This window comes from Coturnix japonica, chromosome 17 (assembly GCF_054131305.1).
Source record: "Coturnix japonica strain WE chromosome 17, WE-NBRP24, whole genome shotgun sequence".
Classification (NCBI taxonomy): domain Eukaryota; kingdom Metazoa; phylum Chordata; class Aves; order Galliformes; family Phasianidae; genus Coturnix; species Coturnix japonica.
In genome coordinates, this window is record NC_140679.1 from 2,646,420 (window position 1) to 2,714,620 (window position 68,201).

At 50.3% G+C, this 68,201-nt stretch overlaps 3 protein-coding genes and 2 long non-coding RNA genes across 7 annotated transcripts; 2 read left to right on the plus strand and 3 right to left on the minus strand.

The window, feature by feature from the left end:
- The first annotated feature begins 11,261 nt into the window (after positions 1-11,261).
- Positions 11,262-12,212, plus strand: LOC146758017 (olfactory receptor 14J1-like). The gene has a single exon (XM_085518644.1). The coding sequence runs from the start codon at positions 11,262-11,264 to the stop codon at positions 12,210-12,212; it is 951 nt and encodes a 316-aa protein (XP_085374770.1).
- Positions 12,213-24,144: 11,932 nt separating this feature from the next.
- LOC146758018 (uncharacterized) lies at positions 24,145-26,469 on the minus strand. The gene is made up of 4 exons (XM_085518645.1): positions 26,377-26,469; positions 25,542-25,830; positions 25,006-25,067; positions 24,145-24,802 (listed from the first exon to the last, which is right to left on the minus strand). Exons 1-4 carry the CDS (start codon positions 26,467-26,469, stop codon positions 24,620-24,622), a joined length of 627 nt encoding a protein of 208 aa, XP_085374771.1. The 3' UTR covers positions 24,145-24,619.
- A 570-nt stretch (positions 26,470-27,039) lies between these two features.
- On the minus strand, positions 27,040-33,263 carry LOC146758019 (uncharacterized). Of its 2 annotated transcripts, none has more exons than XR_014935380.1 (5): positions 33,129-33,263; positions 30,106-30,217; positions 29,582-29,653; positions 28,973-29,119; positions 27,040-27,149 (listed from the first exon to the last, which is right to left on the minus strand). It is a non-coding gene; the product is annotated as an uncharacterized LOC146758019 (long non-coding RNA). The 2 variants fall into 2 exon arrangements; XR_014935379.1 differs by lacking the exon at positions 33,129-33,263 and adding an exon at positions 30,870-31,044 and having other exon boundaries at positions 27,043-27,149.
- Positions 33,264-34,899: 1,636 nt separating this feature from the next.
- Positions 34,900-36,940, minus strand: LOC146758020 (uncharacterized). Its single transcript, XR_014935381.1, has 3 exons — positions 36,842-36,940; positions 35,188-35,274; positions 34,900-35,065 (listed from the first exon to the last, which is right to left on the minus strand). It is a non-coding gene; the product is annotated as an uncharacterized LOC146758020 (long non-coding RNA).
- Positions 36,941-37,368: 428 nt separating this feature from the next.
- LOC146758021 (coiled-coil domain-containing protein 87-like) lies at positions 37,369-42,249 on the plus strand. 2 transcript variants are annotated; one of them, XM_085518288.1, is made up of 2 exons: positions 37,369-37,892; positions 41,608-42,249. In XM_085518288.1, the coding sequence occupies exons 1-2, from the start codon at positions 37,844-37,846 to the stop codon at positions 41,901-41,903; spliced, it is 345 nt and encodes a 114-aa protein (XP_085374414.1). In that variant the 5' UTR covers positions 37,369-37,843; the 3' UTR covers positions 41,904-42,249. The 2 variants fall into 2 exon arrangements, with proteins under 2 accessions (XP_085374414.1, XP_085374413.1); XM_085518287.1 differs by lacking the exon at positions 37,369-37,892 and adding an exon at positions 40,489-40,698.
- The last annotated feature ends 25,952 nt before the right edge of the window (positions 42,250-68,201 follow it).

Here is a 68,201-nt window from a genome sequence, read left to right on the forward strand (position 1 = left end):
CCGATGTTCGGAGCACTTCACACCAGGAACTTTGGACTCGGCTGCTTCTGTCCACAACGTCCCTGAGCTGCTCAGGAAGCACAACTGTCTCACCCTCTGAGAGCTGGGCTGTGCAAAGGAGGCTGCAGTTGCAGGCTCAGCTCTGCCCTGTTCCAGCAATGCACTTCCTTACAACTGGAGCACTGTCACGCTTGCTTCTTGCTTCAACGGAGCAATCGCCCACCGCTTTGCACACCTCTGTGCTCGTGCAAATGGCCACCACCCCATCCCTGCACACACACACACACACACACACACACACACACGTACCACCCCATCCCTGCACACACACACACACACACACACACACACACGTACCACCCCATCCCTGCACACACGCACACACACACACACACACACACACACACACACGTACCACCCCATCCCTGCACACACACACACACACACACACACACACACACACACACACAGACCACCTCATCCTTGCACACCCTCCCACATGCGTGCACAAATCTCTGCAGTGCATGGACACACCTGTGCACACCCACGTGTGTGCAGCCCCAGCACTGTCCACAGCTCCGTGCACGCTCATTTGTGCATGAAGAGGAACGTCTCAGTGGAAGCGTGGCTGTTCCTCCCCTCTGACGGGGCTGGTGTGGGACAGAAGAGGAAAGCAGAATGCGGCCACATTTTCCTCGTGGCTCCTAGTTCCTGTCTTACCATGGGAAACAAGATGAGCAACTCTCCCTCTCTGTGATGCTTAGCTCTGTACCTCTGCCATCATCTCTATACTCAGATGCTCCTGCATGTAATGCTGCACACAGTGAACCTGCAGGTCCCAAAGGAATCCTTGGCTGCTCTCCCTCACCTGGAGGTTGCAGGGTGCTGGGCCTCCTGCCTGTACCTCCTTCCAGGTGTCATTTGCCAGACCCTGTATGTCCAGCTGGTTGGAACTGCAGTCAGCTAACACAAACAAGGTGTATGAAAGTAGTCTTTCCGTTTCCCAGGCATTCATCTTTATAAAAACATGTTGTGCTGTGAAGCACAGCAGGAAGCAACTCAACTGTGCAACAAATACTTGGAGCCTTGTTTCATCCCTCCCTGACCTCATTGAAAGGCTGACTGACACCTGCTTGCCAGCGGTGACTGTGGGTCTTTCCTCAGAGTCCAGAGCACATTAATCTCTTCTGATACTCACACTCATTCGTGTTTCTTTTGTAGTTGCTGTTGCATTCATCAGGAAGGAAATGCACTGCACTTATTCTGCTGCATGTGCAGGCTCACTGCAGTGCCCAAGATGCCTTCATGAGGAGGAAAGGCAGCAAAGCCCTCTGCCAGCAGGGCCATGGAATCGTATGTCTACGGCATCACATCTCGGCAGAGCACTCACTGCGCCTGCTCCTCCCTGCTGAAATACACGGCCACCTCCACAAAGCTCGAGTCTCCTGCAAGCAAGCCATAAACTCCAGTGCCAGTGGCTTTTCTGTCCCCGGCACACAAATGCTGGCTGAGAGCATCTCGCTGTCTCCCTGCGCTCCCATCTCTTGCCCCTTGCCTTCTCCAAAACCTTCCCTGGAGAACCAGGTTGATCAAGTCCATGCTCATCAGCATCTCCCACAGGTACTGTTCCAGCTCTTGCTGTCTTTTTGGCCTTCTCATCCACCGGCATCCTTCTGTCTGAGTCTCACCAGCTTTGTCACCAGAAGAGATTTCAACACTCGAGAATGAAGAACGCACATCTGGCTCCAAGGAATGTAACTCTCCTACCTCCCAGAGATCCACGCCCTCTGTGTGCCATCTCACCTGGTTGTGAGCGTCCCTCACAGCCAGCCAGAAAAGCAAGCAGAGGCTGAGACCAAGGAACCCCTCCCTGATGTGCAGCTCTCTGACAGTTTCTCTTTACACAGAGTGCTGGCCGCAGCCGTGTGCATTATCACACGCACTTGTATGGGCAGTTGGTGTCTAGACGTGAAGGAGACTTGCTAATTGCCCTGCTGACATGTAGGGACAGAAAGAAAATTTCAAGGGGGAGCTGGAGCATGTATATAAAGGATGTACGGACCTACAGTTAAGGATGTGGATTTGCATCTGAGTCCGTGCCTGCAGACGATGCAAGTGCTATGCATTGTCACCCAGTGGAAATGATCAAACAGCTGCTTTGGGACAGACTGTCTGTAGGGCTCAGGAAGTGTGGCCTTCCAAGGTACTTCAGGTGTCCCAAAGAACAGAGGCAAGCAGTGATGATTCCTTTCTCTCTTGATTCTAATACTTGTACGTAGAGCGCTTGAGAAAGACTTTGGAGGCTTTCCTCAGCCTCTACCTTTCCTTGTACCTTTACAAAAGCAGACTGTCTAAAAACAAGAAAACTGGACACACTTTTTGGGTTTGGTTATTTTTATTAGTATTTTTTCAATATTATAATATATATAATATAATATTACTTATTATATTATATATATTATGTATATAATGTATATTATGTATATTATAATATATATTATATAATCATATATTATAATATATATAATATATAAATAATATATAATATACAAATTTTTTAAAGTTGTTTTGGTGTTTTTGGTGTTTTTGGTGTTTTTTGTTGTTTTTGGTTGTTTTAGTCCAGTCCAGTGTAATAAATTCTCAGTCATACAAGGGATGAATTTTTAAGGCCTTCCTGCTGATGGACCACACTCCACTTGAACCTCAAGTGGAGCATGAGGTAGCCTTCATCCAGAAAGGTGGAATCTTGATGGGATGTTGCTGTCTTATGGAGAGGAATCTCGGCGTCCCCCAGGCTGAGCCAACACACGGACACAGATTTCTGGATGGTGACCATCACTTTCTGCCCCTGCTCCTGCTGCCTGGTCTGTCTTCGTCATTGGTATCTAGCAGGAGATCACGAAGCCCTGGAGGCACGGTGGTATCCAGGTCATCATCTGAAACTTCTTCCACCAGATTGGAAGGGACCAGTCCTCTTGTGCCGTCCGTCAGCTCTCCCAGAAACCAGCCATCCTCATCCATGTCTCCACAGATGTAAACGTATTGTCCAGCTGTCAGTGGAAGCTCGTTTTCTGGGTCCTCATTAGGGCCCTCATAAGGATTTTGTAGCTGTGACGAGCTAAGAATCTTCGTTTTGGTGGTGATGGTCTGCGAAAATGTAGATGCAGACCGCCACTGGCCACACTTCTGACTCCCCCGGCTTTTCCTGGGGATTGGGGCATTCCTGTTTGGGATTTCTGTGTGGCCTCAGCTTCTTCCCCATCTCCTGGAGCTGTGTGCATTTTTCCTCCAGACGCTTGCTGAGTGCTCCAAGCTTGATGTCAGCCTGCTGGAGCTCTCTCAGCAGGTGGTTCTGGGCCTTCAGGGCCTGGCAGTGCCTCTCCAGGTTGCTCAGGGCTTGTTGGAGGTAGCTGCACTGCTCCAGCAGCTTGCTGCTTGTGCTGCCTGGGAACCCCGGGTCTTCCTTGGCCGTCTCATTCTCCTTTTCCACATGCTGTCCCTGCAGCTGGTTGATGTCCTCTGCCTTCTCTGTGGCCTCTTTGGATGTGGAAGAGGCCTCCTTGAGCTGCCGGACTCTTTCCAACAGCTGCTGGGTACGGAGGCAGAGCGTACGCGTCTTGTCCTTGAGCCGCTCTACCTTCTCCCACATCTGCTGAGAGCTTCTGCTCCTCAGCAGGCAGCACTTCTCTCCAAGGAGGCTGCACTGTCTATGCAGCTCCTTCAGCTTACTCAGCAGGTGGGTGTTCTGCTCCTGCTGCTCTCTGTGCTCAGGTGGGCAGGCCTCTTGTTGCTCTGCAGCCTCCTTTTCCACATGCTGTCCCTGCAGCTGGTTGACGTCCTCTGCCTTCTCTGTGGTGTCTTTGGATGCGCAAGAGGCCTCCTTGAGCTGCCAGACTATTTCCAGCAGCTGCTGGGTACGGAGGCAGAGCGTACGCATCTTGTCCTTGAGCCACTCCACCTCCTCCCACATCTGCTGAGAGCTTCTGCTCTTCTCTTCAAGGAGGCTGCACCGTCTCTGCAGCTCCTTCAGCTTATTCAGCAGATGGGTGTTCTGCTCCTGCTGCTCCCTGCGCTCAGGTGGGCAGGCCTCTTGTTGCTCTGTAGCCTGAACACCCACCTCTGCTACAGCCCAATGGCAGGCCCTGGCCCTGTTGAAGAAGACGCGTGGCTGCCCCTCCACGTGCTCCAGGATGTACTGCAGGAAGCGTCTTCTCTGCTCCTGCAGCTCACACTGGAGGCGCTTGCTCTCCACAGCCTGCTCTGCACGGGACTTCCAGCAGAGCTGCCGCTGGACTTCCTGCTGCATTCTGCGGTCCGCTCTGCTGCTGTCGCTCCTCAGCAGCGCCTCCGCCAGCTGCCGCTGCAGTTGCCATGCCTGGCGTATGGTGTCGTTGCGCCGCTTCTGCAGCAGCTCCTGCATCTGGCGCAGCTGGGCCTCCTTCTCCTGCAGCAGTTGGCAGATCTCTGCTTGCCACTGCCTCAGGCTCTGCTCCCGCAGGCGCTGCAGCTTTGACACCCGCACCCGCTCCCACTTGGAGCGCAGTTTGTCGGCCAGCAGCTGCCGCTCCCGCTCTGCCGCCTCCTGCCGCTCACGTCTCTCAGCAGCGCAGCGGCGCTGCAGCTCCTGGGAGCGGAGCCGCTCACCCTCCAGCTGGGCCTGCAGTGCCTTCAGCTCCTGCCTCTTCTCCTCCCACTGTGCAGGGCAGGTGGGGGGCTGTGCCGGGCCCCGGCGGGGAGAGGGCCGGCTGCCCGGGAGCCCCAGGTCTTCCTTGGCTGTCTCTGGCACCTAGAACCAGAAAATCATAGAATAACAGAATGGTTTGTGTAGGAAGGGGCCTTCAAGACTCTCCCGTTCCAAGCCCATGCCAAGGGCAGGGACAACTTCCACTAGGACAGGTTGCCCAAAGGTGCGTCCAGCCTGGCCTGGGGCACTGCCAGGCATGTGACAACCACAGCCTCTCTGGGCAGCCTGTGCCAGCGCCTCTGCCCCCTCATGGTGCCCCGTCTTTCTTCTTATATCTTATCCAGACAAACAGTCCCTCACCAGTTTTCCCCTCTTCTTTTTCAGGCCCTGGAGGGCCGCTCTGTGGTTTCCCCAGAGCTTAAACTCCCCACGCTGAACAATCCCCACTCTCTCAGTGTGTCATCTTACCTGGACCTGAGCGTCCTTCATGGCCGGTTGACTGGAGCCCTGCTCTGCACGGTGGCGGTGCAGAGCTCCCTCTCTGTCCTGGGAGCAGGACATTGCGTTGCGAAGCACGTCTGCCCAGCTCCCCACAATGTAAAAGGTGAAGAGCCTCCTCTCCAGCGCCAGCTGACGCTGGAGGTGGCGGATGCAGGCGGGCTGCTCACCATCCATCTCCCATCGCAGCTTGCTGAGGACGTCCTGCAGCTGGGCATGGGCCGCCTTGCTGCTGGGGGGGTTCCTCAGCACCTTGGCCAGCTGCTGCTGCAGCTCCCGAGCCTGGCGCAGGGCTGCATCGCAATCACGCTGCAGCTGCTCCTTTGTCGCGCGCAGCTCGGCCTCCTTCCAGAGCAGCAGCTGCCGGGTCCCCGTCACCCGCTGCCGCTGCACCCACTCCTTCAGCTGCTGCTCTTCCTGGGCCTGCTGCTTCTCCCAGGCACAGCGCAGTTGGTCGGTCAGCAGCTGCCGCTCCCGCTCTGCCGCCTTCTGCATTTCACATCTCTCGGCAGCCCAGCGGCGCTGCAGCTCCTGGCAGTGGAGCCGCTCGCCCTCCAGCTGGGCCTGCAGCACCTCCAGCTCCCAGCTGTTCTCCTCCTGCTGCACAGCGCAGGCTGGGGGCTGTGCCGAGCCCCGGCGGGGAGAGGGCCGGCTGCACTTGGCTTGTCCCCATCCCGCACTGCCTCGCAGCATGGCCATGGGAATCTGAATAGAACTTCGGCTTCCAAAAGCTGTAGCCAAAGGCCACCAACAATCACTCTCACTCGTGGGATCTGCAAGGACAGATGCCCCTGACCCCGTAGCGCCCACTGCCTCTCGTCCCTGTCGCAAGGGTGTGCAGACAGTGAATGCCTTGGGGGTGCTGCACCAGCACCTTCTGTGCTGTGTGCTGGCCCAGCTCATAATGGAGGGCAGGGCAGTGACCTTCAGTGCTATTGGACAGTGGGGCCTTCTGGCCCAGCTCATAATGGAGGGCAGGGCAGTGGCCTTGAACGCTATGGGGCAGTGAGACCCTGTGCCCACAGCACGTCATGGAGGGTGGGGCAGTGGCCTTCTGCGCTGTGGGGCAGTGCGGCCTTCTGGCCCCTGCACAAAATGGAGGCTGGGCAAAGTGGATTGAAGCGGTGTTGGGCGGAACCGCCTCCCACAGTGCTGGGCTACGTGGACTTCTCTGGCACTGGAGAAGAACAGCAGCAGGCCACCCGTCTCATTGTGATTTCCATTTAGATGGCAATAAAGGAAACATCTCACCATACCTACGAGCTAGTTAAGTTAAAAGAACCTGGTTGCCGGTGTACCCTGCTCAAGGAGCTGCTGGAGCAGATGGCCAGGCTGCTGCAAGAAATCAGCAGCCTGAGGAGCTCTTGGGAATCTCTGAGGGAGACAGGTAGGGGGAGGTGTGAGCCTACTTCCACCGCAGACAAACAGCCTCATCCTAAGTCCCCGCGAGTGGGAGGAGCCAATCCAGCTGCTCAGCTGCAGGTCAGAGACCTAGACAGCCCACGAGAGGAAGGGGGCTGGGCCCTCTGCTTTCTGCTCTGCTCAGAGCAGAAAGAAGCGTCTGCCCCCAAGCTCCACACAATACTGCCAACCTGTGCAGCGTCCCCTACAGCGTCCCTGAGTAATAGATTCCAGGTGTGAGAGGCAGGTTGTGTTTTTGCAGCATAAATTGTCAGTATTTCTGTATGTAGCATAGGAAAAATTGCCTTTCACAAAGAAAGCTTCCGAACAGAGTAAACTTGAGACTAGGGCATTCTGACCACAGTAAAATTGGCATAGGCACCAGGTGAGGTAATTATGTAGGGCAGGGACAAAAAGACAAAAAATGGACACAAAATGTACAGAAATCGGACAAAGGATTAGACAAAAAATAGAGAAAATAATTGTATTAAGAAAGTAAAAAGGAAAAGAATTGGACAAAAAAAATTGGAATAAGAAACTTAAAAGGACAAAGAATTGGACAAAAATGGGAGAAAGAACTTGAAAGGAAGAGAACTGGACCTGCAGCTTCATCACAGAATCACAGAATTGTAGGGGTTGGAAGGGACCTCTAGAGATCATCGAGTCCAACCCCCCTGCCAAAGCAGGCTCCCTACACCATGTTGCACAGCTCGGCGTCCAGGCGGGTCTTGAATAGCTCCAGAGAAGGAGACTCCACCACCTCCCTGGCAGCCTGTTCCAGTGCTCCGTCACCCTCACCGTAAAGAAGTTCTTGCACACATTAATGCGGAACTTCCTATGCTGAAGTTTCAGCCCGTTACTCCTAGTCCTGTCCCCACGCACTACTGAAAAGAGACCAGACACACCACTATGGCTCCCACACTTCAGGTATTTATAAACCTGGATCAAGTCCCCTCTCAGCCTTCTTTTTTCAAGGCTAAACAGACCCAGTTCACTTAGTCTCTCCTCATAGGGGAGATGCTCCAGGCCCTTCACCATCTTTGTGGCCCTCTGCTGGACTCTTTCCAAGAGATCCCTGTCTTTTTTGTACTGGGGTGCCCAGAACTGGACACAGTATTCCAGATGAGGCCTCACCAGGGCAGAGTAGAGGGGGAGGATCACCTCCTTCGACCTGCTGGACACGCTCTTTTTAATGCACCCCAGGATGCCATTGGTTTTTTTGGCTACAAGGGCACACTGCTGGCTCATGGTCAATCTGTCGTCCACCAGGACACTCAGGTCCCTCTCAGCAGAGCTCCTCTCCAGCAGCTCTTCCCCCAGCCTGCACCGGTGCATGCAATTATTTCTCCCTAGGTGCAAGGCTCTACACTTGCTTTTGTTGACCCTCATCTGGTTTCTTACTGCCCAGCTCTCCAGCCTGTCCAGGTCCCGCTGAATGGCAGCACAGCCTTCAGGTGTGTCAGCCAATCCTCCCAACTTCACGTCATCAGCAAACTTGCTGAGGGTGGTCACTATCCCCTCATCAAGGTCATTGATGAAGACGTTGAACAAGACTGGACCCAGTACAAACCCCTGGGGGATGCCACTAGTTACAGGCCTCCAGCCAGACACCGCACCACCAAGGACAACTCTCTGCGCTCTGCCAGTCAGCCAATTCTCGACTCACTTCACTGTCCGCTCATCTATCCCATATTTCCTCAGCTTTGTTATAAGGATGTCATGGGGGACAGTATCAAAAGCCTTACTGAAATCAAGGTAGACTACATCTACTGCTCTCCCCCCGTCCACTCAGCTAGTGACATCTTCATAAAAAGCCACCAGGTTGGTCGAGCACGACCTCCCCTTGGTGAACCCACGCTGAGGACTGCTGATAACCTTCTTAACCCATGCTGAGTACTCCTGATAACCTCCTTATCACCCAGTTGTCTGGAGATGGCATCCAGCACAAGCTGTTCCATCACCTTCCCTGGGACAGAGGTGAGGCTGACTGGCCTATAGTTACCCGGGTCTTCCTTCTTGCCCTTTCTGAAGACCGGACTGACACTGGCCATCCTACAGTCTTCAGGCACCTCCCCAGTTCTCCAAGACCTCTGATACATTACAGAGAGCGGCTCAGCAGCGACCTCCGCCAGCTCTCTCAGCACCCGCGGATGCACCCCTTCAGATCCCATGGCTTTATGAACATCGGTGTGGCCTAGGCGCTCAAGGGCTACCTCTTCCTTGAGTAAAGGAAGTCTTTCATTCCCCAGACCCTCTCAGTAAGCTCCAGGGTATGGGATTCCTGAGGGTGACCTTTCTCACTGAAGACAGAAGCAAAGAAGGTCTTCAGTATCTCCACCTTCTCAGCATCCTTGGTTACCAGAATACCCCCCATCACATAGTACAAGACCTACATTCTCCCTGGTCTTCCTTTTCCTGTTAGCGTACTTTAAAAAGCCTTTATCACCATTGCCAGATTCAATTCCAGGTGGTTTTTAGTCTTCCAACAGCAGCAACTCATGTGCACATCTGCTCTAAGCAAAGAGGAGTCCCATCTCCCATGTGTCTGTGGGGAACTGAATCTCATTTCAACCCCTGGGTTTTACATCTGAAGATGAGAGACCCGCACTGACTGCCTCAGCTGAATGACAGCCCTGCAAATGGGAAGTCAGAGGGTCCCTGTCCTTGTCAGCGTGTCTTTTTTATTAAGGGCCAGGAGCAGAGCTTTCCAGATGAGGCATTTGCACTTCTGCTAGGCAAACACGATCTGTTAGGACAAACTGGCATAGTAAAAGAGATCTCAAAGTCAAAAGTTAGGTACATGGGCCCATAAACAAGTAGGATGTGCGGTTAAGACAAGGGAAGAACATCCTGCACACTAAAGGGAACATGTCTCAAGAAGTAGGCCAGAACCAGACTACTTCTATCAAACAAGATAGGGTAAAAAGGACAGAGCAAGGAAGACTTTGAGCCTTTGCAAGAAAGACGTCTGACTTCATCCCCATGACTGCTGGAGGGAGACCCCCGCTATAAACAGCACGTGCACCAGATTGAGGGGCAGAATGTAAATGAGTTACTGGAAACAATGAATATGTAGATGAGTTCCAGGAAATTTGTTGGATATGTATCAGCTTGGCTTTCAAATATGTATCACTTCTGCTTGCTGCTGTGCAAGATAGGAGTGATCCCCTTTGCACCCAGTGCCTAATAAACGTATTCCTACTTTATAATCTAACTCTGGATTATAGAGTTTGATTCCACAACTCAAAACCATGCTTCTGGAATGAGTTAGTCCACTGGTGAATACTTGATCTGACACCCATATGCCTGTGCAGAGATGACCCTTCTGTCTGTCAGGAGCTTTCAGCCCTGGAGCCCCAGGGAAATCTCCAGGGGAAGCAGCGAGGAAGAGAAATTCAAATCCTCTGGTGTGCTGAGCTGTGCCACGCTCCTGGGACTCAGGTAGCTCATACAAGTGGATGGTGCTGCAGAGAGACAGCTGTGTCCAGGAGCAGCTCTTGTGCACAGCACAGCCTGCAGCTGACAGAAGGAGAGGAGAGAAAGGGGAGAGAGTTTCCAGGATGTGTATGGTGTGAGCAGGCTGTGAGCTGGCAACAGGAACATTGCTCACAGACCATGACACGGTAAGTCTCATTGAAGACAATGCAGCTGCTATTCATAGAGTGTTAACTAAAACTGAGACATCCCATAGCAGATCTGGTTGCAGGCACTGCATGTTACTTTTCTTTGGAAAAAGACTTCTGCTTTGACAGTGGGCTTCCATGCTGCAGTATGAAAGCACAGCCCTGAGGGCTGCGTGGACCAAGATGGCTGCAGGCTGTGCAGCCAGGGCTCTGCAGGTGGGTGCTCAGGGCTGTCCTGCAGAGCAGGGTCCCTGCTGTGCCCCAGCGGCTGTGTGCTGAGGCAGAGACGCTGCCACCTGCCAGGCTCAGCACTCAGCCTGCCAGGGGAACTGCCCAGGGTGCTGCGGGGAGACGTGTGGGGGGAAAGAGTCCCCCGTCAGGGCTTGTGCTGCCACAGCTGCTGCCTGGGGCAGGGGGATCACAGCTCCACTGCACAACAGGATGTATTGCAAGAGCAGAGCCAAGGCAGGGATTTTCCATTTCCTGTTCTGAGGGAAGGCAAAAAGGATTGGAGGCAGAAATCTAAAAGGGGCTGTCAACTTTGAACACAGCTCTGAGACTCCTGAATTTTTCTGCAATCAATCGCTTGTTTTGTGAACAGTCACACAGGCTGTGCTTTCAGCTTCTCCTCTCTTGAAGGGTGATTCTAGTTAAAATTATCATCATTTTCTGTTGATGTGTATAATGCACTTATCCTGCCAACAGGCAGATTTCTCTAAGACAAAGTGCACAGAGGTTGGGATTGGGGACACTAAGAGAAGTGCGGGCAAAGGTATGAGACATAAAACAGACAAAAATATCCAGGGATATGGAATAAGATCAGAAAATGAGAGGAAGGTTAAAGCTCTATATGCTTTATTTGCTTAAGGAATGCTGAACTTCATGAAATTAAATTCAAATAATGGTGCTAAATGAACATTGTCATAGTAGAATTTCATTTCATGATTTAATAATACATCATTTCATAATACATCAGGAAGAGTGTCTCTGAGAATGGTCTGGACTTGTCATTATCTTCTGCACTCTGAACAGGACTCCAAGCCCAACAACAGCAGATGCCCAACAGCAGCTCCATCAGCGAGTTCCTCCTGCTGCCGTTGGCAGACACGCGGCAGCTGCAGCTCCTGCACTTCTGGCTCTTCCTGGGCATCTACCTGGCTGCCCTCCTGGGCAACGGCCTCATCAGCACAGCCGTAGCCTGCGACCGCCGCCTGCACACCCCCATGTACTTCTTCCTCCTCAACCTGGCCCTCCTCGACCTGGGCTGCATCTCCACCACTCTCCCCAAAGCCATGGCCAACGCCCTCTGGGACACCAGGGCCATCTCCTACACAGGATGTGCTGAACAGCTCTTTTTCTTTCTCTTCTTCATCTCAGCAGAGTATTCCCTTCTCACCATCATGTCCTATGGCCGCTACGTTGCCATCTGCAAGCCCCTGCACTACGGGACCCTCCTGGACAGCAGAGCTTGTGCCACCATGGCAGCAGCTGCCTGGGGCACTGGGGTTCTCAATTCCCTGCTGCACACTGCCAGTACGTTTTCACTGCCTCTCTGCCAAGGCAATGTTGTCAACCAGTTTTTCTGTGAAATCCCCCAGATCCTCAAACTCTCCTGCTCTGGCTCCTACCTCAGGGAAGTTGTGTTTCTCATTTTTAGTGTCAGTTTAGTCTTTGGGTGCTTTGTGTTCATTGTTGTGTCCTACGTGCAGATCTTCCTTGCTGTGCTGAGGATGCCCTCTGAGCAGGGACGGCACAAAGCCTTCTCCACGTGCCTTCCTCACCTGGCCGTGGTCACCCTGTTTCTCAGCACTGTCCTTTATGCCTACCTGAAGCCCCCCTCCATCTCCTCTCCATCTATGGACCTGATGGTGGCAGTTCTGTACTCAGTGGTGCCTCCAGCAGTGAACCCCCTCATCTACAGCATGAGGAACAAGGAGGTCAAGGATGCAGTGAGGAAAGTGATTATTAAATGTGTTTCACAAGCAGTGAACTGCACGTCTCTTTGAATTCATGACTTGTATTGAGCTTTTTACTGAATCAAACTCTCCTTTTTGTATGTTTTGTGCAATTTTATAAGTGTAATTTATTAAATCTTATTCATTTTTTTAAAATACTGTAATGTTTTTCACTAAAACCTTAGGATTGAAATCAATTCATTTTCAGCTTGCACCTTTGTAGCATAGCCACACTGTACATTATGAACTAGCCTCTCCGTGAACCTTAACAAAATAAAGAACATGCAGTGACTCTGTCTGTCCTGCATCTTCTGAGACATTTCTGGAGCTGTTGGGGTCAGATGTTCTCAGAAACTTACAGTCCAGCAGGAAGCACACAGCTGTTCATCAGATTGTGCAGTGACTACAGCCTGCAGCAGCTTATGGACCATCCCTGGGCTCCTGGCTGGCATCTGTGCTTTCAGGCTCACATCTGTCAGTGCCTCTGTGTTGTGGGTTTATGATTTCTGTTGTCTGTATTCCACATCAGAACATCATACAGACCAGTGGAAGTTAAAGAGTTCATGTTCTCATTCCGTGTTACCACCATTTTCGGCATTTTGGGTTCCCATAGTCAGGGAGGGAGGGGGGGGATCATCCCCAGAGGACTTGGCGTTAAAAGGAAGCGGGGTGAGACTCCGGACTAGACCTCAGCTGCTCTCTGCCTGTGGCCTTCTCAGCTCCCCACAGAGAAAAGCACGTGCTGCTCTCGCACTATCATGGTTTGACTCCTACTTTGGGTACTCTTCTCTCTCTCATTTTGTTTGATTTTTCTGCTCTCCTGAAGGCTGGGATGATCATGGCTGGAAGGCAGAAGGTGAACTGGAGCCTGCAGGGACAAGAGAAATGGCAGGGAAGCTGTGAGGGAACACAGCAGTCAATGTGCCAGCCCAGCCCTCCCCAGCCCTTCTGCAGGGGGTGGCACAGCAGGCCCTGCACAGGAAGACAATGAGCAGCAACACTGATAACACTCTGGCTAATGTGGATTACAAATGCAGATGTTGCCCACGGGGTCCCCAAGGGGAAACTGGGAGCTGCTGGGGCGGGGGGTGGGCAGGGGAGTGAAAATTCCCCCCTTGGAGACTTCACATTAAGACACTCAAAAGGAGGCATCAGGGAGTTTAAAGCTACAATACAGTCCATGTATGTAGAGCTGCGGAGTGAGGTCATCTTGTGTCTCCTGCGGCCCAGAGCAAGTAAAGCAGTCCCAGCTGCACTCTGAAACAGAGAGCCAACCGGGCAGCAGAGAATGCTAACCTCTACTCCCTTCCTCGCTGTCCCAGCTGCAACCCCTTTCTGTGCCCCTCGGAGCCCAACCCGGGCTGCAACACGCCTGGGAACCGCTGCTCCCCTGGTTGCAGCCCGTCTGGCCCAGTAAACCTGCTGCACTGGGCAGGAGCTGGAGCCGGGACCAAGGTCCCGCCTGGGGTATGGCAGTGCCAGGCAGTGTACTTGGGGATGACCCTACGTACCCAGTGCAATACATTCCAAATAGCCACAGACATCAACTGACTGCCATACTTTTCTCACCAGACATCGATATAAATGGACTGCTTGGTGGTTCTGTGCTATGGCTGTCTTCTCGCCACAAGCTGCACATCTCTCCACTGAATGGTAGCACCACTCATGAGAAAAGTTGTCTTGGAGAATCATGTAGCACTGGAAAAATGGACAGCTATCCAGGAGGGTACCTGTGCCATCATCAGCAGTGATTGTTGTGAATACATTCCTGACATCTACAACATGGAATTCCTATGATGACACGGACGGAAACCCAAATTGTTCCAATCAGCCCACTAAGGACAAACAATCGGACCATGTCTCAGTTCTCCAGTAGTGGCTGTGGCTGCCCTGGTTCAGCCCAATCTACATTGCTCCCCTCATTAGAGGTGCTGAGGTGCTGTAAGGCATGCCTGACTCAGAAAGGGGAGAGCTGTGCTGAGGAGCTTTGCAGTTTCCTACAGCTGTTGTGAAATATAAAAGGATGAAAATAAATTTAGTTGTGAGAAAGGAAAGCTATTGCTTGTGGGGGGCTTCAGGTAGGCATAAAGGACAGTGCTGAGAAACAGGGAGACCACAGCCAGATGAGGGAGGCACGTGGAGAAGGCTCTGTGCTGTCCCTGCTCAGAGGGACCACTGCCCAGGAGGTTACTGTTATAGATTCTCATGACAAAACCAGACAAAGTCCAGTGTGATACATAAAGGGAGAGCTTTATTTAATTAAGCAAGGCAGTAAAGTGAGCAAAACAGCGCTGGGCGCCCGAGGGGAGTCTACACTCCACCAAGGTTGGGATTTGAACAAAGGATTGCCTCTGTATTTATACAATTCCCATCTCCTGCATAAATTCCAGTCATTCTTGCTGCTGCACAGGTTGTTGCTGGTGTCACAGGTTGTTGCTGAGGATTGGTTTTCCTGCCTCTTGATGGTCAGTAGTCTTTTCCATTATTCTTTGGTTATTTTCTAGCAGCTTCTGTGCCCTGGCAATGTGTAGTTTGCAATGCCTTCAGCTTCTTAGTTTCTGGAAGGTGTAGGCACGTACGTGTTCCCAGGGGTGGTTCCAACACGTCTGTGAATGCAAAGGAGGGCACACGATGCGGTGCGTGCGTGGGGGTGTGCTGAGCAGGGAGGGTGGCGCATGAGTATGCGTGTGCACGTGGATAGGGGAAGGCTGGGGTTACAGGTTGACCTGTGCTGAGGTGAGTGGGGGCTCACGGTGTTGCTCAGTGGTAGATTTGTTCACACTGAGTGCTAACAGGAAACTCACACACCCTTTTTGTTTCAGCTGTGCCAGCGCTGTGATCCCTTGCTGCAGGGATGGGGTGTTGGAAGGATGGTGTGCGTGCCGAGCTCCCATCTCTTGCAGGAATCAAGTGTAGAGCAAAAGGGATGTTTGGGCCAGGTGACTGTAAGAAGGCTGGCTGCTTTGGATGGTGGTAGCTGATGGAAACAGGTGCTCTGGGGACCGTTCAGCTTTTAACAGAAGACAGGGGTCCTGCAGCAAGAACGACTAGGTTCTCAAATGGCTTCAGACATGCACACCGAGTACGTCTGTCCTGCCGTGCCATCTCTGCTTCTTTTTGATGAAAGCATTTTCATGACCACGTGTTGGGCCTGTTTGCTTGTAGAAGGAGGAATGTTAGGTGCAGTTCTCACTGAGAACTTCTGCTAGGATTTCTGTGTAATTTGAATCATGAGTGTTAGCACAGTGAGTTGAAGGAGGGCCCCGGAAGCAAATTTGGTGCTGTTGAAGCACTGTGAGATGAGAAGTTGGGATGTAACTCTTGCTGGCAGATGTGGAAACCACTTTGGGATTGAGGTGTGGAGGAAAGGAAAGGTGATGACAGAGCTGATGGCAAAGTGTTTCCTGAGGAGGCTTGGTGCTTGCTTGGGGTTGGATCTGATCAACTTCTTGTGCACCGTCAGCAAGTTTGCTGACAATACCATGCTGAGTGGTGCAGTCGATACGGTGGAAGGAAGGGATGCCATTTAGGAGGACCTCGACAGGCTGGAAAGCTGGCTCAGGTGAACCTAATGAGGTTCAACACGGCAAAGTGCAAGGTTTTGCACTTGGTCCAGGGGAACCCCAGGCACCTGTACAGGCTGGGATGAGTGGTCCTTGAGAGCAGCTCGGCAGAGAAGGACCTGGGGATCCTGATGGACGAGAGACTCAACATGAGCCAGCAGTGTGCTCTGGCTGCCCGGGAAGCAAAAGGGATCCTGGGCTCCATCAGGAGAGGGGTGGTCAGCAGGGATAGGGAGGTGATTGTCCCTCTCTCCACTCTGCTCTTGTGAGGCCCCATCTGGAGTATTGTGTCCAGGTGTGGAGCCCTCAGTACAAAAAAGACATGGAGATTTTGGAAAGGGTCCAGAGGAGGGCCACGAAGATGATCAGGGGGCTGGAGCACCTCCCCTATGAGGACAGGCTGAGGGAGTTGGGTTTGTTCAGCCTGGAGAAGAGAAGGTTGCGGGGTGACTTCATTGCAGCCTTTCAATACCTGAAGGGAACGTACTCCCAGGAGGGGAGTAAACTCTTCTAAAGGGCTGACAATAGAAGAATTAGGGGAAATGGTTTTAAGTTAAAAGAGGGAAGATTTAGGTTGGATGTTAGGGGGAAGTTCTTCACTAGGAGAGTGGTTAGGCCCTGGAACAGGCTGCCCAGTGAGGTTGTGGATGCCCCGTCCTTGGAGGTGTTCAAGACCAGGTTGGACGGGGCCCTGGGCAACCTGATCTAGTAAAGGTGTATGTTTGGTGGCCCTGCTAGGCAGGGGGGTTGGAACTACATGATCCTTGAGGTCCCTTCCAACCCGGGTCATTCTGTGTGATTCTGTGATTCTGTAATCTATTTGCTTTCTGTTATCTTTCACATTACCTCTCAAAAAACTATCTGTGCATTCTCAGTGTTTCTTGCTAAAGAGAATATGCGTGCAGCCTCTGCTTTCGTCTGCGAAAAGGATCTTCTCATCATTTCTGTCTGTGTTTCTTTTAGACCCTGAGATGGAGCAGAGTGGAACACAGAATTCAATCAGGAGCAGGGAAATGTAGTGCTCATCGTAGGTGTCTGGCTGACAACAAGAGCAGAGAGGTAAGTTTCATAGGGTCACGTGCTCATTTTATTTTATTTTTAATTCATGATGCATAAAGGCGTTACCCAGACAAAGTGAGCATTTCTCAACTGGACTTTCTAGAAATAACCTAGGCTGTGAAATCTGTTTGATGCATCCCGAAGAGCCCTGCAAAAGAATGCTCAGAGTTAATCTGGCACCCTCCTTTGGAAACCTGTGTCTGTCAGCTCTTCAGCTGTGCCCTAACACCTCCCATTGCGCTGCCACACCAGGATAGAATTCCAAGCCCACACTGACTTCTGGAATGTTGTGGAATCAGCCGTGTTGGAATCAGATGTGACCACGTGGTCTTGCCTCCCCGCCTTGTGGGGGGTCATGGTGGACCAGGCTGTTGGCCGTTGGTGATGTCAGAAGCGGCTGGAATGAGGGGAGGAGCGGTGCGTTCTGTGTTCCTTTGTGGGTGAGCTAGTGGTCAGAGTGGTTGGTTGTTTTGTTGTTCTTGTGCCTTTAGTGCATTTAGTGCCTTTTTCTTCACACCGTCGTGCGCAGCAGCTTGTAGGTAAGCTGAACCAGCGTGGGATGGATGGGTGGGCAGTGAGGTGTTGGGAACTGCTGGCTGTCGGAGCTCACAGCACTGTATTGCTTACTCTTGACCATCAGATGTAATTTTCCCCCGGTACACATGTTCCGAAGGGGATATCTGTAAAGGTGGCACCCGTCCCGTGCTTCTTCCGTTGTCTTCTTTGCTCAGTTGTGGAAGCATTGTAAAGTTGCTAGGTGAACAGGCATCACGTAGCCTGAGACTCAGCATGTCTTGCAGGAAGTGGATGGAACGGTTGTGCTGTGTGTGTTATTCCATGACTGTCTTAGCCCTGCTCACTGACCTGCTCTTTCTCTCTCCTCTCCTCGCCCTCCACCCGCTGCCTCGGTGCAGCTTTTGCTCTCATTCCATCTGAGCAAAGCGACAAGGAACTGCTGCAGATAGCTTGAGGTGATCTCACTGCCAGGTACGTGCCATGTTTTGTCCCCCCACATGGTTTTGCCGTAGGGTATGCGCGGGTAGCTCTGAAGAAGTCTGTCCATACTGTGCTGTGTGAATAGAGAAAACAGAAGTGTGTTTCTGCTCTGTTCCAGCACTTCACACTTGCTATGATGGGTGTCGCATGCAGTGGGATCAGCCGTGAGCCTGAGGTGGCGGCGACGGAGGTACAGTATGAAGCTCTGGCTGGTCTTTGTTCCCTGTGTTGAGCCAGCAGAGGGAGCTGCAGATGTACTCTCCTGCAGGAAAGAATGGGCCAAAAAGGGCCTGGCCAGCTGTCTGTGCCAGTGCCATTGCTGATTAGTCTGGGTAGAGAGAGATGCATCTTTGCATGGCCTGGCAATGCACGCCAGGAAGAGAAACGATTGTTATGAGACATGCAGCTCCTTCTGAAGTGCTCCTGATAAGAACGGAGCGCATTTGCTGCACCTTTCTCAGAAGATGTGCTCCTCACCTTGAAATCCTCCTGGTTTGTCCTCAGATCTTGACCATGGCCTGTGCTCTGTTTTGCATACTCATAACATGCGGAAGCCGCAGCTGGAGCGTGCTGTGTCATCTCTCAACGTTCCAGCGATTGCGGCGGCCCATGTTATTAAGAGCCACGTCGCCCAGGGGCCAGATGAGCTCTCCCTTGAGATAAGCAGTTACAGGCGTTCCTTGTTGTCGTGCATAGAAGAAGGCAGTCGTTTGAGCTGTGTTTTCCAACCAGATTTGCTGAATGTGGGATTGACGTTTCAATCTCTTGCAGGTCGGAGATCTGGTGAGCATTGTTGATATGCCACCAAAGGAGCTGAGCCCCTGTTGGAGAGGCAAGCATGGCTTTGAGGTAGGCACACGTTTCCGACTAGAGAGCACAACTTGAGTAGAGTCGGGAATCTCTGGTTGGAGCTGCTCTGCCTGCACAGGATGGCTTCTGGATGCAAACAGTTGCCCTGTGTCGGTGTCAGAGGACCTTCCCTTTGGCTCTGGGCTCGAGCTAATTCCCACCTGTCTTTTTGTTCTTATTACAGGTTGGATTCTTCCCTGGTGAGTGCGTGGAACTCATCAGTGGAAAAGTTCCTGAGTCCCTCCTGAATTCCTTGCCAAAGCCAGGTACATATGTTACATTTGATAATGCGGGTTAGTAAAATGGGGTCAGAATGTGGCTTTAAGGGGGTTCGTTAATGCCTAAGTTCAGCAAGCTTAGCAAGCTGACTGCATTAAGCTCCTTGGGCACCTCCAGGGATACGGAAAATCTGTTCTTGCGTGTCCTTGTTGGGAATGTTCTTCCCGTTATTACATGCTTTGTCGAATGCATTATGTTTGGCCTCATCCAACTGAGCCAAGCCTGAAGTGAACTGGTTTCTTTGTTTTGTTGCGCAGTGCCAAGGAGACGGGGCAAGCTCCTCCCCTTCCTTTGCTCCTTGGTGAAGGCCCGCCCCAGGAGAGCGACGGAGCCGGAGCCAAAGTAGGAGGGGGTGTTTGGGTGTGACCTGGGGGAGCACCTTCTCCGCTCTGTCCGTGATGGTAAGGAACAGCCCATTCCTGAGATCTTCCTCTGTTGTGTATCTAAATGAGAAAGGGAGATCATATTTAGCAATTGTTTCAGCCTGAAATTGCAGGAAGCCTTCTGGCAACAGAGAGCATCCTGGATTCTTTTCCTAGCTTTTCTAGTCTTTAGATTTTCTAGGGAGCTGTGATGGGACTTGAAGTGTCTGTGGCTTTGCCAGAATTACTTTCTCCAGGCTGTTAATAGGTCATGTGTTATGGTTTTGCAATTTGGTTGGTGTTGGTATTCCACATCAGAACACCATGCCTCATAATGGGAGTAAAGGGGACAAGTTTTTTTTTCTGTGGGCTGCCTTGAGGGGCATGTGGGGTGGGGCACCGGAAGGGAAGTGAGGAAGGGGACGGGGTTGCTGGCCCGGCTCCCTGCGAGGAGACAACGTGGTCAGAGCTTCCTGCCTTCCACAGCTCCATCAGTGAGATTGGGGACTTGGTATTCTCTTTGTTGAAACTCTCTTGTTGTTGTTTAGTGTTATTAGGTTATTAAACTGCCATTCGTTCTCAGATCACCTTTTTTCTCCCTTATTTGTTAGACCTAATCGCAATCTCCCTTCCCTTCCCCTCTCCCGAAACGCACATGGCCGGGCCGGGCTGCGCCGCGCTGTGCCGATAGAGAAAAGTGGGGGGGGGCTTTTGTTCCTGCTGCCCCGGGTTTGTGCCCACTGTCCCGGAGTGAGCTCTAGAGAGAACTCCGTGACATCATGGCATTTCTGGAAAGCCAAGAACACATCTCTGTGCGGTTTCCTCACAGCTGTCTCTGCCAGCTTTCTCCTCTAAGGAGGAAGCAAGCGGTAGCCTGGCTGGACTTAGTGGATGGAATGTGAGAAGGGCACGGCCTGAACCAGGACTTGAGTAAGAAGCTGAGCTAACCGCTGGCTCTTGTTCTGTAGTCCCCCAGGTCCTCCAGACCTGCTCGGAATTCATTGAGCAGCATAGCGTAGTGCGCGGGATATACCGCCTGTCCGGTGTCATGTCCAAGATCCAGCAACTACGGTAAGACTGCTGCGACTGACACAGCTGGCAGTAGGAGCCAATGCCATGCTGCGGGCATTCAGAGGAACCCCTTCCTTTTCCTGACTGTATTTTGTGTGGCTGTGGACTTGTTTTCGTCTTTCTCAAAGCCCTCTGCCCAATTCTGTGTCCTTCTCTGCAGCCATGAATTCGATACGGAGCAGGTGCCAGAGCTCAGCGTCTGAGACATTCACAGCGTGAGCTCCCTGTGTAAGATGTATTTCAGGGGGCTCCCAAACCCTCTGCTGACCGACCAGCTGTATGACAAGTTCTTGGTAAGCTCAGGGCAATGTCTTGGAAATGACACGTACGTGTTCCCTGGGCGTCCTGGCTAGTGGTTGCAGCAGTGCCCCAGCTCTGAGGTCTTCTTTCTGTTAGCCCCATGAGGCATGTCTTTGCCACATCGTACCTCTCACTGATGGCACTTGTGGTGCCAGGAGGTGCTTATTTAAGCTATTCACAATGGCTGTGAGAATTCCCTTTCCTTTGCTGTTCCCCAGCTATTGGTAGAATGGGGTTAATAGCATCTTGGAGGCAAATGCCTGCTGCCTGTGTAATCAGGCTGTAAAGCCCCCCAGAGCTTGCACTGCTTGGCCTTGATGGCACAGGCTGCGTGCTGCTGTGTTCCCCTGATGCCTCTTGGAAGGCATTTAGTCTGCCTCGGTGCTGACCACCAGCGCGCTGTCCCCATTGTTCCCAAACCTGTGGCAGCTCTCCAGCCTGACTGGTGTCTGAATCCCTTCCTGCCTTTTTCCAGGACGCTGTTTGCGCTGCTGCAGAGGAGGAGAGGGTGCAGAGAATGAAGGACGCCATCCAGCAGCTGCCCGCTCCTCACTACAGGTCAGTGCTGCACTCGGTCTGCGGAGCTCAGCCCTGCTGCCTTTCAGAGGGCGATGATGCGATTCCAGGTGTTGCCTCACACCTGCAACATCATGCCTGTGCACGCTGCAGCGGCTGAAGGCTGCACTGGGTCAATTGATTGGGTCAGTTCCTTGGCACAGGGGCACGGTTGGTGCAGTATGTGACATTTGTATAATTCATCTAATTTGGTCCGCATTTCTTTTACTTGTGACACTTTATCAATTATACATTCTTTGGCAACTTCTATGTTGTTAGTTAGTTGGGCATTTTTGTCTTCTAGTGTCATATTTATAGATTTCTGTTCATCCAGTTCAGAAGCAATTTCCCGATAGTCAGCTTGACCCTGCAGAATTTGTTCACGGAGGACATCAGCTGTTTCTTCAGAAAAAGAAAGCTGAATACGCAGGCTTGTTACCTGCTTACTGAAATCTTCTTTTTTATTTTTTTCTCTTCCGCATTGTTCTTCAAGCACAGCTAAATGATGTTCCAAGATTTCAGTTCTTTCCCTCAGTGCTAGTACTTCCTTTCGGTACGCGGAGCACTTTTGTTTCATGTGTTCAATTGTCTTTTGATCTACAGTGTTCTTTTTCTTTCTCTCATTTACAACTATTGAAAAACAAAGAAACAAACAAAAAAAAAAAAGGGGAAAAGGAATGTAGCTCAGATTGATTAAAATCATTATTACATAGCAGTTCACAACACCAAGTAGCAACTTCTAAGTGCAAGCCATACCCTCACATCACATAGTATTTGATACTAGTGAAGGAATTAAAGTTCTTTGGACACGTAATCAGGTGCCTCAGATTTCTATACAGAATTAACAGCAAAAGGTTTTCAGTCTGGAAGAACACTTTTACCATGGCACTACTCAAACCTTCCACTCCACACCAGTAGAAAATCTAATTAGATTTAAGAAACATGGGAACGAGATAGATAATTCACAGCTGTATTCTTTCTATCTTCCCTGCTTCAGCAATCCCTATAAGGCAGCCAGGAATCACTCCATCTACATCTAAATGGTAGATAAACAGTTCTCTAAGAAATTTCATTCCAACTCACAGTCCTCTTACTTTCAAAAGAAAGATAAAACCCTGGACAAGTTGATCACTTAAGTGTTGATATCTGTCTCTCTTATTCAGTTGATCTCTAAACAAAATATGAGGATTCCTACTTCTGTCCACACTTACTCTTTTGCATATAAAGTTCACTCATAAAGTTGTACAAATTTGCAGATTCAAGTTTCCATAAATATTCCATTAGCTTGGGGCTGTTTTTTTCTTTTACTGGTGAGCAATTAGCTAAAATCACATGCATTTTCTTTCTATCAAAAGCGACTTCTGCTGTATTTCATCACTGCTTTAGAATCCAGCTACGTCCATTCCATAATATGCATACTTTAAGTATTAGAAAAATAAATATAAGTCAAGACTTACAAGGGATTGGGTCACCACAACAATATATTCCATGGTGATTCTTGTACAGTCCTTTTATTACTACAACTACAGAAATGCAGAATTTTATAGCGCCCATGTGCAGCCTGCATTACATACAGATTCACATGTACTGCATGGAAACAGCCTCTTAACTCATCTAAGGAGTTTTATATACAGCCCTCAACTGATTTAAAAGTCATACTGAAGAAACAGCAGTGGCATATTCCACCCCAAACCAGGTTTTGGGTTTTGATTGCTGCTCCCAGCAACACTAGTGAGGGGAATACGATTTATAAGTAATCTAAACACTTTATGCTGAAAACAACAAGCAAACACTAAAGCAAGATAAATAAGACTAGGGAGAAGATGTGTAATGTTCAGTCTAGAAACTCCTTACACAAGAAGTAGGGAAAAAGCATTATTACAGAGCATAGGAAACAAGACCTAAAAGCTCAGAGAATGGTGTAAATACCCTGAACTTGAAGCTGAGATAACCTAGCATCTCCTAAAACACTTTTGCTTGTTCTACTTATATAACTAATTCTACAAAAGAACCAGCACAACATACCTGTGCTCATTGTTCTACTGTGTATATTAACATAGCTAAAGAATATATATTATGCAGTTTTTGAAATTGGACGCTATTAATACTCACAAATAGAAGAAAATTTTAACATGATTGAATACTCAGTACTTCTTAACAGAAAACTTCATGCTGACATTGTGACTATCAGCTACCCATTTTAATTCCTATGTGGAGCATTGCTGTCATTAATTTTTAAATGAGAGCTTTGGTCATATGATTAGAACAAACCCACTACTATTTGGAGTATGGAGGAGTCCACATCCCTCCCTCAGTCTCTGGTAAGACGCTTATACGTGATGCCATTCAGTGGTCACATTAGGATTCAATATTTATGCCAAATAAAGGCAGCAGGGACAAATCATCCAAGAACAGCATCTCATCCAAAGAAGGCCTTGACTTTCTCCCTTGCACATATTTTGCAAGAGGAATACAAGAAAGGAAGGGACTACAGCTAAGTTTTAGATTTTCCCTTCTACATTGTATATGCCTTCCGTAATTCTAGGAACACTGATGCTCAGCTGTGCCCAGAAGTGAAGTTAAATGCATCAGAGCTTATCCAAACCATTTTGCTCAAATATTGCCCATGAGCGAGCAATTAGCAGGTCGTCAACAATTTTGATAGTTGCTTCAGGAATAACAAAACAAACAAACAAAAAAAAGCACTTGAGCAGCTGATGCTACTCAGAAGATCAGCAACAGCAGTTGAAACAATCCTAAAGAAACTGCTTTAAAACCATTACCAAATCTGCAAGTGCATCAACAGATGAGGAAAAAGCAGCAAAAAGGAAAAAAATAGTGCAAAAAACTTTTTTTCTTAAGCATTCAAAAATGAGCAGCATAGGACCTTCTGAAAAAGGGATATTTACATAACAGTTACTTCTATTTACAGTTTAACACAGTGGCTTTTCTCCTTATACCATAAGGTACGCGCTTCACAGCCTTTTGCTTCCTATCCGGAATAGGAAGCAATTTATTGTTTTGGAAGACACCCTGTTCAAGGATGGAAGAAACTGTACCTTTCTTTGGAGGTGGCTCTTCCACAGTAGGCTTATCTTCATCAGTACTGCGCTTTCTTCTCACTTCCAACTCAGTTTTCTCTTGTTTCAGTGCTTTAACTGAAAGCACTGAAAATTGGCTGCTTTCAGTTCCTTTATTAGTGTTCTCTTCTGCCGGTTCTGCTTTAATGGTAGTTAAATGGTAGGTAGTCTTTTCCTGTATTGATATAAGATCAGTTACATTGAAGCTTAACAAAAGGAGCACTTAAGTCTCAGTAATCTTCTGTAGGCAAATATTTACACAAAACCATACAGCTAAAATATTTACCCAGTGACTCTATAGACATCAGTTACAAATTTCAATAGCAGACAGAACAAGTACACCTTCAGATAATGACAAGTGCAATACTCTTTTTTTGTATAAGGATACGGAAATGTGTAAAGCTCACATAATCTTTTACTTTTTCTTCTAAATGAGATTTTAAGTCTTGTAGCTCTGTAATAATGTCATCTTTCCGCACCACGATGTCCATTAGCTCTCGAATCCTTTCATTTTGTGCATTCATTTTCTTGGAAATAAAAAATAAAAAAAAATCAGTCATCAGTTTCTAATGTAGTGTTAAGTAGCTGAATTACACAATGCATTAAAGGCAAATTCAGTTAAGCTAAGCTCGGTAAGAAATCTATTAATGGAGCCTACTGGAATAGCATTTTAAGCTACCACAAGTTGGTATTAAAACAATTTTACACAACATCTTCTTGATAAAGTTACCTCAGTTGCTTCTTTAAGTTGCTCAACAGACTCATCCAATTTAATCACCTGCATTTCAAAGTCTGTAAGACACAGAAAAGGTTGTGTTACATAAGTAGCCAATAGATAGTTTATTAAGTAATCAATTTTTCCAGATATTCTAATGTTTAGGTAGCTTTTGAACAGATTAATTAATTTGCGTGTGGTCTTCACTTATTGGGAGTGATTCAAAAGTTTTCTATATTTCTTGGAACGAAAACATTGCATCAACAAGACATAAAGAAGAGTAGAGATTGCAATATAAAAGTAAAAATCAAGATATAGACATTTAACCCCATACTTACGAAAGCATAAAGCTGCTAGTTGCAGTTTAAAGGAGAGGGGGAAAAAAAGAAAAGAAATAACCAAAAACCGTGGAATTGCTGAACCTGAATATACACAAGGAACAAACTATCACTTATCTACAGGCTATGGTTCCAAAGGTAGAACATCTCCTCTAATTCCTACTCAAACTGGTTATTTCTCTTTTAGATTAATGAACTATTTCTGTCTTCTACCTTTCACATCGCATAACTCATATTTGTTCTTCTGCATCAGCTCTTCTTCAGTTTTAAGTAGTTTGGTGTTTTTCTCTGGTAGCTCTTCTTTGGTCTCCATCAGTTCAAAGTTAGTTTTCTCCAGCTGCTTTTCAAACCAGCCAATATCTTCCTTCGGGTCCTCCAGGGATACAATGGAACTATGTGCTGCCTCAGCTTGCTCTTTAATATCCATGACATCATAATGCACATAATCAAGAATGCCCTCAGGATCAACACAGGTGTCAGGCACTATGCTATGTTCTCCACCCTGAAACGTAATTTATAATCAGTTAAAACTGGTGAATAGCTGACTACATAATAGCTGTTATTTCTACAGATAGTCTGGATAGCCACTATGAAGACAGCCATACAAGAAGTTTTTAATTTCAGCTTCAAAACCCACCTCACAAATTCACATACAACATGACAGTGATTCATATGGGGGGAAGATAAGTGGCATTCTAGTAACAGCTAATATATTTTATAGTATTTGATGTTTGGTCACTACTTAAACCAGTTTTCAAGAAAGTACAAAGGAGTTATTGCAGACTCCAATCCTGCTTTTAACCTCAAGAGTTTCACTAGGCAAACAATGTACAAGAACTGCCACTTCATGCAGCCATAGATTTCTGCTTTTTTTATGTTTTGAGTTTCCAGTTGCATTCAATGCAACTGATCATCATCTTTTCAGTTCTTTGTCTTGCAGCGCCACATCACCCTCATAGGCTGCTCCCTCTACTTTCACACTTAACCTCTTTCAGATAAGGCCACAATCCAAGGGCACACATCCATCAATTGTGCTTCAAACACAAACTCTCAGCACTTCAAAGTTTTCCATCAAGACTGTAGCACTGATCTGACAGCTTAACTTCTTCAGTGTTATATCATAGCACTCACTCCTACCCATTCCGCTTAACCCCCACTTTCCCACTGAAGCATCTGATGGCCATAACACAGCTTTTCAAACTCTTTACTGCTCCACTTCTTTTGTCAACACTTGAACTGGACAATATTCAAAATTACAACAGCAGCAACATATGGGGTAGCTGGATTTGCTTTCCTACATGGGATCATATTTTGAGAAGAGAGAAAAATTAAGTAAATAGCATAAAATCTCCTCCAGATGTAACAAGTTGCTTCTTGTTAGGTTGAATACTTTTTAGGAATGAGATTCTCAGAAGATGCTTCTGCCCTCAAACCCCAAAGAAACACAAAGACCCCAGTAGAGATTTTTAGAAAACACTGTAGGAAAATTAAGCTCAACTAAAACACTAAATTAAAAAACCTGACTGCTGCATGGAGACAAACACCCAGATTCACTACAGATACTACACAAATAGATTCATATTCTTAGAAGAACAGAATTCTTTCTTTAAATGCAAATCATAAGTACTGATCAACAAAATAGACTACAACATACTCACTTTTTGTGCAATAGCTGAGAATCTTAGCACATTGAGTGTTTCTTCATAGGTTGAAGCACACTGGCTAATGTTTGCTAACATTTGTATCTTCCCTTTTCCACTGAAGAATCCCTGAAGAAAGTGTGTTAACTTACTTTCACGAAACGGTATGTGCTGCTGCACCCTTTGAAGACAAAAACCACAACAAATCCCATTAGCAGAAGTTAACAGCTTCATTTCAATGTGAGAGCTATCCAAGTGGAAGACAACACATTAATAACTGCACTAGTCTTTAAATCATTTTGAGTTGTGGGTTGTTTTGAATTTAATCTTTTTGCTAGTTTGCAGACAGGTTGTATGATTGTTCCAGCTACTGTGCAGCCATTATCTTCTTAGACAACCCACGAGAACATTTAAAACAAAAAGTACATTCAACATCCAGCCTAAGATAGGTCATACAGCCTCACGTTAGCTTAAATTCTCTCTCACCTTTCTCTTTCCCTTACCACATCTGGCAAACTGACCTATCTACTTCTAAGAAAACAGTACCCAACAAAATCAGAGATAACCACTCTCTCAGTATATTGTCTCTAGGAAAGGACAATAGTAAATACTTTGGAAATAAAGAAGCATATACTTAGCACAACATCTCTGGTGTTTCCTAAACCAAGGTTAAGCCACTGAATCAAACAGCTGGTGATGTACAGAAAATTAGGAGAGAACTCCTAAAGCGTGACTAAACACACTGTTCTCTAGTGAGGTTACCTGCTGGACTCTTTACAGCTACTGAATTCTGCCAACAGAGCTAAAAGCTTCACATAGCTACGCTCCTGTCACAACACACGTGACCCATAAGTAGATTAAGTGCAGGAGTGGTAAATGAGTTCTTATTTTAAAGAAAATTACTATCAAAGTCATCACTACATTTCCCCCATATTGTTAAAATTTCAAGTGATCAGGACCAACAAATAAAACAGATCTGAATAAATCAAAGCACTTTAAGCAGCAGCTAATTTTAAGGAATCCTTCTTCCCTAGAAAGGACAGACAGATAAGAGACTAATCCAGTAGCAAGGCCTATTTTCATCTACTTTTAAGCATAACAGAATTTGAATAGGCTACCAGGCACAGTGTGGCATTTCATGAACACAGAGCTCACCTAATCTTTGGGACAGAAAGACACCTTCAAATGAGAATCAGCAGAGATTTCTGCAATTATATCCAGCTGTGACTGTAAATAAATACTACATTGTTTAAAATACAGAAAGCTCTGTCTGCACTCATTTAGAGCACAACCTCAGACAGAAGTAGCAAGCAGGCTTTCTTCTCTCTGAATTTGGTTAGCTAGATCAGAAAGAATGATGAAGTTGCATCAAGGTTTGGAAAAAAAAATATATATATATATATATATATATATATATATGTATATATGTAATTATATATATCTATATGTATATATGTAATTATATATATCTATATATTATTTTTCTTTTCCAAATTATATATATATATATATATATTCTGACCACGTCTCTTGGCTAGGACAAAGCACAGCAATATCCCTGAGGAAAGCTGTTACAGCAGAACTAAATGATAAATGCAACTAACTAACAAAGGAGGAAAAGGTCTAACATTTCACACATTTAAAGTGAAAATAGTGAAAACAAATTTTATAATCTGCCCCAGGACTTGTTTGAGAAGGCAAGGCCAGAAAAAAAAAACAAAAACACAACGCTAATTTGCTTAAGTCTATGATAACACATTCAGAAATTTAGATCTGGAATGGTTTTATTTGAAAAAACAAACAAACAAACAAAAACCAACAACAAAAAGAAGGCAAGTTTATAGATCACTTTCTTAGATCATTAAGTCTTCACACATCTGCAGAAGCCTACAGATAGTTTTCACTCATAACATAGTTTCGTACTCTGCATTTTAAACAATAGTTTAAACATTGTACATGATATCTGAAATCTACAACTAGTTTACAGTTTGTACAAGGACTTACTTTGACTGCTGACTGATCTTGAGTGCACTAATACACTTGCTTAGAGTTAGGAGAGATGCATTGATATTTCCACTCTCTTTCAGTCTGTCACCTTCATTGCACGTCTTGGTATTCCTTTCTGAACCAGCAAGATCACACAGTGATAATCTGAAGGCAGATAAGGAAAATTAAGTTTTCTTGCCTTTGAATGTACATTGATTATTTATCATTTCCAACACAACCACTCCTCCTAGAGGAACAATTTCTTGAACCCTTTCATGCTTTTTAATGTTGCTTTCCTAGTGAAGTTGCACACTACTTCCTGCCAAACTCTTTTCCAACACAGCTTCCATTTTTCTGCCATATTCTTCCTTCTGAGGATTTACATTAGTTCAGAAGTTGAGTGAGAAGGATAAAGGAACACTGTGTGGAACAGTGGGCACAAGATATAGAACAGCATTACAACTTGATGGTTTAGTACTGCATAATGACAGGAAATGGGGAACCACCACTCATACAGGAGGCTGTATCAGGGAACCTAGTGTCCGTAGCCCAATATCAATACATCAATACTGAAAGTAACTGACAATTTCATCCTAAAAGAAGAAGGGAACTCTGCTCTGAACTTACTCATTGACTCGTGTCACTCGTGGCATTTCAAGGTCTTCAATTCTTAGTACCTTAATTGTAAATATACTGTGGCTAAAAGGAGAAATGAAGCAAGGTCAATAGCCAGAAATACACACATTTTCTAAAATCTGTAACATCTGTTCAAAACACTGCTGGATTTATTCCAGATTCAATTAACAATAATTCTACTAGATGCATTAAACCTTTTAAAGAGACATTCCGTCTTGGTTTATTTTGCTTTTCTTCCCCCTCATGAACCACCATTACTTACATGGAAGAAGGCTTAGTTATTTTGTTGAGAGTTTTTGATAAAACACTTAGCTTTTGTATGCACTTATCTGCTTGAAGGACTAATCTCTCTAGTTCAAAGCACTAGAATCACAAACTGTCACAAAATATCACATGGAACACTAGATATCAAGCCTTTTTAAAGCCTCTTCCCCGAAAAAAAGCCATAAACAATATTTTCATTCATCCCTCTTCCCCACACTATGTTACACCCAATGTTAGTGAAAGTTTCCCACCTTCAGCTGGAGCAAGTATTTAGCTTTGTGCTTGCAAAACTCCGGTGTTTCTGTCCCAGTTTAAAAAGTCTGAAAGCTTCTTTAGAATCAGAAATCTGAACCCACTGCAAACCTTTCAAAAGAAGGAAAAGTGATTTTTGCAAGCTTCGCTAGCAAAAGAGAAAGTGAACAAGAAATAAGGTATACAAACTAAGAACATTTAGTTAAGACAATAAAATACTTCATTAACTCTGCCTCAAACATACGACAAGCTGATGGCAGATAAGACTAAGATTCTTCCTCCCACAGAAAAGGGCAAGGTATAGTATAGCACAACAGTTTATCCTACCAGTATACTAAAGTATGTTCCATCCAAATTAAGCAAGCAGCCTTAGTACTGAAAGTACAAAAGCTAAGTTCTTAAACTACAGAAGCCGAAAGTTTGTATTCATTGGTGCAGAAGTCAATCTGAGAAGTTTTTTGTTTTAGCTTGTAGTTTTTATTGGGGATGGGTTATCTGGATTTTGTCTGCATTATAACGACTGTATGGCTCTCATTTTCAAGGATGATGAAGGCAGTGGAGTTCACACAGGCTTTATGGGCAATGTACAGGAATAAGGAGAATACTGTTGAAGATGCAGATACGTACATGTAGCTTGTTGCCTTCACATTCAAGCAGACACTTCTAGAGCTACACTGAACACATTTAAGAGTTTTCTATCTCAGAAGAAACATGTTACACTATTCCATGACAAGCTTGGCAGTTTGCAAAGTATTCTAGTTACCTTTTACGTAAGAATATCCCTTGATGTCTTGAGCAAGGCAAAGTGTCCTTTTTTTTCTGTCATTTGATAAAGGAGCCAGTAAATCATAAAAACATTCATTGTAAATCTCAAAAAATGAAACCCAGAGAACTTCACAAAATCATCTATAGATAATCTGCTAAGTTGGTCTGATCCTTCTGAGAGATTTTCTGCACCTGCAAAGTAGAAAATATTACAAGTCAATGTAGAGACAGTAAAACTAGCTGCATTTAAAAATAAGTAATAGTTAAGCTTACAGCTTAAAACTTTTCCCAGAACATAAACACAGAGAATCCCCACCTCTCATACAAACACCAAGTATCTGGAAGTCAAGACGCTTGCCCTACACATTTGCAACGACACGCCTGCTATAAAGCTTGCTTTTTCACTTCCAAAACCCAATCTAACATCTATAGTTGGGTTAGAAATATTCAGAACTCTTCAGTCTTTACAATATAGAGAACTGAACTAGTAAGGACACTTCGTTCTGACTTTTTAGGGAAAAAAAAGTATTTAGTGAGTTCTTAAGTGCCCTAAAGGCCTGTCGGAAAACCACTAGGGATCTTATCAGAAATCATACTCTTTTTCTTTGTTTTACTTTCACCTCATAAAACCAGGTTATGATAGATGTCCCAGTAGTGTCCTAGCCATTTTATTCCTTCTGTTTTCTGCCCAGATGTCCTGCCCATTATTCCGTTCTGTTACAAATAAAAGCTAAATAATCCTTTTATTATCAGCATTAGCCAAAAAAGCCAGTCGTTGACCTTACAGAAGCTTTTCTAATTGCTACTGTTTAATATAAAACATACCCTTAGAATCAGCTGGGGATTTGTCATTAGTGCTGTTGTGATGGTCTACCTACGAAAGAAAACAGAGACTTTAGGATTTATTATTGATGTACAGCACCAATACACCACTGGTTGCTTTTATTTATTTATTTATTTATTTATTTTAAAAGCAGCTGTATTGCTCTACCAGAAAACAATACAGTATAGTTCCAAGGTGCCAACACAAAAATCCTGGCTACACATTTTGACTGGTTTCACCTTACTACTCATTTCTGACAATTCCTTTACTATAAGATCTGATGCATTTCAGCTTCCTGATTCAGAAAGAAAAAGAACAAATAGGGAGAGAATCCCCAACAGGAAAAGGAGTTATTTAATAAGATGATTTTCAATAGCCCATTTATAATCTGCATTTTACCCTTCATGAATCTTGGACTCCTGAAATATTTTTCTTATTGGGATTTTCTTAATTCAGGACTTCCATATCCTATGGCTTATTAGGTCAACTCTCAGAAAAGGAAGTTAAGGTAGAATACTTGATCACTTAATGTAGATAAGCAGCTTATTATTTCTTAACTCAGGCTATCAAAGTGTTACACAAATGAAGTTATGACTAAATTTTGTAAATATAATATTTTTAAGTAGTTTGGTCATAGAAAATACAGAATAGCTCCCAACATGTAGATCTCATGATGCTCATAGATGTATACTCAGTTCCCAGGCTTCAGGTTGTGTTGCTTTTTTATAGAGCACAAAAGTAGAAAGAAATTCTCATCTACTGAAGAGGAGGAATCTCACCTACCAGATACAGTATGCTTAGAAGTAAAACTTTTAACATAGAAGTTTTCATCTACATGACACTCACCCAGATCTGGCTTTGTATAGTCAGCAAAGCTTGTACCTACTTAGCTTATAAGGTCAAGTATTTTACCTAGGAACACGGGTCTTGAAACTAGAGGAGGCACCTATATCGCACGATCACATCTTAACTCTCTAATGGAGTAGGATGAGATCAGCATATAGCTGTCCACTGCATTTTCTTTCCACATACTCACTAAACCTAGAACAGTTTTACACATCTTTGGTTCATGTAGAAGACAGGTGTTGTTTTTCCCCGAAATACTTAAATATCATTGGAGCCAGACTTCATACTCAGCTGTGCTCTTGAAATAATTCAGAAGGAATTTTACTGCCACCTGCCTTTCACACTGTGAAGTCCACACTTAACCACCTCATCAGTAAGATCAAGTTAACATACTCCACAACTAAAATACCCCAGTGTGGTGTAGCACACCACTAATAAGATGCTTCATTCTTTTTCAGCAGGAACAGAAAGACAAATAGAAAACTGTGTGTAAATACAGAACCCTCTTTCATTACAGAATGGAAAGGATAACACTGAACTATCACAAGATGCATGTACTCATCATTTCTTTATAAAGTAGTTTCCTACCTCTTTTGTCAGACGAAGCAACGAATTTTTAAGAGCAATTTCTTCTCTCACTTTGTCATTAGTCAGTTTTACGTAATCTCTCCACCGAATAGGTTTCAGATCCATTTTTGTGTGTAGCCTTCCTCCAACAGTTTTAAACAACATATCCATCGTCCTTGGCAAAATACCAACATCATCTTCTGTCCCTGTAAGCAATACACAAAAGAAGGGCCAGGTTACTATTGTAAGCAACATATAAACATAAATGAAGACAAAGATAACTGATTCTAATCTCAAAGTATACACAAAGAATTTAGAGGCCAGTTACAGTCTGAAGCAATGTTTGCAGTGTTACTAGACTGTTCCCTGAAAAATACTGGCTTTAAGCAACAGCTCACATCCCATTCCTTAGACATTACAGGGCATCACTTTAAAACAGCCAGAATATTCTGCATAAGCTTAGCCTTAAGAAGAAAAAATAACCCACAGCAAACTCCCACATTTAACAGACGTGCAGATTTTCAACTGTTTACCAGGCTCCCTTCCTGCTCTGAAACAACCCTGAAATAACAACCAGAGTGATGTCTCTGCTACAACATTCCGTTCGTCCCACAAACCCTATTTAGAAATATCTACAAGTCTCATAAAAACTGTTAAAGTAACTCAGCTCCTTTCCCATTGCCTTTTCTTGGAGCACACAACTACCTCCACATCTTGCCTACTTCACGCCTTAGTTTTTCCACTGTCACTAAATACCAAGCAAGCTTCAGTGTTTTAAAGTCAGTCATGAACACAAGAGAGGACAATACGCAGAAGAATTTCTATAGTGCTGTATGGAAGGTGCATAGAAAGATAATTTTTGAACATACTACCCTGTTGATTCTTAATATTTAAGTCCTAAAAAGGTATTACTGTGGGAAAGTCTTCAGCTCCACGCATATAAAACTATTGGAAATACATAGTAACAGAACACTAAATAACAGAAATAAGGGGAATTTGTTTCCTGTGAACCCAATCGTTTCATTTGTTATGACAATATTAAACATAAAAAACAACTGCTCCCAGCCAGAAAGGAGATTGATGTATTATTTCTGTACTACTAAAGCTCAGGGAACACAATCTTCTATGCTGCTGTTATTACTAAAATCAGAAATTTGAAAAAAGATTGAAATACCTTGATCAAATGTTTCAGAATGTTTAATTTCTGCCTACAATAAATCAAACAAACTCAAACATACTTTGCCTTCAAATAAAGAACAGCATTTAAGATGCACGCATTTATAGTAGGAACAAAAACCAAAGTTACTGTAGTGTAGACTGTCTTACACACTTGTAAATTTAGTAATATTTGTTATGGAAGAAGACGACTTTTCAAGGCTACTAATATTCAAAAGAAGGCAACGTACAAGGCCTGTTGAGTAACTAGGTAAGAAGTCATAACATCTCTCTCTTCTAGAAGTAGTTCTCACTTTAAGAAATTAATTCAAAGAAAAAGCATTTCTGCTCATACCTTGGAATGTGTAAGTTTTCCCAGCATTTGTAATGCCATACGTAAAAACAAGGCGATTACATCCTTCTAAGAACTCTTTCACTGGTTGCTTCACTGTACCTTCAAAGAATTCTTCTTGAGTTGCTTCAGGTCCAAACACCTGAATGTTACCAAGAAGCTGGTTAATCTCGTTATTTTGTTTAAGCAATATTTAGGTACTTGTAAGGAGACAGATACACATTGATAATTCTAAAGACAGTTAAGAAAAACTCGTTTGCTTTATATGAAGTAACAGAAGACAAGCAACTTTTTCCACAAATAACTTAAAATCATTTAAAGACAATTAATTTACCCGTGAAAAGGTGAACTTCTGTGTTGTCTGTCCTAAAGTTTTACCGCTCATTCTTCCCAATGAGCTCTTAGGGGACTTCAGTATAATGCTTGTTGAGTCCTCAAGTGAAACACATCCCTATTACAAGGAAGCACAAGTAATGCAGGCATGAAAAAAGTTTTAAAAGGTCATCTTACAGGAAAGAAAACATATATACTTTAAGGGTTGTTTTTTTGTTTATGATTAAATAAATGCCTTACCTGCGATCCATTTGCTCTCTCCCATGCCGTAAAGGGTTTAATACGCAGGCAAACTTGTATGTGTCCCCTAGGCTCCAAACTAGACCTCTAAAATTAAAGAGCTGGAAGTTAGAAATCTGACTAGATCCTCTGTTTGATGATTAGCACATTAAAGCAGCATTATTTTCATCATCCTATTGTAACAGACTCATTTGTTAACACAGGAAGTAATAATATTTTACTGTTTTCACAAGTGCTTTGGACCCTGCTAAACTTCTTTGTCAGAGCCTAGAATTTCAGAACAAGTACTACTGCAACACACTCCTGTACTGCATTCAGGCCAACTATAAACAAAAGTACTCCATTATTGTGCTTCTGAGACAATGTTAGCTTCATCCACTGATACCGGTGCTCCTCATAAGGTATCAAAGCAACACCACACATCTTGGTCTAGTCTATGCACAGTCTAAAAGCATAGTGAAGATGATTTTCATCTCCTCTGTAAGATTCTAATGCTTCTTATAAAGAAAAGCATTAAGTTGTTTTTTTTTTTGGAGAAACAAGCTGCCTTTGTGGTCCTGAGGGCCCCTTTTTGTCACCTGTTGGGCACAGCAAGAGAGCTTTTCTTGTACAAATCTATGCCCTGTGTACCTTTCTCGATCCCAAAACCTAGAGTTGTGGTGCAGACACTGGATGCTGACCAGAGCAGTAAAGGAACAGAAGAGGGGAAAAGCAGATACAGGTAAGACACCTAAAAGAAAGAAAAAGAGCAGAAGAGAAGGAAGGATACGGTTAAGAACAAAGGACAGAAGATGGAAAGTGCTATAGAGGATTGGACTGGACATGAGCAGATCAGAGCTACACCAAGGTGCGGCTTCTCCCTGTGTCCCTGTCCACCACTGGCAACATCCCCCAATGACAGGGATGCTGCTGCCCCAGCAGCTGATGGGGTTGTGGTCTGGGGTTATGTTCTACCTGCTACAGACCCCCAGTTCCCTGCTACTTCTTTTTTTCAGGTGTCTGCACACAAGGAACAGGTGTTCCCCATGCCCTGCATGCTGGTAATTAGTGTGGGCAATTACTGTGTGGGAATTGGGGGAGGGAAATTCAGGGGTGGGATAGTGAGGAGGAATTGGAGGGGGCTGGGAAATTGTTTGGGTGGGACTGTAGAGATCAGGCATGACTGCTAGGATGGGGGATATTTGGTTGGAAATACTGTCATTTCTATTACTCATTGCTTTGTATATGTTATTAAATGCTTTATGTTCCCTCTGCTACATCTCTGCTTGCAGTCATTTGTGCAGTGTCAAAGGTCCTCAGCTCTACATGCCCACCTCCAGGGTAGGATGGAGCACCACAGATGGCAGTGTTCCGCAGCTGCCACCAGCAGCCCCAGCTCATCCCTCCACACCTGAGGTGTGAGTGGCTGTGAGAGGAATGTCTCTGTGGAAGTGCAGCTCATTCCTCCCCTCTGATGGGGGCAGAAGGCATCTGCATTTCCCTCATGGCTCTTATTTCCTGTGTTACTGTGGGAAATGAGCTGAGCCACTGTGCCTCCCTACTATGGCAAGCTCTGCAGCTCTGCCACTGTCTTTATACTCAGCTGTTCCTGTGTGTAATGCTCCACACTTGGACCCTGCAGAGCCCAGAGGCCTCCTTGGCTGCTGTTACTCACCTGGACATTGAGGGTGCTGTGTCTCCAGTCTGTACCTGCTTCCAGGTGTCACTTGCAAGACACTGCAAGTCCACCTGGTTGGAACTGCAGTCAACAAACACAAATGTGAAAGAAATAAGAAAGGATTCTTTCATTTCACAGGCTTTCATCTCCATTGAAAGATGTTCTGCTGTGCAGCACAGCTGGGAGCATTTCATATGTGCAAAAAAGGGGGATAGGCCCTGGCTGTGCCGGGCCCCAAAGCAGCCCCGACTGTGCTGGGTTCCCCTCTCACCTGGGCCCTGCAGTGGCCTCAGCTGTGCCTGGTCCCCCTCTGCTCTGGGCCCTGAGCTGGCCCCAGCTGTGCCTGGTCCTCCTCCATCCTGGGCCCCAAGGCCCTGCCTCTGCCTGCTCCCCCTCTGCTCTGGGCCCTGAGCTGGCCCTAACTGTGCCAGGCCCCCCTCTGGCACAGGCCCTGCCTCAAGCCCCGCCCCCTGTGGGCAGCAGTGCTAGTGCCTGTTGGTTTTGCTCTCTTCCCTCTTCTTTCCCTGTTCTCTTCACAAATGCTTTCAGATCCCCCAGGATGACGTGCACTGACACTGCTGCCTTCTTCCTGAACAAACTTTCTGGGCAGCTCAGCTTTTTCTACAGAGCAGCGTGCCTTTGGAAGTGCTTGGAGGATGTAAACTAACAGCAAGAGAACACTGAGCTCTTCTGGGTCTTTCTAGGCATGGCAAAGAGACAGGAGAGAGTGCTCAGCCTCGAGTGGTTGCTTGTATGCAGAAATCACAGTTGTCAACATCTGTGCTGTTTTGCTGTAGGCAGTAGTGTGTGACAAGAAGCCTACAATTATCAATTTAGCGAACGTAATTAATTGTAACAGTTCCCCTTTCTTCTTCCCTCGACACTTGGGTTATGGAGTTCTCCTATGCTATGTGCTGGTGTAATACCTCTGAGCCACAGCACTGTTGCGTTTAGCAAAGCTCATGGCAACAGGCTTTGGCCAACCTCAGAGCTACGTAGATGATGAGAAGATATCCGATGATAGGAGAGAAAATGAACAAGCTCCAAGGTAAGTGTTGTTTTTTCCTTCTACTCAGCACGCCATCGCTAAATCTTCCATGCTATGACTTTTATCGTGACAGTGATGATCCATTAACCTCACACCTTTAGCACAGCACTTTCTGTGGAGATTCCCACCAGTGACAAAGTATTAGTGCCGCTTTTCTGCCTGTTTCTTTTTTGTCTGTATTTTCCAGAATGTGGGTATTTCTTTCATTGCCCACAAACACTGCCCAGTGCAGGAGGAGGCAGGGACAAGAGTCAGGAGCAAGGGCAGAATAGTTTCTCTGTTAGTGAATGGAATGCCAGTGTTTTCTGCATATGGACTTGCCATAGTGCTTCTTACAAGGCCTAACAGTGGGATGAAATGTGCCCTGAAGCAGGTGTGCTTGCAGGAAGGCAAAAGAGAATTGCAAATATTGCTAAGGGGGGCCAGTAAGATGATCAGAGGGCTGGAGCACCTTTCCTATGAGAACAGGTTGAGGGAACTGGGCTTGTGCTTGGAGAAGAGAAGGTTCCAGGGAAACCTCACTGTTGGCTTCTAGTATTTGAAAGGAGCATATAAACAGGCAGGGGAATGGCTGTTTACAAGGGTGGACAGTGATAGGACAAGGGGAATGGTTTTAAAGTGATACGGGGAAGTTTAGGTTGGATATTAGGTTGATGTTTTTCACACAGAGGGTGGTGACGCACTGGAACAGGTTGCCCAGGGAGGTTGTGGATGCTCCATCCCTGGAGGCATTTCAGGCCAGGCTGGATGTGGCTCTGGGCAGCCCGGTCTGCTGGTTGGAAGCCCTGCACACTGTGGTCCTTTTCAACCCAGGCTATTCTATGAGTCTATGGCTGTTTTTAACACCAAAATGCAACTTGGCTTGTAATTGTTTCTAAAATGATCTGGTTCGTCCTGTTTTGAATGTGATATTTCTACAGCAGAAGGATGCAGAAGTGAAAAGGCTCGAAACGCTACTGAAGGAAATTGCCGAATGTCAGGACAACCTCGAGGAAGCAAATGAATCCATAAGAAAACCATCGAGATGAATTATTTCCTATGGCGAGACCGCGGGGGGGCAACGAGGCGGCCGCCACCCACCCCCCATCTCTGTCCCCTTCATCCAACACGAAGGGGGTGATGGCGGCGGGGGGCCGAGCCCCTTCTCACACCAACTGGCTTTCGGGTCCCACCCCCAGCGTTTCCCACATGGCGTCGAACATGTGGCGTCGCCTGGAGGTGTCCCAAGGGGGGGGGAGGGTCGCAATTGAGCCGCTACGGGTAAAGGAAGGGGGGGCAAAGAGGAGTCGGAGACACCCCCCATCGCCCGGGGCCTTAGGAGCTGAATACGGCATTGACCGGGAGGAGTGGGGGGGGGGGGGGGGGGAAGCGGGAGGGGCGCAGGGTGAGCCTTAATTCTGCTCCCCCCGACTCCAACCGCACCGATCACCCCTGAGCCCCCCCCCACCTGCAGCAGCAGCGCCAGGATGTGGAGGCGATGAGGGGGGGTCGCGTCGTCGGGCTCCAAACAGATGCAAAGCCGTAACCCCCCTCCGGGGCTCCCCATCGTGCCAGAGCCCTCCCGTAACCCCCCCAGGCTCCGGGCAGCCAAACGCCGCAGGTAGCGGCTGCACGCTTTGGGCCGGGGGGGGCCGGGCGCCCGAGCCAATACTCTCAGGTATCCCCGCAGCCCCCCTTCGTTTTGGGTGGGGGGGGGGGGGGGCACCCACGGGGGTACACGAGCAGCAGCAGCAGCAGCTCCACCTGTAGGGGGGGGACACACAGCCCTCCGTGGAGACACAGCTGACACGTCCCCACCCCTCTGAGGACACCCCCCCCCCCCCCCCCCCCCCTCCCCCCCCCTCCCCCCCCCTCCCCGGGATCGCCTTCCTCCGGCTCTGTAGGCCGTAGGAACCAAAGCGAGGGCGGAACGCCAGTGAAGCGGATCGCGTTTCCCAGGGGACTCATTTCCATAGAGCACGCGTTCCCTCCGGGGGAGCGGGTTACGGCACGGACCCATTGGGGATAATGGGGGGAAGGGGGAGTGGAGACCGGAGAGGCCTGACCTGGTTGCGTGGGGCGGAGGGGGGGGAACGGCAGAGGGAGCGGAAGAGGTTTGTGGGCTGAGGGCCGCCAACAGCCGCCCCCAAGGCCGCAGCATGGTTTAAGGGGGTATTTTGGGGCTAAGGGGTGGATTTGGGGTCCATAGGGTGGGTTTGGGGGGTATTTGGGGGTTATGGGGTGGCCTTTGGGGGTTTTAAGGTGGGCTTGGGGGGGTGTTTGGGGGCTGTGGGGTGGGATTAGGGTGCAGTGGGGTGGGTTTGGGGTCTATAGTGTAGGTTTAAGGGGGTATTTGGGGGCTGAGGGGTGGATTTGGGGTCCATAGGGTGGGTTTGGGGGGTATCCGGGGGTTATGGGGTGGCCTTTGGGGGTTTTAAGGTGGGTTTGGGGGGCGTTAGGAGGCTGTGGGGTGGGATTAGGGTGCAGTGGGGTGGGTTTGGGGTCTATAGGGTGGGTTGGGGGAGGTATTTGGAGTCAGTGGGGGCACTCTAAGACCCCAGTTTAATGGGGGGGGCGGGGGGGGTCTCTTTGGAACCAAATTGGGTTGAAGGGGAAGGGGCGTGGGGGGCAATCTTTATGCCTACGGCGCCCCCTAGTGGTCACCCACAGCCACGACAGGGGAACTTTGTGTCCTTCCGTGCAGGGGGGCAGAGCTTAGGGGCGGGCCCATATGAGTGTATATGGCCCGGCCCCCTCCCATCATCAGCGCTTCCTGACCCGGGGCTGCGCCGCACCCAACGCTGCGTTCCGGGTTTCTATATAAAGGGTGTGTGTGTGTGTGTTATTAATGAGTATATATTGAAGGGGGGGGTGGGGGGGGGGCTTTATTTTGGGGGGTTCGCTTTATTTTGGGGGGTTGGTAAGGGAGGAGAGGGCAGTGAGCAGCGTGATGCAGTGCAACAGCAATCCTTGCTGCTCTCTCTGCTTGTTTGCTCACAGGCACGTTTTCATGCTGCATGAAGGCTTTGTAAAGCTGTTAGCAGGGTCACTTGGGATAGGAGGAGGGGAAACAGTTTCAGACAGAAAGAGGGAAGATTGGCTTTGGATGGGAGGAAGAAGGATTTGACTGGAGGGTGGTGAGGCATTGGGATGTCTTGCCCAGAGAGGTGGTGGGTGCCCAGACAGGCTTTCAAGGCCTGGCTGGACCAGGCTCAGAGCAACCTCATCTGGAGGTAGTTGTCCCTGTTCCCTGCAGGGCGGTGGGACCAGGTGCCCTTTTGGGGTTCCTTCCTGCTCCAATCGTTCCGTGATTCTCTCATACAAAGGCGGCCACCGCATCCCAGACGGCAACTCGCTCTGGAGATTAAAATAAAAGCAGGTCACACTCTGCATCTGCTGCTTCCTGGCACCCCTCCCACTGCTGGGCAGGATGGAGGTGGCAGATGGAAAGTGCCATTTCCATCCCAAGACTGGCTGCAGCACCGCTCCCTTGGTGGCTGTGGGCACGTGTACCTTCAGTGTCACTGCATGTCTGTCCAGAGGCAGTTCCCACCCTGGGGCCGTTCTTGCTCATCCTGGGTTGCTCCTTGTTGGTGCCAGCCATGCTGGAGCTCATCCTTCAGATGCGTCTGTTCTGTACCAGATGCTCCTTCAGGATGCAGGACCCTCATCTGTGCTCTGCCTTCAACCCCCCTCCTGGGTGGCCGTGACTCCAACCCCAATGGCTTCTTTATAGGTCAACGTGGGATCCCAGACTCCAACCCCAATGGCTTCCAAGGCCAACATGGGCTCCCATCATGGGCTGGTGAGACACGGCAACAGCTGAACGCAGAGCTCACGAGGTACGAAGGGGAACTGAAGGCTGTGATGAAGAAGCTGAAGGAGGAATATGGCGACGTCGTGACCTTAAAGGGCCGAAGCTATGAGGAAAAGATGAGGAGGAACCGGGGGCAGATGCTCTACAGGCTGCAGCAGGGCAGGAGAGCTGCCGCCATGGGGGGCATCAAGCAGCCAAAGGTGGGAAGGTGCTGAGGTGGAGTTTGGAAGCCCCACGGCTTAATTTGGGGTCTGGTTTTGGGTTCATTTTGCATCGTTTTGGGCCTGTTTATTTAGGGTTTGGATTTTGGGTTCATTTTTAGGCCCACAATGTGTCAGTTCTGTGCGTTGAGGCTGAAGGGGGAAGTGGGGGGTTGGGGATGGGATGGAGGGGTTAATTGGTTCCTATAAATGGAAGGGAAGGATTTGGGGCCATCAATGAAGGGGTTCGTTGGTTCCTATAAATGGAAGGGATGGATTTGGGGTGGTGGATGAAGGTTCATTGGTGATGGGTTTGGGGTCATGGGTGGAGGTACATTGGAGATGGATTTGGGGCTGTGGATGAAGGGGTTCATTGGTTCCTCTAAATGGAGGGATGAATTTGGGGCTGTGAATAAAGTTTCATTGGAGATGGATCTGGGGCCATGGATGTATCAGAGTATCACAGTCTCGTGCGGGTTGGAAGGGACCTTAGAGATCATCGAGTCCAACCCCCACGATTCGAGCCTCCTGTGTAGCAGAGCAGCACTTCTACCACTTGCGACACAGGGCGGATTTGAACCCGGGCCTCTGGTGTTGCAAAGTGGCATCCTTAACCACTGTGCCACCGGAGGCACACAATGTAGCTTCATTGGTTCCTAGAAATGGAAGGGGGGGATTTGGGGCCGTGGATGGAGGGGTTGATTGGTGATGGATTTGGGGATGGGGGCAGGGGAAGGGATTCATGATGTGGCTGCAGCTTTCTATAATGCATCATTTGGAGCCTTTTGAATGCTCTCTACTACCTGATCAACAACACCACCAGGCAGTACAGCTTTGTGGCATCTCCTTTAAAAAAAGGGGCTTTGGAAGCTGATCTATGACCAGTCCTATAAGCCGTGGCCATGGTGAAGCCAAGGAAATCAAGACAGGAATGTGACACGCCAATGAGTTCTGTTCCCTTTATTGCAGCACTGGGTGCGTGGGGATCACTGCAGCGACTACCCATTGATAGGCATAGCCTATACATGGTCATTAATCCCAATGACATGGGCAGAGATTCCAAGCATTAATGAACATCTCTGGTGGTGGTGGGATGAAGGCTAATAGCCATTCTCACTATAAATGCCCAACTCTCTAAGGGGGGGTGCCCAAACTGGTTCCTGTTGATGGCTCCAGCTGAGTCATCCGTTCTGCCATCTTATCTTCAACACCAGCACATCTGCAATCTTATTTTCAACAGCAGCACATCTGTCCAATCTTCCCTTGAAAGCAAACTCTGCGGCCCACTCCCAGTTCTGTTCCTGAGCTGACATTTACTCCAGCGCCTTTGTCCTTCAGGTTGGATCTGCTTAAGTTGTGCATGATTCACAACCCTAACTCTGACCCAAACGCCATCCCAAACCCTAAACCAAAACCGAACCCTAATCCAAGGCCCAAGCCTAACCCAAACCCAACCCTACCCTAATCCAGTGCCAAAGCCTAACCATAAACCAACATAGACACAAACCCAAACTCAACATAGACACAAACCTAAAACCAACTGTACCCCTAACGCAAACCCAGCATAGATACAAACGCAAACCACAAATCTAAAACCCTACCCCAAACTGAAACCCCAAACCCAACATAGACACAAACCCAAACCCCAATGCTAAACCCAACCCTACCCTGAACCCTAATCCAAATCTAAAACCAACCCTACCCTGAAGCCAAATCCAAATCGAAAACCAACCCTACCCCAAACCCCAAACCTAAAACCTAAAAGCAACCCTACCCCAAACCCAAACCCAACATAGACACAAACACAACCCCAAAGCTAAAACCAACCCTACCCTAAACCCTAATCCAAATCTAAAACCAACCCTACCCTGAAGCCAAATCCAAATCGAAAACCAACCCTACCCCAAACCCCAAACCTAAAACCTAAAAGCAACCCTACCCCAAACCCAAACCCAACATAGACACAAACACAACCCCAAAGCTAAAACCAACCCTACCCTGAACCCTAATCCAAATCTAAAACCAACCCTGCCCCAAACCCAAATCCAAATCTAAAACCAACCCTACCCCAAACCAAAAACCCAAACCCAAAACCAACCCTACCCCAAACCCAAACCCCAAACCTAAAACCAACCATATCCCAAACCCAAACCCCAAACCTAAAACCAACCCTGCCCCAAACGCAAACCCCAAAGCTAAAACCACAGCTACCCCAAACTGAACACAGACACAAACCCAAACCCCAAAGCTAAAACCACAGCTACCCCAAACCCAACATAGACACAAACCCAAACCCCAAACCTAAAACCAACCTTACCCTGAACCCTAATCCAAATCTAAAACCAACCCTACCCTGAACCCTAATCCAAATCTAAAACCAACCCTACCCCAAGCCCAAACCCCAAAGCTAAAAGTAACCTTACCCCAAACCCAACATAGACACAAACCCAAACCCCACAGCTAAAAGCAACCCTACCCCAAACTGAACACAGACACAAACGCAAACCCCAAACCTAAAACCAATCCTATCCCAAACCGAACATAGACACAAACCCAAACCCCAAACCTAAAACCAACCCTACCCCAAACCCAAACCCCAAACCTAAAACCAACCCTGCCCCAAATGCAAACCCCAAAGCTAAAACCACAGCTACCCCAAACTGAACACAGACACAAACCCAAACCCCAAACCTAAAACCAACCCTACCCCAAACCCAACATAGACACAAACTCAAACCCCAAACCTAAAACCAACCTTACCCTGAACCCTAATCCAAATCTAAAACCAAGCCTACCCTGAACCCTAATCCAAATCTAAAACGAACCCTACCCCAAACCCAAACCCCAAACCTAAAAGCAACCTTACCCCAAACCCAACATAGACACAAACCCAAACCCCAAAGCTAAAAGCAGCCCTACCCCAAACTGAACACAGACACAAACCCAAACCCCAAACCTAAAACCAATCCTATCCCAAACCGAACATAGACACAAACCCTAATCCAAATCTAAAACCAACCCTAACCCAAACCCAAACCCCAAACCTAAAACCAACCCTGCCTCAAACGCAAACCCCAAAGCTAAAACCACAGCTACCCCAAACCCAAACCCCAAACCTAAACCCAACATAGACACAAAACCAAACTCCAAAGCTAAAACCAACCCTACCCCAAACCCAATCCTCAAACCCAAACCCAACATAGACACAAACCTACTGTGACCTTCAAGGACCCTCCTGTGCTGGTGTGTCACAATGACACTCTGACCTCATAGAAGCCACCCAGGGTGGGGCAGGGGCAGTGGGGCAGCACGGAACCCACCGGCCCCATTCTGCAATTGGTTCAGGTCCTGCAAGGAGCTGTGTGAGCGGTGCAGCAATGCGGGCCCAATTTGCCAGCGGAACATTAACAGCGCTGCAGTGTCTGAAGCTGCTGCAGGAGCAGAAGCAGGTGAGCAACGAATGGACGAGCGGCATTGGGTTGAGCTGCAGCTGGATGGAGGGCAACCTGCACAAGGCATGGCAGCACTGGGTTGAGCTGCAGCTGGATGGAGGGCAACCTGCACATGGCATGGCAGCATTGGGTTGAGCTGCATCTGGAGGGCACCCTGCACATAGCATGGCAGCATTGGGTTGAGCTGCTGCTGGATGGAGGGCAACCTGCACAAGGCATGGCAGCACTGGGTTAAGCAGCAAAGGGAGGGCAACCTGCTCAAGTCATGGCAGCATTGGGTTGACCTGCATCTGGAGACAGATAACTGGGGTAGAAATGTCTTTATTTTGTAGAGGAAAACAGGAATTCTTGAAACAATGTATTCTCTTATCCAACAAACCAACATTCAGTAAAGAAAATGTCTTCTTTGGGGATGAAAACCATTATTTGGTTTAGAAAATGCAATTTTTAGGGATGAAAATCATTTTATTTGGTAAGAAAAATGTATTTTTGCAAGGATAAAGAGTGATACTCAAGAATGAACTTTTTACTTCTTTCAGAGATAAGTACAGCTATTGGTGTCAAAGTTCTCTATATCTTGACAGAAATTGATATTTCGGGTGGAAATGTCCTTATTTTGTAGAGGAATACGGGAATTCTGGAAACAATCTACCATGTTATGCTCCAAAGCATCATTTTGTAGAGATAGTGTCTACCTTTGGGGATGAAAACCAGTATTTAGTTTAGAAAATGCTGTTTTTAGGAATGAAAAGAATTATTTTGGCAAGAAAATGAAATTTTTGCAAGGATAATTAGTGATACTTACGAGATTCCTTTATATTTCCGAGATAAGCAAGGATATTAGTGTGAAAGTTTTCTAAATTACGACATAACTTGATATTTCTGGTGGGAATGTCCTTATTTAGTAGAGGAATTTGGGAATTCTAGAAACACTGTATTCTGTTATGCTCCAAAGCATCATTCTGTAGGGAAAATTTCTTCTTTTGGCGATGAAAAGCAGATGTGGTTAAGAATATGCTATTCTTAGGAATGAAAAGCATTTTCTTAGGTAAGAAAAAAATATTTTTGCCAGAATATGAAGTGATACTTAAGAGAGGACTCTTTATATCTGGAAGAAGTGGTGATATTCCTGTGTAAATTTTAAAATTTTTTACAGAAATTGTCATTTTGGGTGGAAATGTCCATAGTTTGTACAGGAAAACTGGTATTCTGGTAGAAATGCATCCTATAATGCTACAGTGCATCATTTTCTAGAGAAAATATCTTCATTTGGTTATGAAAACAGGTATTAGGTTTAGAAAAAGCTATTTTTAGTGAAGAAAATTCATATTTTCGAAAGAAACTCAAATATTTGCCAGGATAAATGGTGATGCTTTAGAGAGAACTTATTATTTCTGGTCTAAGTAGTGAAAGTCGTGTGTAAATTACAAAAATTAGAACAGAAATTGATCTTTAGGGGGGAAGTGTCCTTATTTGAAAGAGGAATTCCGGTATTCTGTAAACAATGTATCATATTATGCTGCAAATATTCATTTTTTAGAGGAACTGTCTTCTTTTGAGGATAAAACCCAGTATTTTGGGGAGAAAATGCTATTTTTAGGGCTGAAAAGCGTTTTATTTGTTAAGAAAAATGTATTTTTGCAAGGATAAGAAGTGAAACTCAAGAATGTACTTTTTATTTCTTTTTGGGATAAATACTGCTATTGGTGTCAAAGTTCTCTAAATCTTGACAGAAATTGATATTTTGGGTGGAAATGTCCTTATTTTGTAGAGGAATACAGAAATTCTTGAAACACTGTATTCTATTATGCTCCAAAGGAACTTTCTGTAGAGATAATGTCTACCTTTATCTCTGGCTAAAGGCGACAGTATCTATCTCTGGCTAAAAGCGACAGTAACTATCTCTGGCTAAAGGCGACAATATCTCATCTCTGGCGAAAGGCGACAATATCTCATCTCAGGCAGAAGGCGACAATATCTCTGGCTAAAGGCGGCAATATCTCTGGCTAAAGATGACAATATCTCTGGCTAAAGGCGACAATATCTCATCTCTGGTTAAAGGCGACAATATCTCATCCATTGGCGAAAGGCGGCAATATCTCATCTCTGGTTAAAGGCGACAATATCTCATCTCTTTCCTCCGAAAGGGAAATGAGCCCTGCAAGGGAAACGGAGCCCTGCAAGGGAAAAGGAGCCCTGCAAGGGAAAAGGAGCCCTGCAAGGGAAAAGGAGCCCTGCAAGGGAAAAAGAGCAAGGAAAAGCAGCCTTGAAAGAGAAAAGCATTACAGAATAAGAAATCGAGCCTGAAAAAGGGATAAGGAGCCCTGAGAGGGAAAAGGAGCTCCGCAAGGGCAAAAGGGGCTCCGCAAGGGCATAAGGGGCTCCGCAAGGGCAAAAGGGGCTCCAAGAAGGAAAAGCAGCTTCTTCTCTGAAAGAGAAAAGCATTACAGAATATGAAAAGGGGCTCCGCAAGGGAAAATAGGCTCCGCAAGGGCAAAAAGGGCTCCGCAAGGGCAAAAGGGGCTCCGCAAGGGCAAAAGGGGCTCCAAGAAGGAAAAGCAGCCCTGAAAGAGAAAAGCATTACAGAATATGAAAAGGGGCTCCGCAAGGGAAAAGGGGCTCCAAGAAGGAAACGCACCCCTGAAAGAGAAAAGCATTACAGAATATGAAAAGGGGCTCCGCAAGGGCAAAAGGGGCTCCGCAAGGGCAAAAGGGGCTCCGCAAGGGCAAAAGGGGCTCCGCAAGGGCAAAAGGGGCTCCGCAAGGGCAAAAGGGGCTCCGCAAGGGCAAAAGGGGCTCCGCAAGGGCAAAAGGGGCTCCAACAAGGAAAAGCAGCCCTGAAAGAGAAAAGCATTACAGAATATGAAAAGGGGCTCCGCAAGGGCAAAAGGGGCTCCGCAAGGGCAAAAGGGGCTCCGCAAGGGCAAAAGGGGCTCCGCAAGGGCAAAAGGGGCTCCGCAAGGGCAAAAGGGGCTCCGCAAGGGCAAAAGGGGCTCCAAGAAGGAAAAGCAGCCCTGAAAGAGAAAAGCATTACAGAATATGAAAAGGGGCTCCGCAAGGGAAAAGAAGCTCCAAGAAGGAAAAGCAGCCCTGAAAGAGAAAAGCATTACAGAATATGAAAAGGGGCTCCACAAGGGAAAAGGGGCTCGAAGAAGGAAATGCAGCCCTGAAAGAGAAAAGCATTACAGAATATGAAAAGGGGCTCCACAAGGGAAAAGGGGCTCGAAGAAGGAAAAGCAGCCCTGAAAGAGAAAAGCATTACAGAATATGAAAAGGGGCTCCGCAAGGGCAAAAGGGGCTCCGCAAGGGCAAAAGGGGCTCCGCAAGGGCAAAAGGGGCTCCGCAAGGGCAAAAGGGGCTCCGCAAGGGCAAAAGGGGCTCCGCAAGGGCAAAAGGGGCTCCGCAAGGGCAAAAGGGGCTCTGCAAGGGCAAAAGGGGCTCCGCAAGGGCAAAAGGGGCTCCGCAAGGGCAAAAGGGGCTCCGCAAGGGCAAAAGGGGCTCCGCAAGGGCAAAAGGGGCTCCAAGAAGGAAAAGCAGCCCTGAAAGAGAAAAGCATTACAGAATATGAAAAGGGGCTCCGCAAGGGAAAAGAAGCTCCAAGAAGGAAAAGCAGCCCTGAAAGAGAAAAGCATTACAGAATATGAAAAGGGGATCCACAAGGGAAAAGGGGCTCGAAGAAGGAAATGCAGCCCTGAAAGAGAAAAGCATTACAGAATATGAAAAGGGGCTCCACAAGGGAAAAGGGGCTCGAAGAAGGAAATGCAGCCCTGAAAGAGAAAAGCATTACAGAATATGAAAAGGGGCTCCGCAAGGGCAAAAGGGGCTCCGCAAGGGCAAAAGGGGCTCCGCAAGGGCAAAAGGGGCTCCAAGAAGGAAAAGCAGCCCTGAAAGAGAAAAGCATTACAGAATATGAAAAGGGGCTCCACAAGGGAAAAGGGGCTCGAAGAAGGAAAAGCAGCCCTGAAAGAGAAAAGCATTACAGAATATGAAAAGGGGCTCCGCGAGGGCAAAAGGGGCTCCGCGAGGGCAAAAGGGGCTCCGCGAGGGCAAAAGGGGCTCCGCGAGGGCAAAAGGGGCTCCGCGAGGGCAAAAGGGGCTCCGCGAGGGCAAAAGGGGCTCCGCGAGGGCAAAAGGGGCTCCGCGAGGGCAAAAGGGGCTCCGCGAGGGCAAAAGGGGCTCCGCGAGGGCAAAAGGGGCTCCGCGAGGGCAAAAGGGGCTCCGCGAGGGCAAAAGGGGCTCCGCGAGGGCAAAAGGGGCTCCGCGAGGGCAAAAGGGGCTCCGCGAGGGCAAAAGGGGCTCCGCGAGGGCAAAAGGGGCTCCAAGAAGTAAAAGCAGCTTCTTCTCTGAAAGAGAAAAGCATTACAGAATATGAAAAGGGGCTCCGCAAGGGAAAAGGGGCTCCGCAAGGGCAAAAGGGGCTCCGCAAGGGCAAAAGGGGCTCCGCAAGGGCAAAAGGGGCTCCAAGAAGGAAAAGCAGCCCTGAAAGAGAAAAGCATTACAGAATATGAAAAGGGGCTCCACAAGGGAAAAGGGGCTCGAAGAAGGAAAAGCAGCCCTGAAAGAGAAAAGCATTACAGAATATGAAAAGGGGCTCCGCAAGGGCAAAAGGGGCTCCGCAAGGGCAAAAGGGGCTCCGCAAGGGCAAAAGGGGCTCCGCAAGGGCAAAAGGGGCTCCGCAAGGGCAAAAGGGGCTCCAAGAAGGAAAAGCAGCCCTGAAAGAGAAAAGCATTACAGAATATGAAAAGGGGCTCCGCGAGGGAAACGGGGCTCGAAGAAGGAAAAGCAGCCCTGAAAGAGAAAAGCATTACAGAATATAAAAAGGGGCTCCGCAAGGGCAAAAGGGGCTCCGCAAGGGCAAAAGGGGCTCCGCAAGGGCAAAAGGGGCTCCGCAAGGGCAAAAGGGGCTCCGCAAGGGCAAAAGGGGCTCCAAGAAGGAAAAGCAGCCCTGAAAGAGAAAAGCATTACAGAATATGAAAAGGGGCTCCGCGAGGGCAAAAGAAGCTCCGCGAGGGCAAAAGGGGCTCCGCGAGGGCAAAAAGGGCTCCGCGAGGGCAAAAGGGGCTCCGCGAGGGCAAAAGGGGCTCCGCGAGGGCAAAAGGGGCTCCGCGAGGGCAAAAGGGGCTCCGCGAGGGCAAAAGGGGCTCCGCGAGGGCAAAAGGGGCTCCGCGAGGGCAAAAGGGGCTCCAAGAAGTAAAAGCAGCTTCTTCTCTGAAAGAGAAAAGCATTACAGAATATGAAAAGGGGCTCCGCAAGGGAAAAGGGGCTCCGCAAGGGCAAAAGGGGCTCCGCAAGGGCAAAAGGGGCTCCGCAAGGGCAAAAGGGGCTCCAAGAAGGAAAAGCAGCCCTGAAAGAGAAAAGCATTACAGAATATGAAAAGGGGCTCCGCGAGGGCAAAAGGGGCTCCGCGAGGGCAAAAGGGGCTCCGCGAGGGCAAAAGGGGCTCCGCGAGGGCAAAAGGGGCTCCGCGAGGGCAAAAGGGGCTCCGCGAGGGCAAAAGGGGCTCCGCGAGGGCAAAAGGGGCTCCGCGAGGGCAAAAGGGGCTCCGCGAGGGCAAAAGGGGCTCCGCGAGGGCAAAAGGGGCTCCGCGAGGGCAAAAGGGGCTCCGCGAGGGCAAAAGGGGCTCCGCGAGGGCAAAAGGGGCTCCAAGAAGTAAAAGCAGCTTCTTCTCTGAAAGAGAAAAGCATTACAGAATATGAAAAGGGGCTCCGCAAGGGAAAAGGGGCTCCTCAAGGGCAAAAGGGGCTCCGCAAGGGCAAAAGGGGCTCCGCAAGGGCAAAAGGGGCTCCAAGAAGGAAAAGCAGCCCTGAAAGAGAAAAGCATTACAGAATATGAAAAGGGGCTCCACAAGGGAAAAGGGGCTCGAAGAAGGAAAAGCAGCCCTGAAGGAGAAAAGCATTACAGAATATGAAAAGGGGCTCCGCAAGGGCAAAAGGGGCTCCGCAAGGGCAAAAGGGGCTCCGCAAGGGCAAAAGGGGCTCCGCAAGGGCAAAAGGGGCTCCGCAAGGGCAAAAGGGGCTCCGCAAGGGCAAAAGAGGCTCCGCAAGGGCAAAAGGGGCTCCGCAAGGGCAAAAGGGGCTCCGCAAGGGCAAAAGGGGCTCCGCAAGGGCAAAAGGGGCTCCGCAAGGGCAAAAGGGGCTCCGCAAGGGCAAAAGGGGCTCCAAGAAGGAAAAGCAGCCCTGAAAGAGAAAAGCATTACAGAATATGAAAAGGGGCTCCACAAGGGAAAAGGGGCTCGAAGAAGGAAAAGCAGCCCTGAAAGAGAAAAGCATTACAGAATATGAAAAGGGGCTCCGCAAGGGCAAAAGGGGCTCCGCAAGGGCAAAAGGGGCTCCGCAAGGGCAAAAGGGGCTCCGCAAGGGCAAAAGGGGCTCCGCAAGGGCAAAAGGGGCTCCGCAAGGGCAAAAGGGGCTCCGCAAGGGCAAAAGGGGCTCCAAGAAGGAAAAGCAGCCCTGAAAGAGAAAAGCATTACAGAATATGAAAAGGGGCTCCGCGAGGGCAAAAGGGGCTCCGCGAGGGCAAAAGGGGCTCCGCGAGGGCAAAAGGGGCTCCGCGAGGGCAAAAGGGGCTCCGCGAGGGCAAAAGGGGCTCCGCGAGGGCAAAAGGGGCTCCGCGAGGGCAAAAGGGGCTCCGCGAGGGCAAAAGGGGCTCCGCGAGGGCAAAAGGGGCTCCGCGAGGGCAAAAGGGGCTCCGCGAGGGCAAAATGGGCTCCGCGAGGGCAAAAGGGGCTCCGCGAGGGCAAAAGGGGCTCCGCGAGGGCAAAAGGGGCTCCGCGAGGGCAAAAGGGGCTCCGCGAGGGCAAAAGGGGCTCCGCGAGGGCAAAAGGGGCTCCGCGAGGGCAAAAGGGGCTCCGCGAGGGCAAAAGGGGCTCCGCGAGGGCAAAAGGGGCTCCGCGAGGGCAAAAGGGGCTCCGCGAGGGCAAAAGGGGCTCCAAGAAGTAAAAGCAGCTTCTTCTCTGAAAGAGAAAAGCATTACAGAATATGAAAAGGGGCTCCGCAAGGGAAAAGGGGCTCCGCAAGGGCAAAAGGGGCTCCGCAAGGGCAAAAGGGGCTCCGCAAGGGCAAAAGGGGCTCCAAGAAGGAAAAGCAGCCCTGAAAGAGAAAAGCATTACAGAATATGAAAAGGGGCTCCACAAGGGAAAAGAAGCTCCAAGAAGGAAAAGCAGCCCTGAAAGAGAAAAGCATTAGAGAATATGAAAAGGGGCTCCGCAAAGGCAAAAGGGGCTCCGCAAGGGCAAAAGGGGCTCCGCAAGGGCAAAAGGGGCTCCGCAAGGGCAAAAGGGGCTCCGCAAGGGCAAAAGGGGCTCCGCAAGGGCAAAAGGGGCTCCAAGAAGGAAAAGCAGCCCTGAAAGAGAAAAGCATTACAGAATATGAAAAGGGGCTCCACAAGGGAAAAGGGGCTCGAAGAAGGAAAAGCAGCCCTGAAAGAGAAAAGCATTACAGAATATGAAAAGGGGCTCCGCAAGGGCAAAAGGGGCTCCGCAAGGGCAAAAGGGGCTCCGCAAGGGCAAAAGGGGCTCCGCAAGGGCAAAAGGGGCTCCAAGAAGGAAAAGCAGCCCTGAAAGAGAAAAGCATTACAGAATATGAAAAGGGGCTCCGCGAGGGCAAAAGGGGCTCCGCGAGGGCAAAAGGGGCTCCGCGAGGGCAAAAGGGGCTCCGCGAGGGCAAAAGGGGCTCCGCGAGGGCAAAAGGGGCTCCGCGAGGGCAAAAGGGGCTCCGCGAGGGCAAAAGGGGCTCCGCGAGGGCAAAAGGGGCTCCGCGAGGGCAAAAGGGGCTCCAAGAAGTAAAAGCAGCTTCTTCTCTGAAAGAGAAAAGCATTACAGAATATGAAAAGGGGCTCCGCAAGGGAAAAGGGGCTCCGCAAGGGCAAAAGGGGCTCCGCAAGGGCAAAAGGGGCTCTGCAAGGGCAAAAGGGGCTCCGCAAGGGCAAAAGGGGCTCCAAGAAGGAAAAGCAGCCCTGAAAGAGAAAAGCATTACAGAATATGAAAAGGGGCTCCACAAGGGAAAAGGGGCTCGAAGAAGGAAAAGCAGCCCTGAAGGAGAAAAGCATTACAGAATATGAAAAGGGGCTCCGCAAGGGCAAAAGGGGCTCCGCAAGGGCAAAAGGGGCTCCGCAAGGGCAAAAGGGGCTCCGCAATGGCAAAATGGGCTCCGCAAGGGCAAAAGGGGCTCCGCAAGGGCAAAAGGGGCTCCGCAAGGGCAAAAGGGGCTCCGCAAGGGCAAAAGGGGCTCCGCAAGGGCAAAAGGGGCTCCGCAAGGGCAAAAGGGGCTCCAAGAAGGAAAAGCAGCCCTGAAAGAGAAAAGCATTACAGAATATGAAAAGGGGCTCCACAAGGGAAAAGGGGCTCGAAGAAGGAAAAGCAGCCCTGAAAGAGAAAAGCATTACAGAATATGAAAAGGGGCTCCGCAAGGGCAAAAGGGGCTCCGCAAGGGCAAAAGGGGCTCCGCAAGGGCAAAAGGGGCTCCGCAAGGGCAAAAGGGGCTCCGCAAGGGCAAAAGGGGCTCCGCAAGGGCAAAAGGGGCTCCAAGAAGGAAAAGCAGCCCTGAAAGAGAAAAGCATTACAGAATATGAAAAGGGGCTCCGCGAGGGCAAAAGGGGCTCCGCGAGGGCAAAAGGGGCTCCGCGAGGGCAAAAGGGGCTCCGCGAGGGCAAAAGGGGCTCCGCGAGGGCAAAAGGGGCTCCGCGAGGGCAAAAGGGGCTCCGCGAGGGCAAAAGGGGCTCCGCGAGGGCAAAAGGGGCTCAGCGAGGGCAAAAGGGGCTCCGCGAGGGCAAAAGGGGCTCCGCGAGGGCAAAAGGGGCTCCGCGAGGGCAAAAGGGGCTCCGCGAGGGCAAAAGGGGCTCCGCGAGGGCAAAAGGGGCTCCAAGAAGTAAAAGCAGCTTCTTCTCTGAAAGAGAAAAGCATTACAGAATATGAAAAGGGGCTCCGCAAGGGAAAAGGGGCTCCGCAAGGGCAAAAGGGGCTCCGCAAGGGCAAAAGGGGCTCCGCAAGGGCAAAAGGGGCTCCAAGAAGGAAAAGCAGCCCTGAAAGAGAAAAGCATTACAGAATATGAAAAGGGGCTCCACAAGGGAAAAGGGGCTCCAAGAAGGAAAAGCAGCCCTGAAAGAGAAAAGCATTAGAGAATATGAAAAGGGGCTCCGCAAAGGCAAAAGGGGCTCCGCAAGGGCAAAAGGGGCTCCGCAAGGGCAAAAGGGGCTCCGCAAGGGCAAAAGGGGCTCCGCAAGGGCAAAAGGGGCTCCGCAAGGGCAAAAGGGGCTCCGCAAGGGCAAAAGGGGCTCCGCAAGGGCAAAAGGGGCTCCGCAAGGGCAAAAGGGGCTCCAAGAAGGAAAAGCAGCCCTGAAAGAGAAAAGCATTACAGAATATGAAAAGGGGCTCCACAAGGGAAAAGGGGCTCGAAGAAGGAAAAGCAGCCCTGAAAGAGAAAAGCATTACAGAATATGAAAAGGGGCTCCGCAAGGGCAAAAGGGGCTCCGCAAGGGCAAAAGGGGCTCCGCAAGGGCAAAAGGGATTCCGCAAGGGCAAAAGGGGCTCCGCAAGGGCAAAAGGGGCTCCGCAAGGGCAAAAGGGGCTCCGCAAGGGCAAAAGGGGCTCCGCAAGGGCAAAAGGGGCTCCGCAAGGGCAAAAGGGGCTCCAAGAAGGAAAAGCAGCCCTGAAAGAGAAAAGCATTACAGAATATGAAAAGGGGCTGCGCGAGGGCAAAAGGGGCTGCGCGAGGGCAAAAGGGGCTGCGCGAGGGCAAAAGGGGCTGCGCGAGGGCAAAAGGGGCTGCGCGAGGGCAAAAGGGGCTCCGCGAGGGCAAAAGGGGCTCCGCGAGGGCAAAAGGGGCTCCGCGAGGGCAAAAGGGGCTCCGCGAGGGCAAAAGGGGCTCCGCGAGGGCAAAAGGGGCTCCGCGAGGGCAAAAGGGGCTCCGCGAGGGCAAAAGGGGCTCCGCGAGGGCAAAAGGGGCTCCGCGAGGGCAAAAGGGGCTCCGCGAGGGCAAAAGGGGCTCCGCGAGGGCAAAAGGGGCTCCGCGAGGGCAAAAGGGGCTCCAAGAAGTAAAAGCAGCTTCTTCTCTGAAAGAGAAAAGCATTACAGAATATGAAAAGGGGCTCCGCAAGGGAAAAGGGGCTCCGCAAGGGCAAAAGGGGCTCCGCAAGGGCAAAAGGGGCTCCGCAAGGGCAAAAGGGGCTCCGCAAGGGCAAAAGGGGCTCTGAGAAGGAAAAGCAGCCCTGAAAGAGAAAAGCATTACAGAATATGAAAAGGGGCTCCACAAGGGAAAAGAAGCTCCAAGAAGGAAAAGCAGCCCTGAAAGAGAAAAGCATTAGAGAATATGAAAAGGGGCTCCGCAAAGGCAAAAGGGGCTCCGCAAGGGCAAAAGGGGCTCCGCAAGGGCAAAAGGGGCTCCGCAAGGGCAAAAGGGGCTCCGCAAGGGCAAAAGGGGCTCCAAGAAGGAAAAGCAGCCCTGAAAGAGAAAAGCATTACAGAATATGAAAAGGGGCTCCGCGAGGGAAACGGGGCTCGAAGAAGGAAAAGCAGCCCTGAAAGAGAAAAGCATTACAGAATATAAAAAGGGGCTCCGCAAGGGCAAAAGGGGCTCCGCAAGGGCAAAAGGGGCTCCAAGAAGGAAAAGCAGCCCTGAAAGAGAAAAGCATTACAGAATATGAAAAGGGGCTCCGCGAGGGCAAAAGAAGCTCCGCGAGGGCAAAAGGGGCTCCGCGAGGGCAAAAAGGGCTCCGCGAGGGCAAAAGGGGCTCCGCGAGGGCAAAAGGGGCTCCGCGAGGGCAAAAGGGGCTCCGCGAGGGCAAAAGGGGCTCCGCGAGGGCAAAAGGGGCTCCGCGAGGGCAAAAGGGGCTCCGCGAGGGCAAAAGGGGCTCCGCGAGGGCAAAAGGGGCTCCAAGAAGTAAAAGCAGCTTCTTCTCTGAAAGAGAAAAGCATTACAGAATATGAAAAGGGGCTCCGCAAGGGAAAAGGGGCTCCGCAAGGGCAAAAGGGGCTCCGCAAGGGCAAAAGGGGCTCCGCAAGGGCAAAAGGGGCTCCAAGAAGGAAAAGCAGCCCTGAAAGAGAAAAGCATTACAGAATATGAAAAGGGGCTCCGCGAGGGCAAAAGGGGCTCCGCGAGGGCAAAAGGGGCTCCGCGAGGGCAAAAGGGGCTCCGCGAGGGCAAAAGGGGCTCCGCGAGGGCAAAAGGGGCTCCGCGAGGGCAAAAGGGGCTCCGCGAGGGCAAAAGGGGCTCCGCGAGGGCAAAAGGGGCTCCGCGAGGGCAAAAGGGGCTCCGCGAGGGCAAAAGGGGCTCCGCGAGGGCAAAAGGGGCTCCGCGAGGGCAAAAGGGGCTCCGCGAGGGCAAAAGGGGCTCCGCGAGGGCAAAAGGGGCTCCGCGAGGGCAAAAGGGGCTCCGCGAGGGCAAAAGGGGCTCCGCGAGGGCAAAAGGGGCTCCAAGAAGTAAAAGCAGCTTCTTCTCTGAAAGAGAAAAGCATTACAGAATATGAAAAGGGGCTCCGCAAGGGAAAAGGGGCTCCTCAAGGGCAAAAGGGGCTCCGCAAGGGCAAAAGGGGCTCCGCAAGGGCAAAAGGGGCTCCAAGAAGGAAAAGCAGCCCTGAAAGAGAAAAGCATTACAGAATATGAAAAGGGGCTCCACAAGGGAAAAGGGGCTCGAAGAAGGAAAAGCAGCCCTGAAGGAGAAAAGCATTACAGAATATGAAAAGGGGCTCCGCAAGGGCAAAAGGGGCTCCGCAAGGGCAAAAGGGGCTCCGCAAGGGCAAAAGGGGCTCCGCAAGGGCAAAAGGGGCTCCGCAAGGGCAAAAGAGGCTCCGCAAGGGCAAAAGGGGCTCCGCAAGGGCAAAAGGGGCTCCGCAAGGGCAAAAGGGGCTCCGCAAGGGCAAAAGGGGCTCCGCAAGGGCAAAAGGGGCTCCGCAAGGGCAAAAGGGGCTCCAAGAAGGAAAAGCAGCCCTGAAAGAGAAAAGCATTACAGAATATGAAAAGGGGCTCCACAAGGGAAAAGGGGCTCGAAGAAGGAAAAGCAGCCCTGAAAGAGAAAAGCATTACAGAATATGAAAAGGGGCTCCGCAAGGGCAAAAGGGGCTCCGCAAGGGCAAAAGGGGCTCCGCAAGGGCAAAAGGGGCTCCGCAAGGGCAAAAGGGGCTCCGCAAGGGCAAAAGGGGCTCCAAGAAGGAAAAGCAGCCCTGAAAGAGAAAAGCATTACAGAATATGAAAAGGGGCTCCGCGAGGGCAAAAGGGGCTCCGCGAGGGCAAAAGGGGCTCCGCGAGGGCAAAAGGGGCTCCGCGAGGGCAAAAGGGGCTCCGCGAGGGCAAAAGGGGCTCCGCGAGGGCAAAAGGGGCTCCGCGAGGGCAAAAGGGGCTCCGCGAGGGCAAAAGGGGCTCAGCGAGGGCAAAATGGGCTCAGCGAGGGCAAAAGGGGCTCCGCGAGGGCAAAAGGGGCTCCGCGAGGGCAAAAGGGGCTCCGCGAGGGCAAAAGGGGCTCCGCGAGGGCAAAAGGGGCTCCGCGAGGGCAAAAGGGGCTCCGCGAGGGCAAAAGGGGCTCCGCGAGGGCAAAAGGGGCTCCGCGAGGGCAAAAGGGGCTCCAAGAAGTAAAAGCAGCTTCTTCTCTGAAAGAGAAAAGCATTACAGAATATGAAAAGGGGCTCCGCAAGGGAAAAGGGGCTCCGCAAGGGCAAAAGGGGCTCCGCAAGGGCAAAAGGGGCTCCGCAAGGGCAAAAGGGGCTCCAAGAAGGAAAAGCAGCCCTGAAAGAGAAAAGCATTACAGAATATGAAAAGGGGCTCCACAAGGGAAAAGAAGCTCCAAGAAGGAAAAGCAGCCCTGAAAGAGAAAAGCATTAGAGAATATGAAAAGGGGCTCCGCAAAGGCAAAAGGGGCTCCGCAAGGGCAAAAGGGGCTCCGCAAGGGCAAAAGGGGCTCCGCAAGGGCAAAAGGGGCTCCGCAAGGGCAAAAGGGGCTCCAAGAAGGAAAAGCAGCCCTGAAAGAGAAAAGCATTACAGAATATGAAAAGGGGCTCCACAAGGGAAAAGGGGCTCGAAGAAGGAAAAGCAGCCCTGAAAGAGAAAAGCATTACAGAATATGAAAAGGGGCTCCGCAAGGGCAAAAGGGGCTCCGCAAGGGCAAAAGGGGCTCCGCAAGGGCAAAAGGGGCTCCGCAAGGGCAAAAGGGGCTCCAAGAAGGAAAAGCAGCCCTGAAAGAGAAAAGCATTACAGAATATGAAAAGGGGTTCCGCGAGGGCAAAAGGGGCTCCGCGAGGGCAAAAGGGGCTCCGCGAGGGCAAAAGGGGCTCCGCGAGGGCAAAAGGGGCTCCGCGAGGGCAAAAGGGGCTCCGCGAGGGCAAAAGGGGCTCCGCGAGGGCAAAAGGGGCTCCGCGAGGGCAAAAGGGGCTCCAAGAAGTAAAAGCAGCTTCTTCTCTGAAAGAGAAAAGCATTACAGAATATGAAAAGGGGCTCCGCAAGGGAAAAGGGGCTCCGCAAGGGCAAAAGGGGCTCCGCAAGGGCAAAAGGGGCTCTGCAAGGGCAAAAGGGGCTCCGCAAGGGCAAAAGGGGCTCCAAGAAGGAAAAGCAGCCCTGAAAGAGAAAAGCATTACAGAATATGAAAAGGGGCTCCACAAGGGAAAAGGGGCTCGAAGAAGGAAAAGCAGCCCTGAAGGAGAAAAGCATTACAGAATATGAAAAGGGGCTCCGCAAGGGCAAAAGGGGCTCCGCAAGGGCAAAAGGGGCTCCGCAAGGGCAAAAGGGGCTCCGCAAGGGCAAAAGGGGCTCCGCAAGGGCAAAAGGGGCTCCGCAAGGGCAAAAGGGGCTCCGCAAGGGCAAAAGGGGCTCCGCAAGGGCAAAAGGGGCTCCGCAAGGGCAAAAGGGGCTCCGCAAGGGCAAAAGGGGCTCCGCAAGGGCAAAAGGGGCTCCGCAAGGGCAAAAGGGGCTCCAAGAAGGAAAAGCAGCCCTGAAAGAGAAAAGCATTACAGAATATGAAAAGGGGCTCCACAAGGGAAAAGGGGCTCGAAGAAGGAAAAGCAGCCCTGAAAGAGAAAAGCATTACAGAATATGAAAAGGGGCTCCGCAAGGGCAAAAGGGGCTCCGCAAGGGCAAAAGGGGCTCCGCAAGGGCAAAAGGGGCTCCGCAAGGGCAAAAGGGGCTCCGCAAGGGCAAAAGGGGCTCCGCAAGGGCAAAAGGGGCTCCAAGAAGGAAAAGCAGCCCTGAAAGAGAAAAGCATTACAGAATATGAAAAGGGGCTCCGCGAGGGCAAAAGGGGCTCCGCGAGGGCAAAAGGGGCTCCGCGAGGGCAAAAGGGGCTCCGCGAGGGCAAAAGGGGCTCCGCGAGGGCAAAAGGGGCTCCGCGAGGGCAAAAGGGGCTCCGCGAGGGCAAAAGGGGCTCCGCGAGGGCAAAAGGGGCTCCGCGAGGGCAAAAGGGGCTCCGCGAGGGCAAAAGGGGCTCCGCGAGGGCAAAAGGGGCTCCGCGAGGGCAAAAGGGGCTCCGCGAGGGCAAAAGGGGCTCCGCGAGGGCAAAAGGGGCTCCGCGAGGGCAAAAGGGGCTCCGCGAGGGCAAAAGGGGCTCAGCGAGGGCAAAAGGGGCTCCGCGAGGGCAAAAGGGGCTCCGCGAGGGCAAAAGGGGCTCCGCGAGGGCAAAAGGGGCTCCGCGAGGGCAAAAGGGGCTCCGCGAGGGCAAAAGGGGCTCCGCGAGGGCAAAAGGGGCTCCAAGAAGTAAAAGCAGCTTCTTCTCTGAAAGAGAAAAGCATTACAGAATATGAAAAGGGGCTCCGCAAGGGAAAAGGGGCTCCGCAAGGGCAAAAGGGGCTCCGCAAGGGCAAAAGGGGCTCCGCAAGGGCAAAAGGGGCTCCAAGAAGGAAAAGCAGCCCTGAAAGAGAAAAGCATTACAGAATATGAAAAGGGGCTCCACAAGGGAAAAGGGGCTCCAAGAAGGAAAAGCAGCCCTGAAAGAGAAAAGCATTAGAGAATATGAAAAGGGGCTCCGCAAAGGCAAAAGGGGCTCCGCAAGGGCAAAAGGGGCTCCGCAAGGGCAAAAGGGGCTCCGCAAGGGCAAAAGGGGCTCCGCAAGGGCAAAAGGGGCTCCGCAAGGGCAAAAGGGGCTCCGCAAGGGCAAAAGGGGCTCCGCAAGGGCAAAAGGGGCTCCAAGAAGGAAAAGCAGCCCTGAAAGAGAAAAGCATTACAGAATATGAAAAGGGGCTCCACAAGGGAAAAGGGGCTCGAAGAAGGAAAAGCAGCCCTGAAAGAGAAAAGCATTACAGAATATGAAAAGGGGCTCCGCAAGGGCAAAAGGGGCTCCGCAAGGGCAAAAGGGGCTCCGCAAGGGCAAAAGGGATTCCGCAAGGGCAAAAGGGGCTCCGCAAGGGCAAAAGGGGCTCCGCAAGGGCAAAAGGGGCTCCGCAAGGGCAAAAGGGGCTCCGCAAGGGCAAAAGGGGCTCCGCAAGGGCAAAAGGGGCTCCAAGAAGGAAAAGCAGCCCTGAAAGAGAAAAGCATTACAGAATATGAAAAGGGGCTGCGCGAGGGCAAAAGGGGCTGCGCGAGGGCAAAAGGGGCTGCGCGAGGGCAAAAGGGGCTGCGCGAGGGCAAAAGGGGCTGCGCGAGGGCAAAAGGGGCTGCGCGAGGGCAAAAGGGGCTGCGCGAGGGCAAAAGGGGCTGCGCGAGGGCAAAAGGGGCTCCGCGAGGGCAAAAGGGGCTCCGCGAGGGCAAAAGGGGCTCCGCGAGGGCAAAAGGGGCTCCGCGAGGGCAAAAGGGGCTCCGCGAGGGCAAAAGGGGCTCCGCGAGGGCAAAAGGGGCTCCGCGAGGGCAAAAGGGGCTCCGCGAGGGCAAAAGGGGCTCCGCGAGGGCAAAAGGGGCTCCGCGAGGGCAAAAGGGGCTCCGCGAGGGCAAAAGGGGCTCCGCGAGGGCAAAAGGGGCTCCAAGAAGTAAAAGCAGCTTCTTCTCTGAAAGAGAAAAGCATTACAGAATATGAAAAGGGGCTCCGCAAGGGAAAAGGGGCTCCGCAAGGGCAAAAGGGGCTCCGCAAGGGCAAAAGGGGCTCCGCAAGGGCAAAAGGGGCTCTGAGAAGGAAAAGCAGCCCTGAAAGAGAAAAGCATTACAGAATATGAAAAGGGGCTCCACAAGGGAAAAGAAGCTCCAAGAAGGAAAAGCAGCCCTGAAAGAGAAAAGCATTAGAGAATATGAAAAGGGGCTCCGCAAAGGCAAAAGGGGCTCCGCAAGGGCAAAAGGGGCTCCGCAAGGGCAAAAGGGGCTCCGCAAGGGCAAAAGGGGCTCCGCAAGGGCAAAAGGGGCTCCAAGAAGGAAAAGCAGCCCTGAAAGAGAAAAGCATTACAGAATATGAAAAGGGGCTCCGCGAGGGAAACGGGGCTCGAAGAAGGAAAAGCAGCCCTGAAAGAGAAAAGCATTACAGAATATAAAAAGGGGCTCCGCAAGGGCAAAAGGGGCTCCGCAAGGGCAAAAGGGGCTCCGCAAGGGCAAAAGGGGCTCCGCAAGGGCAAAAGGGGCTCCGCAAGGGCAAAAGGGGCTCCGCAAGGGCAAAAGGGGCTCCAAGAAGGAAAAGCAGCCCTGAAAGAGAAAAGCATTACAGAATATGAAAAGGGGCTCCGCGAGGGAAACGGGGCTCGAAGAAGGAAAAGCAGCCCTGAAAGAGAAAAGCATTACAGAATATGAAAAGGGGCTCCACAAGGGAAAAGGGGCTCGAAGAAGGAAAAGCAGCCCTGAAAGAGAAAAGCATTACAGAATATGAAAAGGGGCTCCGCAAGGGCAAAAGGGGCTCCGCAAGGGCAAAAGGGGCTCCGCAAGGGCAAAAGGGGCTCCGCAAGGGCAAAAGGGGCTCCGCAAGGGCAAAAGGGGCTCCAAGAAGGAAAAGCAGCCCTGAAAGAGAAAAGCATTACAGAATATGAAAAGGGGCTCCACAAGGGAAAAGGGGCTCCAAGAAGGAAAAGCAGCCCTGAAAGAGAAAAACATTACAGAATATGAAAAGGGGCTCCGCAAGGGCAAAAGGGGCTCCGCAAGGGCAAAAGGGGCTCCGCAAGGGCAAAAGGGGCTCCGCAAGGGCAAAAGGGGCTCCGCAAGGGCAAAAGGGGCTCCGCAAGGGCAAAAGGGGCTCCAAGAAGGAAAAGCAGCCCTGAAAGAGAAAAGCATTACAGAATATGAAAAGGGGCTCCGCGAGGGCAAAAGGGGCTCCGCGAGGGCAAAAGGGGCTCCGCGAGGGCAAAAGGGGCTCCGCGAGGGCAAAAGGGGCTCCGCGAGGGCAAAAGGGGCTCCGCGAGGGCAAAAGGGGCTCCGCGAGGGCAAAAGGGGCTCCGCGAGGGCAAAAGGGGCTCCGCGAGGGCAAAAGGGGCTCCGCGAGGGCAAAAGGGGCTCCGCGAGGGCAAAAGGGGCTCCGCGAGGGCAAAAGGGGCTCCGCGAGGGCAAAAGGGGCTCCGCGAGGGCAAAAGGGGCTCCGCGAGGGCAAAAGGGGCTCCGCGAGGGCAAAAGGGGCTCCGCGAGGGCAAAAGGGGCTCCGCGAGGGCAAAAGGGGCTCCGCGAGGGCAAAAGGGGCTCCGCGAGGGCAAAAGGGGCTCCGCGAGGGCAAAAGAAGCTCCGCGAGGGCAAAAGGGGCTCCGCGAGGGCAAAAGGGGCTCCGCGAGGGCAAAAGGGGCTCCGCGAGGGCAAAAGGGGCTCCGCGAGGGCAAAAGGGGCTCCGCGAGGGCAAAAGGGGCTCCGCGAGGGCAAAAGGGGCTCCGCGAGGGCAAAAGGGGCTCCGCGAGGGCAAAAGGGGCTCCAAGAAGTAAAAGCAGCTTCTTCTCTGAAAGAGAAAAGCATTACAGAATATGAAAAGGGGCTCCGCAAGGGAAAAGGGGCTCCGCAAGGGCAAAAGGTGCTCCGCAAGGGCAAACGGGGCTCCGCAAGGGCAAACGGGGCTCCGCAAGGGCAAAAGGGGCTCCAAGAAGGAAAAGCAGCCCTGAAAGAGAAAAGCATTACAGAATATGAAAAGGGGCTCCACAAGGGAAAAGGGGCTCGAAGAAGGAAAAGCAGCCCTGAAAGAGAAAAGCATTACAGAATATGAAAAGGGGCTCCGCAAGGGCAAAAGGGGCTCCGCAAGGGCAAAAGGGGCTCCAAGAAGGAAAAGCAGCCCTGAAAGAGAAAAGCATTACAGAATATGAAAAGGGGCTCAACAAGGGAAAAGGGGCTCCAAGAAGGAAAAGCACCCCTGAAAGAGAAAAGCATTACAGAATATGAAAAGGGGCTCCGCAAGGGCAAAAGGGGCTCCGCAAGGGCAAAAGGGGCTCCGCAAGGGCAAAAGGGGCTCCGCAAGGGCAAAAGGGGCTCCGCAAGGGCAAAAGGGGCTCCAAGAAGGAAAAGCAGCCCTGAAAGAGAAAAGCATTACAGAATATGAAAAGGGGCTCCGCGAGGGCAAAAGGGGCTCCGCGAGGGCAAAAGGGGCTCCGCGAGGGCAAAAGGGGCTCCGCGAGGGCAAAAGGGGCTCCGCGAGGGCAAAAGGGGCTCCGCGAGGGCAAAAGGGGCTCCGCGAGGGCAAAAGGGGCTCCGCGAGGGCAAAAGGGGCTCCGCGAGGGCAAAAGGGGCTCCGCGAGGGCAAAAGGGGCTCCGCGAGGGCAAAAGGGGCTCCGCGAGGGCAAAAGGGGCTCCGCGAGGGCAAAAGGGGCTCCGCGAGGGCAAAAGGGGCTCCGCGAGGGCAAAAGGGGCTCCGCGAGGGCAAAAGGGGCTCCGCGAGGGCAAAAGGGGCTCCGCGAGGGCAAAAGGGGCTCCGCGAGGGCAAAAGGGGCTCCAAGAAGGAAAAGCAGCCCTGAAAGAGAAAAGCATTACAGAATATGAAAAGGGGCTCCGCGAGGGAAACGGGGCTCGAAGAAGGAAAAGCAGCCCTGAAAGAGAAAAGCATTACAGAATATGAAAAGGGGCTCCACAAGGGAAAAGGGGCTCGAAGAAGGAAAAGCAGCCCTGAAAGAGAAAAGCATTACAGAATATGAAAAGGGGCTCCGCAAGGGCAAAAGGGGCTCCGCAAGGGCAAAAGGGGCTCCGCAAGGGCAAAAGGGGCTCCGCAAGGGCAAAAGGGGCTCCGCAAGGGCAAAAGGGGCTCCAAGAAGGAAAAGCAGCCCTGAAAGAGAAAAGCATTACAGAATATGAAAAGGGGCTCCACAAGGGAAAAGGGGCTCCAAGAAGGAAAAGCAGCCCTGAAAGAGAAAAACATTACAGAATATGAAAAGGGGCTCCGCAAGGGCAAAAGGGGCTCCGCAAGGGCAAAAGGGGCTCCGCAAGGGCAAAAGGGGCTCCGCAAGGGCAAAAGGGGCTCCGCAAGGGCAAAAGGGGCTCCAAGAAGGAAAAGCAGCCCTGAAAGAGAAAAGCATTACAGAATATGAAAAGGGGCTCCGCGAGGGCAAAAGGGGCTCCGCGAGGGCAAAAGGGGCTCCGCGAGGGCAAAAGGGGCTCCGCGAGGGCAAAAGGGGCTCCGCGAGGGCAAAAGGGGCTCCGCGAGGGCAAAAGGGGCTCCGCGAGGGCAAAAGGGGCTCCGCGAGGGCAAAAGGGGCTCCGCGAGGGCAAAAGGGGCTCCGCGAGGGCAAAAGGGGCTCCGCGAGGGCAAAAGGGGCTCCGCGAGGGCAAAAGGGGCTCCGCGAGGGCAAAAGGGGCTCCGCGAGGGCAAAAGGGGCTCCGCGAGGGCAAAAGGGGCTCCGCGAGGGCAAAAGGGGCTCCGCGAGGGCAAAAGGGGCTCCGCGAGGGCAAAAGGGGCTCCGCGAGGGCAAAAGGGGCTCCGCGAGGGCAAAAGGGGCTCCGCGAGGGCAAAAGGGGCTCCGCGAGGGCAAAAGGGGCTCCGCGAGGGCAAAAGGGGCTCCGCGAGGGCAAAAGGGGCTCCGCGAGGGCAAAAGGGGCTCCGCGAGGGCAAAAGGGGCTCCGCGAGGGCAAAAGGGGCTCCAAGAAGTAAAAGCAGCTTCTTCTCTGAAAGAGAAAAGCATTACAGAATATGAAAAGGGGCTCCGCAAGGGAAAAGGGGCTCCGCAAGGGCAAAAGGTGCTCCGCAAGGGCAAACGGGGCTCCGCAAGGGCAAACGGGGCTCCGCAAGGGCAAAAGGGGCTCCAAGAAGGAAAAGCAGCCCTGAAAGAGAAAAGCATTACAGAATATGAAAAGGGGCTCCACAAGGGAAAAGGGGCTCGAAGAAGGAAAAGCAGCCCTGAAAGAGAAAAGCATTACAGAATATGAAAAGGGGCTCCGCAAGGGCAAAAGGGGCTCCGCAAGGGCAAAAGGGGCTCCAAGAAGGAAAAGCAGCCCTGAAAGAGAAAAGCATTACAGAATATGAAAAGGGGCTCAACAAGGGAAAAGGGGCTCCAAGAAGGAAAAGCACCCCTGAAAGAGAAAAGCATTACAGAATATGAAAAGGGGCTCCGCAAGGGCAAAAGGGGCTCCGCAAGGGCAAAAGGGGCTCCGCAAGGGCAAAAGGGGCTCCGCAAGGGCAAAAGGGGCTCCGCAAGGGCAAAAGGGGCTCCAAGAAGGAAAAGCAGCCCTGAAAGAGAAAAGCATTACAGAATATGAAAAGGGGCTCCGCGAGGGCAAAAGGGGCTCCGCGAGGGCAAAAGGGGCTCCGCGAGGGCAAAAGGGGCTCCGCGAGGGCAAAAGGGGCTCCGCGAGGGCAAAAGGGGCTCCGCGAGGGCAAAAGGGGCTCCGCGAGGGCAAAAGGGGCTCCGCGAGGGCAAAAGGGGCTCCGCGAGGGCAAAAGGGGCTCCGCGAGGGCAAAAGGGGCTCCGCGAGGGCAAAAGGGGCTCCGCGAGGGCAAAAGGGGCTCCGCGAGGGCAAAAGGGGCTCCGCGAGGGCAAAAGGGGCTCCGCGAGGGCAAAAGGGGCTCCGCGAGGGCAAAAGGGGCTCCGCGAGGGCAAAAGGGGCTCCGCGAGGGCAAAAGGGGCTCCGCGAGGGCAAAAGGGGCTCCGCGAGGGCAAAAGGGGCTCCGCGAGGGCAAAAGGGGCTCCGCGAGGGCAAAAGGGGCTCCGCGAGGGCAAAAGGGGCTCCGCGAGGGCAAAAGGGGCTCCGCGAGGGCAAAAGGGGCTCCAAGAAGGAAAAGCAGCCGTGAAAGAGAAAAGCATTACAGAATATGAAAAGGGGCTCCATAAGGGAAAAGGGGCTCCAAGAAGGAAAAGCAGCCCTGAAAGAGAAAAGCATTACAGAATATGAAAAGGGGCTCCGCAAGGGCAAAAGGGGCTCCGCAAGGGCAAAAGGGGCTCCGCAAGGGCAAAAGGGGCTCCGCAAGGGCAAAAGGGGCTCCAAGAAGGAAAAGCAGCCCTGAAAGAGAAAAGCATTACAGAATATGAAAAGGGGCTCCGCGAGGGCAAAAGGGGCTCCGCGAGGGCAAAAGGGGCTCCGCGAGGGCAAAAGGGGCTCCGCGAGGGCAAAAGGGGCTCCGCGAGGGCAAAAGGGGCTCCGCGAGGGCAAAAGGGGCTCCGCGAGGGCAAAAGGGGCGCCGCGAGGGCAAAAGGGGCGCCGCGAGGGCAAAAGGGGCGCCGCGAGGGCAAAAGGGGCTCCGCGAGGGCAAAAGGGGCTCCGCGAGGGCAAAAGGGGCTCCGCGAGGGCAAAAGGGGCTCCGCGAGGGCAAAAGGGGCTCCGCGAGGGCAAAAGGGGCTCCGCGAGGGCAAAAGGGGCTCCGCGAGGGCAAAAGGGGCTCCGCGAGGGCAAAAGGGGCTCCGCGAGGGCAAAAGGGGCTCCGCGAGGGCAAAAGGGGCTCCGCGAGGGCAAAAGGGGCTCCAAGAAGGAAAAGCAGCCCTGAAAGAGAAAAGCATTACAGAATATGAAAAGGGGCTCCACAAGGGAAAAGGGGCTCCAAGAAGGAAAAGCACCCCTGAAAGAGAAAAGCATTACAGAATATGAAAAGGGGCTCCGCAAGGGCAAAAGAGGCTCCGCAAGGGCAAAAGGGGCTCCGCAAGGGCAAAAGGGGCTCCAAGAAGGAAAAGCAGCCCTGAAAGAGAAAAGCATTACAGAATATGAAAAGGGGCTCCACAAGGGAAAAGGGGCTCGAAGAAGGAAAAGCAGCCCTGAAAGAGAAAAGCATTACAGAATATGAAAAGGGGCTCCGCGAGGGCAAAAGGGGCTCCGCGAGGGCAAAAGGGGCTCCGCGAGGGCAAAAGGGGCTCCGCGAGGGCAAAAGGGGCTCCGCGAGGGCAAAAGGGGCTCCGCGAGGGCAAAAGGGGCTCCGCGAGGGCAAAAGGGGCTCCGCGAGGGCAAAAGGGGCTCCGCGAGGGCAAAAGGGGCTCCGCGAGGGCAAAAGGGGCTCCGCGAGGGCAAAAGGGGCTCCGCGAGGGCAAAAGGGGCTCCGCGAGGGCAAAAGGGGCTCCAAGAAGGAAAAGCAGCAATGAAAGGTAAAAAGAAAAAGGAACAGCAGCCCTGAAAGAGAAAAGCATTACAGAATATGAAAAGGGGCTCCGCAAGGGCAAAAGGGGCTCCGCAAGGGCAAAAGGGGCTCCGCAAGGGCAAAAGGGGCTCCGCAAGGGCAAAAGGGGCTCCAAGAAGGAAAATCAGCAATGAAAGGTAAAAAGAAAAAGGAACAGCAGCCCTGAAAGAGAAAAGCATTACAGAATATGAAAAGGGGCTCCGCAAGGGCAAAAGGGGCTCCGCAAGGGCAAAAGGGGCTCCGCAAGGGCAAAAGGGGCTCCGCAAGGGCAAAAGGGGCTCCGCAAGGGCAAAAGGGGCTCCGCAAGGGCAAAAGGGGCTCCGCAAGGGCAAAGGGGGCTCCGCAAGGGCAAAGGGGGCTCCGCAAGGGCAAAGGGTGTCCGCAAGGGCAAAGGGGGCTCCAAGAAGGAAAAGCAGCCCTGAAAGAGAAAAGCATTACAGAATATGAAAAGGGGCTCCACAAGTTAAAAGGGGCTCCAAGAAGGAAAAGCACCCCTGAATAAGAAAAGCATTACAGAATATGAAAAGGGGCTCCGCAAGGGCAAA

Coding starts and splice junctions, on each gene's coding strand:
- LOC146758017 (XM_085518644.1), top strand. CDS start 11,262: ATGCCCAACAGCAGCTCCATCAGCGAGTTCCTCCTGCTGCCGTTGGCA.
- LOC146758018 (XM_085518645.1), bottom strand. CDS start 26,469: ATGGGTAGGAGTGAGTGCTATGATATAACACTGAAGAAGTTAAGCTGT. Junction 25,831..26,376: donor AAAACTTTGAAGTGCTGAGA/GTTTGTGTTTGA, acceptor ATTACGTTTCAG/GGTGGAGAACATAGCATAGT. Junction 24,803..25,005: donor AACTTAAAGAAGCAACTGAG/GTAACTTTATCA, acceptor TTTATTTCCAAG/AAAATGAATGCACAAAATGA.
- LOC146758021 (XM_085518287.1), top strand. CDS start 40,509: ATGCCTACGGCGCCCCCTAGTGGTCACCCACAGCCACGACAGGGGAAC. Junction 40,699..41,607: donor TCCGGGTTTCTATATAAAGG/GTGTGTGTGTGT, acceptor GCTTCTTTATAG/GTCAACGTGGGATCCCAGAC.